The 71,743-nt window shown below is 45.1% G+C and overlaps 3 protein-coding genes, 1 non-coding gene and 1 pseudogene across 4 annotated transcripts; 2 read left to right on the top strand and 3 right to left on the bottom strand.

Moving 5' to 3' along the window:
• Positions 1-17,680: 17,680 nt before the first annotated feature.
• LOC125545269 (probable methyltransferase PMT11) lies at positions 17,681-23,316 on the top strand. The gene is made up of 9 exons (XM_048709160.1): positions 17,681-18,562; positions 18,889-19,038; positions 19,321-19,591; positions 19,711-19,821; positions 20,597-20,756; positions 21,234-21,491; positions 21,839-21,961; positions 22,367-22,444; positions 22,821-23,316. The coding sequence occupies exons 1-9, from the start codon at positions 17,810-17,812 to the stop codon at positions 23,023-23,025; spliced, it is 2,109 nt and encodes a 702-aa protein (XP_048565117.1). The 5' UTR covers positions 17,681-17,809; the 3' UTR covers positions 23,026-23,316.
• Positions 23,317-26,886: 3,570 nt separating this feature from the next.
• Positions 26,887-27,047, top strand: LOC125549696. Its single transcript, XR_007301437.1, has one exon. It is a non-coding gene; the product is annotated as a U1 spliceosomal RNA (small nuclear RNA).
• A 90-nt stretch (positions 27,048-27,137) lies between these two features.
• LOC125545268 (ABC transporter C family member 3-like) lies at positions 27,138-33,284 on the bottom strand. The gene is made up of 10 exons (XM_048709158.1): positions 30,795-33,284; positions 30,643-30,729; positions 29,896-30,537; positions 29,647-29,811; positions 28,765-29,059; positions 28,359-28,573; positions 27,932-28,237; positions 27,771-27,834; positions 27,446-27,685; positions 27,138-27,327 (listed from the first exon to the last, which is right to left on the bottom strand). Exons 1-10 carry the CDS (start codon positions 33,084-33,086, stop codon positions 27,224-27,226), a joined length of 4,410 nt encoding a protein of 1,469 aa, XP_048565115.1. The 5' UTR covers positions 33,087-33,284; the 3' UTR covers positions 27,138-27,223.
• A 16,647-nt stretch (positions 33,285-49,931) lies between these two features.
• On the bottom strand, positions 49,932-52,140 carry LOC125547012 (annotated as a pseudogene).
• A 745-nt stretch (positions 52,141-52,885) lies between these two features.
• Positions 52,886-57,712, bottom strand: LOC125545267 (protein HESO1-like). Its single transcript, XM_048709157.1, has 9 exons — positions 57,526-57,712; positions 56,000-56,159; positions 55,263-55,424; positions 54,815-54,993; positions 54,632-54,727; positions 54,472-54,532; positions 54,250-54,380; positions 53,606-53,725; positions 52,886-53,509 (listed from the first exon to the last, which is right to left on the bottom strand). Exons 2-9 carry the CDS (start codon positions 56,148-56,150, stop codon positions 53,156-53,158), a joined length of 1,254 nt encoding a protein of 417 aa, XP_048565114.1. The 5' UTR covers positions 56,151-56,159; positions 57,526-57,712; the 3' UTR covers positions 52,886-53,155.
• Between the last annotated feature and the right edge of the window lie 14,031 nt (positions 57,713-71,743).

Here is a 71,743-nt window from a genome sequence, read left to right as displayed (position 1 = left end):
AACCGTCTCGCATCAAACAAGATCCATATATAATGTTCATGCTTAATGCTGGCACCAAATAACAATTATTTAGGTCTAATACTAATCCCGAAGGTAGATGTAGAGGTAGTGTGCCGACTGCGATCACATCGACTTTGTAACCATTTCCCACGTGCATCGTCACCTCGTCCTTTGCCAATCTTCGCTTAATCCATAGTCCCTGTTTCGAGTTGCAAATATTAGCAAAAAAAACCAGTATCAAATACCCAGGCACTACTGCGAGAATTAGTAAGGTACACATAAATAACATGTATATCACATATACCTTTGTTCACCTTGCCATCCTTCTTATCCGCCAAATACTTGGGGCGGTTCCGCTTCCAGTGACCAGTCTGTTTGCAGTAGAAGCACTCAGTCTCAGGCTTAGGTCCAGACTTGGGTTTCTTCTCTTGAGCAGCAACTTGTTTGCCATTCTTATTGAAGTTCCCTTTCTTCTTCCCTTTACCCTTTTTCTTGAAACTGGTGGTCTTGTTAACCATCAACACTTGATGCTTCCTTCTTGATTTCTACCTCCGCAGTCTTTAGCATTGCGAAGAGCTCGGGAATTGTTTTATTCATCCCTTGCATGTTATAGTTCATCATGAAGCTCTTATAGCTTGGTGGCGGTGATTGAAGAACTCTATCAATGACACTATCAACAGGAAGATTAACTCCCAGTTGAGTCAAGTGGTTATGGTACCCAGACATTCTGAGTATATGTTCACTGACAGAACTATTATCCTCCATCTTGCAGCTGTAGAACTTATTGGAGACTTCATATCTCTCAATCCAGGCATTTGCTTGAAATATTAACTTCAACTCCTGGAACATCTCATATGCTCCATGACGTTCAAAACATCGTTGAAGTCCCGGTTCTAAGCCGTAAAGCATGGCACACTGAACTATCGAGTAGTCATCAGCTTTGCTCTGTCAGACGTTCATAACATCTGGTGTTGCTCCTGCAGCAGGTTTGGCACCTAGCGGTGCTTCCAGGACGTAATTCTTCTGTGCAGCAATGAGGATAATCCTCAAGTTACTGACCCAGTCCGTGTAATTTCTACCATCATCTTTCAACTTTGCTTTCTCAAGGAACGCATTAAAATTCAACGGAACAACAACACGGGCCATCTATCTACAACAACATAGACATGCAAAATACTATCAGGTACTAAGTTCATGATAAATTAAGGTTCAGTTAATCAAATTATTAAAGAACTCCCACTTAGATAGACATCCCTCTAATCATCTAAGTGATCACGTGATCCATATCAACTAAACCATGTCCGATCATCACGTGAGATGGAGTAGTTTTCAATGGTGAACATCAATATGTTGATCATATCTTCTATATGATTCACGCTCGACCTTTCGGTCTCCAGTGTTCCGAGGCCATATCTGCATATGCTAGGCTCGTCAAGTTTAACCCGAGTATTCTGCATGTGCAAAACTGGCTTGCACCTGTTGTATGTGAACGTAGAGCTTATCACACCCGATCATCACGTGGTGTCTCGGCACGGTGAACTTTCGCAACGGTGCATACTCAGGGAGAACACTTGTACCTTGAAATTTAGTGAGAGATCATCTTATAATGCTACCGTCGATCTAAGCAAAATAAGATGCATAAAAGATAAACATCACATGCAATCAATATAAGTGATATGGTATGGCCATCATCATCTTGTGCTTGTGATCTCCATCTCCGAAGCACCGTCATGATCACCATCGTAACCGGCGCGACACCTTGATCTCCATCATAGCATCGTTGTCGTCTCACCAACTATTGCTTCTACGACTATCGCTACCGCTTAGTGATAAAGTAAAGCAATTACAGGGTGATTGGATTGCATACAATAAAGCGACAACCATATGGCTCCTGCCAGTTGCCGATAACTCGGTTACAAAACATGATCATCTCATACAACAAAATATAGCATCATGTCTTGACCATATCACATCACAACATGCCCTGCAAAAACAAGTTAGACGTCCTCTACTTTGTTGTTGCAAGTTTTACGTGGCTGCTATGGGCTGAGCAATAACCATTCTTACCTACGCATCAAAACCACAACGATAGTTTGTCAAGTTAGTGTTGTTTTAACCTTCTCAAGGACCGGGCGTAGCCACACTCGGTTCAACTAAAGTTGGAGAAACTGACACCCGCCAGCCACCTGTGTGCAAAGCACGTCAGTAGAACCAGTCTCACGTAAGCGTACGCGTAATGCCGGTCTGGGCCGCTGTAGTGACCAGACCTCAAACGGTCTGATCTCTATGCTCCGGTGTCATCCCTGGATCAGTAATGCTGACACCACACAGTACTCAGAGGATTTATAACAAAGTAGCAATCACACACTTATTACATCGAGTGTCTCAATAGAGAACTTATTACAATAAATATCGCTTAAGGCCATCTAATAACGATAACAGCGGAAGGCTTGGAAGATAAGTGAGTCCATCAACTCCAATGGCATCACTGAGTATAGAACCACGACCTAAAAACTCCTTAATCGTTGTCTGAAAAGTTTGCAACATTAACGTTGCAGCCCGAAACGGGTCAGCACATGGAATATGCTGGCAAGGTAACACATAGAGAGTAATGGAATGAAACAACTATACTATATGCATATTTGGCTGGTGGAAAGCTCTATGGTTACAGTTTTGCGTAAAGCCAATTTTTCCCTACTACAAAGGAATAAAATTAATTTAACTATCATGGTAGTTGTTAAACATTGAGAATGGTTGACAGCATCCTCAATCCCAATTAAACATCATCATTATCAAAACCCAACAAAATTAATTTAAAGTAGCATGTAGAGATCCACATGATAATCCAGGTACTAGATACTCAAGATGTCCATAACCGGGGACACGGCTAATCATGATTAGTTTAATACACTCTGCAGAGGTTTGCGCACTTTTTCCCACAAGACTCGATCGCCTCCGTTTTGGTTTCTCGCACTACACGATGTTTGAGAAACGGATGACCGAGACATAGTCTTTCAGAAGCGCTAGCACCTTACGATCAAGTAGACCGTACCACCTACATCCCCTACATCTGCTAGTCTACCACTGTAAGAGTTCGCACGACTTAGTCAACTATGCTAGAGCCCATAATAGCTTGTGGCTGCACACGGAAGTTTCTAGCATGAATAATCTCATGATCCCTTTGAGCCTGGGTGGCGGTCCAAAAGAAAACAGGCAAATCCTGGATTACCCAGGTGCCTCAATCCACCCAGATGTGTGTTTAAGTTGCCACCTTAGATAAACCATTAATTAACAAACTCACATCTGTCATGGATATCACTCACCCAATCCACGTCTACTAGCATAGCATGGCATAGTAAGCAAACGTAGAAGTAACTCCCAAAGGTTTGAAAATAAACAGGTAATAGGTACTACCTCAACTACTTCCCATCCCACAATTTAATTAGATCCTATCATCAATGTTTGAGGATTGAACTAATGCAATAAAACTGGGTAGTAGAAAAGGTATGATTAAAGTGTTACTTGCCTTGCTGATGATCCACGAAACCTAGCGATTCGAAGTAACAACCGGCGCACTCCGGGTACTCTATCGCAAACAAACAAGCACACAATAAATACTCATCTAATGCACAGGTAAAACTCGAATAAGAGATCTAACAAGAAGGTTCAACTTAAGAACTCCGGTTTGCAAAAAGAATCAAATCGAACGAAGCAACGAAAGTCAAACGGCGAAAGAAAACAACTTCGTTCTACTAATCTGGATCTAAGTCAAATTTTACAGTAGCAAAAACTTGTTTAAGTTGGTTAAACGGATAGAGGGTTTCGAGACGAAACTCCAGGCGCTTGAATCACCTGATTTCGATAAACGAGCAAAAAGTTATACTAAAACGAAAATCGGATCAGGAATCGCGATTAGAAAAATCACGGATTTAATCCAAGAAAAAGAAAAACGACAAACGGATTAACGAACGAACGTTCGTTAACCGGATCTAAACGACGAATACGTTCGTTAAAACGAACGAACGAGCGAACGCTCGCTAATTAGACTAAACCGAAAATAAAACCGATCTAATAAAAATAAGGAAATTAAAAAAACCGACGGAAAACCGAACGGTTTTAAGAAAAACCGGCGGCACGGGTATCGAGGCGAGGCGAACCTCGGGCGGCGGTCGGCGTCCGGCGAGGCGGCGGCGGCGGGCGGCGGGGCGGCGCGGGCGGCGAGGCACGGCGGCGGCGGCGGCGGCTGGGCCTCGGGCTGGCTCCCCCCCGGCTTATAAAGCCTTGGCGGGCCGGAGTCCCGGTCGGACACGGCCCATAGGTCGGTGCGTGTTTTTTTATATATTAACGCGCAGAAAAAAAATAAAAAGAAATACTAAACGGACTCCAAAAATCCCGAAATAAACTTTCCCGGGCTTCTAAAATCAAGCCGCACAAGGTGAACATTTATTTGGGGCCTAAATGCAATTTTTAAAAACGCACATTTTTCCTAAATTCAAATAAAATAACGAAAAACTCCGAAATAAAATCTTGTTTGATTTTATTATTAAATCCTCAATATTTCTTTATTTTGGGAAAGTCATTTTATTCCCTCTCTCATATTTTTTAATAGAAATAATTCATGATAAAATAATAAAAGTCAAATGATCCTATTCTCAAAATTTGAGAAAACTCAAATATGAAAATAACGAAATCCCCAACTCTCTCTGTGGGTCCTTGAGTTGCGTAGAATTTCTAGGATCAAAATCCAAAAGCAATAAAATATGATATGCATTGATGATCTAATGTATAACATTCCAAATTGAAAATTTGGGATGTTACAGCCGCTTCATCCAACAATACCGCCGAACCAAAGTATGACATGCTGGTAAGCAGTATGACTTGTATCGCCCACAACTCACTTGTGTTCTACTCGTGCATATAACATCTACACATAAACCTGGCTCGGATGCCACTGTTGGGGAACGTAGTAATTTCAAAATTTTCCTACGCACACGCAAGATCATGGTGATGCATAGCAACGAGAGGGAAGAGTATCGTCCATGTACCCTCCTAGACAGTAAGCGGAAGCGTTATGAGAACGCGGTTGATGTAGTCGAACGTCTTCATGATCCGACCGATCCAAGTACCGAACGCACGGCACCTCCGAGTTCAGCACACGTTCAGCTCGATGACGTCCCATGAACTTTGATCCAGCAGAGCTTCACAGGAGAGTTCTGTCAGCACGACGGCGTGTTGACGGTGATGATGTTGCTACCGATGCAGGGCTTCGCCTAAGCACCGCTACGATATGATCGAGGTGGATTATGGTGGAGGGGGGCACCGAACATGGCTAAGGGATCAATGATCAACTTGTGTGTCTAGAGGTGCCCCCCTGCCCCCGTATATAAAGGAGCAAGGGGGAGGCCGACCGGCCCTCTATGGCGCGCTAGGAGGAGGAGTCCTCCTCCTAGTAGGAGTAGGACTCCCCTCTTTCCTACTCCTACTAGGAGGGGGAAAGGAAGGGGGAGAGGGAGAGGGAGAAGGAAAGGGGGGGCGCCCCCCCTAGGCCAGCCCTCTCTCTCTCCACTAAGGCCCATAAGGCCCATTATTTCTCCCGGGGGGTTCCGGTAACCGTCCGGCACTCCAGTTTTCTCCAAAATCACCAGGAACACTTCAGGTGTCCGAAGAAAGCAATAGTAGTAAACTAAAATGATCAAGTGCTAAGCTGACAAAATGGGTCAAGTCAATCACATCATTCTCCTAATGATGTGATCCCGTTTATCAAATGACAACTCATATCTATGGTTAGGAAACATAACCATCTTTGATCAACGAGCTAGTAGAGGCATACTAGTGACGCTCTGTTTATCTATGTATTCACACATGTATCATGTTTCCGGTTAATACAATTCTAGCATGAATAATAAACATTTATCATGATATAAGGAAATAAATAATAACTTTATTATTGCCTCTAGGGCATATTTCCTTCAGTAGGCATCACTGGAACTGATTTCTGTGATGAACCACTTACCAATTCGAGAGAAGGTACAACTACCTCATCAAGTTCTACTTTCCTCCCACTCACTTCTTTTGAGAGAAACTCCTTCTCTAGAAAGGATCCATTCTCAGCAACAAATATCTTGCCTTCGGATCAGTGATAGAAGGTGTACCCAATAGTTTCTTTTTGGGTATCCTATGAAGACGCACTTCTCCGATTTGGGTTCGAGCTTATCAAGTTGAAGCTTGTTCAAATAAGCATTGCAGCCCCAAACTTTAAGAAACGACAGATTAGGTTTCTTGCTAAACCACAGTTCATATGGTGTCATCTCAACGGATTTAGATGGTGCCCTATTTAACATGAATGCAGCCGTCTCTAAAGCATAACCCCAAAATGATAGTGGTAAATCGGTAAGAGACATCATAGACCGCACCATATCTTTAAAGTATAGTTACGACGTTCGGACACACCATTATGCTGTGGTGTTCCAGGTGGCGTGAGTTGCGAAACTATTCCACATTGTTTCAAATGGAGACCAAACTCGTAACTCAAATATTTGCCTCCACAAGCAGATCGTAGAAACTTTATTTTCTTGTTACGATGATTTTCCACTTCATTCTGAAATTCTTTGAACTTTTCAAATGTTTCGGACTTATGTTTCATTAAGTAGATATACCCATATTTTCTCAAATCATCTGTGAAGGTCGGAAAATAACGATACCCGCCGCAAGCCTCGACACTCATCGGACCACATACATCAGTATGTATTATTTCCAATAAGGCAGTGGCTCGCTCCATTGTTCCGAAGAACGGAGTCTTAGTCATCTTGCCCATGAGGCATGGTTCACAAGCATCAAGTGATTCATAATCAAGTGATTCCAAAAGCCCATGAGCATGGAGTTTCTTCATGCGCTTTACACCAATATGGCCTAAACGGCAGTGCCACAAATAAGTTGCACTATCATTATTAACTTTGCATCTTTTGGCTTCAATGTGTATCACTACGATCGAGATTCAACAAAAATAGACCACTCATCAAGGGTGCATGACCATAAAAGATATTACTCATATAAATAGAACAACCATTATTCTCTGATTTAAATGAATAACCGTCTCGTATCAAACAAGATCCAGATATAATGTACATGCTCAACGCTGGCACCAAATAATAATTATTCAGGTCTAAAACTAATCCTGAAGGTAGATGTAGAGGTAGCATGCCGACGGCGATCACATCGACCTTGGAACCATTTCCGACGCACATTGTCACCTCGTCCTTAGACAATCTTCGTTTAATCCGTAGCCCCTGTTTCAAGTTGCAAATATGAGCAACAGAACCAGTATCAAATACCCAGGCACTAATACGAGCATTAGTAAGGTACACATCAATAACATGTATATCAAATATACCTTTCACTTTGCCATCCTTCTTATTCGCCAAATACTTGGGGCAGTTCTGCTTCCAGTGACCGGTCCCTTTGCAGTAGAAGCACTCTGTTTCAGGCTTAGGTCTAGACTTGGGCTTCTTCCCAAGAGCAGCAACTTGCTTGCTATTCTTCTTGAAGTTCGCCTTCTTACCTTTGCCCTTTCTTGAAACTAGTGGTCTTGTTAACCATCAACACTTGATGCTCCTTCTTAATTTCTACCTCCGCAACCTTAAGCATCGCGAAGAGCTCGGGAATTGTCTTTTCCATCCCTTGCATATTATAGTTCATCATGAAGCCTTTATAGCTTGGTGGCAGTGATTGAAAAAGTATGTCAATGACACTATCATCCAGGAGATTAACTCCCAACTAAGTCAAGTGGTTATGGTACCCAGACATTCTGAGTATGTGTTCACTGACAGGACTGTTCTCCTCCATTTTACAGCTATAGAACTTGTTGGAGACTTCATATCTCTCAACTCGGGCATTTGCTTGAAATATTAACTTCAACTCTTGGAACATCTCATATGCTCCATGACGTTCAAAACATCTTTGAAGTCTCGATTCTAAGCCGTAAAGCATGGCACACTGAACTATCGAGTAGTCATCAGATTTAGCTTGCCGGACATTCATAACGTCCGGAGTTTCTCCTGCAGCAGGCCTTACACCTAGCGGTGCTTCCAGGACGTAATTCTTCTGTGTAGCAATGAGGATAATCCTCAAGTTATGGACCCAGTCCATGTAGTTGCTACCATCATCTATCAACTTAGCTTTCTCTAGGAACACATTAAAATTCAAGGGAACAGTAGCATGGGCCATTGATCTACAACAACATAGATATGCAAAAACTATCAGGACTAAGTTCAATTAATCATATTATTTAAGAACTCCCACTTAGATAGACATCCCTCTAGTCATCTAAATGATCACGTGATCCATATCAACTAAACCATGTCCAATCATCATGTGAGATAGAGTAGTTTTCAATGGTGAACATCTCTATGTTGAACATATCCACTATATGATTCATGTTCGAACTTTCGGTCTCAGTGTTTCGAGGCCATATCTGTATATCTTAGGCTCGTCAAGTTTAACCTGATGAGTATTCTGCACGTGGAAAACTGTCTTACACCCATTATATGTAAACGTAGAGCTTATCACACCCGATCATCACGTGGTGTCTCAACATGACGAACTGTAGCAATGGTGCATACTCAAGGAGAACACTTATACCTTGAAATTTAGTGAGGGGTCATCTTATAATGCTACCACCGTACTAAGCAAAATAAGATGCATAAAAGTTAAACATCACATGCAATCAAAATATGTGACATGATATGGCCATCATCATCTTGTGCCTTTGATCTCCATCTCCAAAGCACCGTCATGATCTCCATCGTCACCGGCTTGATACCTTGATCTCCATCGTAGCGTCGTTGTCGTCTCGCCAACTATTGCTTCTACAACTATCGCTACCGCATAGTGATAAAGTAAAGCAATTACATGGCGATTGCATTTCATACAATAAAGCGACAACCATAAGGCTCCTGCTAGTTGCCGATAACTTTTACAAAACATGATCATCTCATGCAATAACTTATATCACATCATGTCTTGACCATATAACATCACAACATGCCCTACAAAAACAAGTTAGACGTCCTCTACTTTGTTGTTGCAAGTTTTACGTGGCTTCTACGTGCTTCTAGCAAGAACCGTTCTTACATACGCATCAAAACCACAATGATTTTTCGTCAAGTGTGCTGTTTTAACCTTCAACAAGGACCGGCCGTCGTCAAATTTGATTCAACTAAAGTTGGAGAAACAGACACCCGCCAGCCAACTTTATGCAAAACAAGTTGCATGTCTGTCGGTGGAACCAGTCTCATGAACGTGGTCATGTAAGGTTGGTCCGGGCCGCTTCATCCAACAATACCGTCGAATCAATAAGACGTTGGTGGTAAGCAGTATGAATATTATCGCCCACAAATATTTGTGTTCTACTCGTGCATATCATCTACGCATAGACCTAGCTCTGATACCACTATTGGGGAACATAGCATGCAATTTCAAAGAAATTCCTACAATCACGCAAGATCTATCTAGGAGATGCATAGCAACGAGAGGGGAGAGTGTGTCTGCGTACCCTCGTAGACCGAAAGCGGAAGCGTTAGGTTAACGCGGTAGATGTAGTCGAACGTCTTCGCGAACCAACCGATCAAGTACCGAACATACGGCACCTCCGAGTTCAACACACGTTCAGCTCGATGACGTTCCTCGAACTCTTGATCCAGCAGAGGGTCGAGGGAGAGTTTCGTCAGCACAATGGCGTGGTGACGGTGATGGTGATGTGATCCGCGCAGGGCTTTGCCGAAGCACTACGACGCTATGACCAGAGGAGTAAATTGTGGAGGGGGCACCGCACACGGCTAAGAGAATAACTGATGTATCTCCAAGGGGTGCCCTACCCACGTATATAAAGGAGGGAGAGGAGGAGACCGGCCACCAGGGGGCACACCAAGAGGGGGAGTCCTACTAGGACTCCAGTCCTAGTAGGATTCACCCCCCCTTTTTCCTTCTCATGGAGGGGGAAAGAGGGAAGGGAGAGGGAAGAGGCGAAGGAAAGGGGGCGCCCCCCTCCCCTAGTCCAATTCGGACTCCCTATGGGAGGGGGTGTGGCCGCCCCTTGTGGGATGCCTCCCCTCTCCCCTATGGCCCATGTAGGCCCAATATTTCACCCGGGGGGGGGTCCGGTAACCTCTCGGTACTCCGAAAAATACCCGAACCATTCCGAAACCATTCCGGTGTCCGAATACTATCGTCCAATATATCCATCTTTACCTCTCGACCATTTCGAGACTCCTCTTCATGTAAGTGATCTCATCCGGGACTCCGAACAAACTTCGGTCACCAAAACACATAACTCATAATACAAATCGTCATCGAACGTTAAGCGTGCGGACCCTACGGGTTCGAGAACTATGTAGACATGACCGAGACACATCTCAGGTCAATAACCAACAGTGTAACTTGGATGCTCATATTGGTTCCTACATATTCTACGAAGATCCCTATCGGTCAAACCGCAATAACAACATACGTTATTCCCTTTGTCATCGGTATGTTACTTGCCCGAGATTCGATTGTCGGTATCATCATACCTAGTTCAATCTTGTTACCGGCAAGTCTCTTTACTCGTTCCGTAATGCATCATCCTGTAACTAACTCATTAGTCACATTGCTTGCAAGGCTTATAGTGATGTGCATTACCGAGAGGGCCCAGAGATACCTCTCCGATACACTGAGTGACAAATCCTCATCTTGATCTATGCCAACCCAACAAAAACCTTCGGAGACACATGTAGAGCATCTTTATAATCACCCAGTTATGTTGTGATGTTTTATAGCACACAAGGTGTTCCTCCGGTATTCGGGAGTTGCATAATCTCATAGTCAAAGGAATGTGTATATGTCATGAGGAAAGCAATATCAATAAAACTTAACGATCATTATGCTAAGCTAACGGATGGGTCTTGTCCATCACATTATTCTCCTAATGATGTGATCTCGTTCATCAAATGACAACACATGTCTATGGTCAGGAAACTTAACCATCTTTGATTAACGAGCTAATCAAGTAGAGGCATACTAGGGACACTTTGTTTCGTCTATGTATTCACACATGTACCAAGTTTTCGGTTTATACAATTCTAGCATGAATAATAAACATTTATCATGATATAAGGAAATATAAATAACAACTTTATTATTGCCTCTAGGGCATATTTCCTTCAGTTGGTTCAATTTGTGTTCGCTACTTTGATAATTTGATATGTGGGTGGACCGGTGCTTAGGTGTTGTTCTTACTTGAACAAACCTCCTACTTATGATTAACCCTCCCGCAAGCATCCGCAACTACAAGAAAAGTATTGAGAATAAATTCTAACCATAGCATTAAACTTTTGGATCCAATCTGTCCATTACGGAATAGCGCATAAACTGGGGTTTAAGGTTTTGTCACTCTCGCAACCCATCATCTAATTGCTACTCCACAATGCATTCCCTTAGTCCCAAATATGGTGAAGTGTCATGTAGTCGATGTTCACATGACACCACTAAGGGAATCACAACATACATACTATCAAAATATCGAACGCATATCAAGTTCACATGATTACTTGCAACATGATTTCTCCCGTGACCTCAAGAACAAAAGTAAATACTTACACATGATAATCATGCTCAAGATCAGAGGGGTATTAAATAGCATATTGGATCTGAACATATATTATTCCACCAAATAAACCATATAGTAATCAACTACAAGATGTAATCAACACTACTAGTCACCCACAAGCACCAATCTATAGATCTGGTAACAAGATTGAACACAAGAGATGAACTAGGGTTTGAGATGAGATGGTGTTGTTGAAGATGTTGATGGACATTTCCCTCCCCAAGATGGAAGAGTTGTTCGTGATGATGATGACGATGATTTCCCCCTCCGGGAGGGAAGTTCCCTCGGCGGAATCGCTCCACCGGAGGGCAAATGTGCTCCCGCCCAAGTTCCGCCTCGAGACGGCGGCGCTCCGTCCCGAAATTCCTCTCCTCATTTTTTCTAGGTCAAAATGACTTATATACCAGATGATGGGCACCGGAGGTGGGCCTGGGTGAGCACAACCCACCAGGGCATGCCTGGGCTCCCTGGCGCGTCCAAGTAGGTTGTACCCACCTGGTGGGCCCCCTCTGGTAGTTATTTGCTCCAATATTCCTCATATAGTTGATAAAAAATCTTCGTCAAGTTTCAGCTTGTTTGGAGTTCTGCAGAATAGGTGGCCTAACGTAGCTTTTCCAGGTCCAGATTTCCAGCTGCCGGAATTCTCCCTCTTTGTGTATACCTTGCATATTTTGAGAGAAAAGGCATTAGAATTACTCTAAAAAGGATTATTATGGATAAAAATATCATAAATAACAGTAAGAAACATGATGCAAAATGGACGTATCATAACACACTGGTAGTATCCACTTCATTTGCAAATAGCAGCAATAAAATTTAGCACGAAAGAGCATAATTTATATATGACAATTGTATCGGTTGTACAATCTTTTATTTTGAGGCAAACATTATACATTTTGTACTCTGTACTATTTGCCAATTCACAAGATATACAATGCAGTAGCAGCAATCGATCATCATTCTCTGTTCATCCTCTTTCTCGGGACCAGAGCAAGCATACCGCGAGTCAATCAACCTTACATAAGGCCCTAATGAAAAGTGAAAACTGGGAAGAAAGAGCATCACCTACAATAGTTAGTATTCTGATCATCTGATCAGACTTGGGTACTAACCGTGGCAGTAGAATTTTCAATGTCAATGTCGACAACAGCCCAACTGAAGCAGCATGACTAATCAATATATTTATTAGGTTTCATACAACTTAGAATAATTTTAAAGTACTTTTCATGTTTTCGTAACAACCCAATTGAAGCAGCATGAGTAATCAATAGATTTATTGGAGCTAGCAAAGCAGTGCATATATATATCTTACACCTGCTATTTTTCACAGTTGATGATCGTGTCTTGTTACTATTAATTAAATAATGTCCTCTCCTTAATTATCATGGAGAATACGTACGTCGGTGCAATCTCAAGGAATCCGAGGATCATGCAGAAATTCTCATCCACTTCTAGCTTGCGTGCCTGATGTAAAATATAGCGCAAGGTCTACAGGTAAGCGATTATAGGAATCCAACAGATATAAACCATCGTCGTCCACAAACCTGATGTACATCACTACTCCATGATATGTCCATTGGACAATCTAATAAGCCAATCTAATTGAGAAAAGTTTATTAGAATTTAGAAAGCCTGACCTCGGCAGAGCTGATATTCGTTGTCGATCCAGGAGAAGCATGCCAACACAGCGGAAGCGGCATCCATGTCGGTTCATGACGAATGGCGGTGACGTCGCCCACCTCCTTACAAGATGAGGCAGCTCTCACCTCGTGGCAGCGGCCGTCCGTCCTCAACAATGAGTCGACCCCTGTGTCCTTGCCAGAGGAGGTCCTCAGATGCGGCGGATACATGGGGAATCAGTGCGCCATAGTGATAGAGAGGCCACCATCGACGACGGTCTACATGATCTGCGCGGCCATGGCCACAGAGATGCTCGATGTGAGAGAGGCAAAGGCGACCATGACTCTTAACCGAACAACACCGGATCAGACCGAGCTCTTGGAACCCTCGATACCTAGCGAAGGTGCTGACGACACGATGCCAAGGAGGATGGTGGCAGCCTGCGGGGAGCGACCGAGCGACCCATCCCCTGTGTGCTGCGTGAGCATGCACGAGAGACAGAGAGGAAGGGAGAGGGAGGAATCCGGGATGGGGTGGGGCACGAGGCTACGTGGTGGCGGCGGTGCTCGGACTCTTCGAGCGGTAGGGCAGGACGACGGAAGTGAGATGAGGCGTCCGCATTTTTTTGTTGCTGCCATTGGATAATATTCAATTACAAATTAAATAGGTACATAAATACTTTAATAACGAGATAATATTTCATTACAAATTAAGTAGGTATATAAATGCTTTAATAATGAGATTTCTTAAAATTGGTTATTTGTTTCCTAATTAATGTGATTGAGTGATTTAAGGTAATTAATTTAGATTTGATCTTTAGAGATTGATCGTGATTGATTCTTTCACATAAAAATATTACTAAATAACTTGTGTCAGTATGGAAAGCTCTGATCCGTTCAGATTTTTTTCGTTGTATGAGAGGGTGATGCAAAACTAAACCGATGGGGTGGGGGAGGAGATGAAAAAAAATCAACAAAATAAAACAGCTGAAAGTGGTGGGACAAAAATAAACCATGAATACTATTCAACCAACCCAGACATTAGAGCAACTCTAGCAGACCCCGAAAAACGCCCCAGCCCGCAAAATAACCGCCAAATTGCGGGTCGGGGCCAGAAAATCTGCACAAGCAGACCTCGCATCCCGCCCCGGCCCGCAAATTTTTTTGCGGGGCGCGGCAAATCTTCTCCCCCAACCTCTATCTTTACGGGCTGGGAGGCCGACCCGAGCTCAACCCCTATCCCGCGCGAGATTTGGCGGGAGGGACATTTTCGCGCGACCCTTCCCGCTCCCCGCACCCTCCGCCACCATTGCCCTCACTCTGCAAAATCTTCTCCCTCAACCTCTATCTTCACGGGCTGGGAGGCCGACCCGAGCTCAACCCCTATCCCGCGCGAGATTTAGCGAGAGGGACATTTCCACGCGGCCCTTCCCGCTCCCCGCACCCTCCGCCACCATTGTCCCCACTATGCAAGCTCCGGCTGCTCTTCCCCGGCCGTCCGTCGCTGCCATGGACGACCCCCTGCTGTCCCCCGTCACCGTCGAGGTCGAGCACGCCCCTTCCGCTCGGGCGGATATCGTCGCTGGCCAAGTTGGCCCTGCCGCCGTCGCCCAAGCCCAAGCCGCGCCTGCCCGCAAGCGGCAGGGCAACGTGGTCGTGCAGGGCGGGAATCCGGTCGCCCCCGCCGCGATGGCCAGCGCTTCAGGCGGCAGCGCGGTCCCGGCCGGCGGTGGAGAAGGTTGGCAAGGTCGCGGGCGTAAAGCGGAGGAAGGTTCCGGCTTCAAAGAAGCCACCTTCTTCAACCTCTCACTACATCCCGCCGCAAGGAGGTGCTCCGGCGATGCCGTTCAACGGTGCCGCTCCCCCGCGAGCGAGGTGTTCGACGAAATGGCCGGAAGGTATGCGCCTTCGGTCTTGGCGATTCCTTAGTTGCTCAAGGAAGAGCGGCTGCGCAAAGCTGCCATCGAGGAGAGAAGAGCACGAGCCGCCGAAAACAAATCTATGTCCATGTTGCTCGCCGAAGAGAACAAGATCATGTCAATGAACCGCAATGACATGGACGACCTCACCAAAACATGGCATGATATGGCAAGGAGGGAAATCTTGAAGAGAAGAATGGTGGCGTCGGCCGGTTCGTGCTACAGTTCCGGTGATGTTTTCTCCGTTCCATATGGTGGCAATGTGGATGATTTCGGTGCGGGAGTTGGAACAAGCGCCGGAGGTGGATTCGGTGGCGCCGATGAACTCCAAGGTGGACTCGATGGCGCGGAGTGAAGATCGATCAAGATGATGCCGGACATGGGCGCAAACCTGTTGCAGGGCCCTCTTTTGCGTTAGCCGTAATGAACTTGGCTTCTATTTACGCGTAAAACTGGTTGTGTCGTTTGAATTTGAACTTGTTTGTGAAATCCTATGTCAAATGCAAGATTTGCAGTTTATCTGTTTGCGGGTCGTCACGGTGATGTCCGAGCAGAACCCCCATAGCCGACCCGTAAAAAAACATATTCCACGAATATTTTTTTTTACGGATCCGTTTGCGGGGTCTGCATTGTGCCAGCTCGCGCCGGCCCGCAAAAGTTGTTCTATGTGAACTGCAAACGCGTTTTGCGGGCCGGCGTTTTGCCGGGTCTGCTAGAGTTGTTCTTAGGAGTAGAGATTGCCTCGTTGCAAATGTGCATTCAGCTATTTGCAGGACTAATTACCCTAACAGAGCCCAACCGGATATACGAGACCCTAAATGTGGCCCATCCGTATAACCGGAAAAGCTATGTATAGCTCATATTGAGCGGTACTAGCATTTCATCTACGTCAAATAAGGGGCACGGCTTTGTGCCGCCTACTGCGGCGCCTAGGCACGGCTCGCCTGCAGCGAGCCTGAACTGGGCTGGCCCAGTAACCACAAGCCACGTCACACTGGCGTCATGCGTGATTTTTTTCGTCTTTCCTTCCCATTTTTATTTTCAATTTTATTATTTTGGTTTATATTTTGAAATATTTGAAATATATATGCATGTATATTTATTATAAAAAACACTTTACAATTTTTTTGGGAAATGTTAATATTATATTTGAAAAATGTTAAACATGTATAGAAAAATAATTCTGGTGTATATGAAAAAAATGTATAACGTGAATGAAAAAAATATAAATGTTAATCATGTGTATGAAATTTTTTGTGATAATTAGAAAGTACAATTTTTTAAAAATGTACATGACATTTTAGAATGTTCATACAATATAAAAAATAGTCACAAGTTTCATAAATGTATTTGTGAAATTTTCAAAAAAATATTTATTCAATTTACAAAAATGTTTGCATACTTCAAAATAAATATTTTAATCATTCAAAAAATGTTTCAACATGTATTGAGAAAATGTTTTAACATGTATTTGAAATATATATTCAAAACATGTTTTGATAAAAATGCTAAACATGTATTTTAAGAATGTTAAACGGGGATAAAAATGTTTTACATGTATACGAAAGATGTACAACTTATGACAAAGTAGACATGTGTTGGAAAAACAAAAAGAAAAACTGACAATGAAACAAAAAAGAAAAACATAGAAAGAAACTAAGAAAAACAAAGGACCATGTTAGCTGGCGAACGTTCGCCAGTGAGGGTGGCATATGCGAACGATTTTGTGGCGGTTTTAGTTGTGAGGAAGTGGTGTTAGGTGGCATTTTTTTCGGGCGACATGGCACATTGTCTCTTCGAGAAGGCAATTTTCGGAGCTCACAACTAAAACTACCATCAAATGATGTTGGATTGCCACCTCTCCTAGCTGACGTTCGTTGGATAACATTATTGAAAACAAAGTATATAAACAAGGAAAAAGAAAAACCAGATCAAACAGTTTGAAAAAGCTGACGGGGGAGGGGGGGGGGAGGTGAAGGAAAAAAACATAGACACTCCTAAAACAATAACACTTTTTGTAAAGGGGGAGACAATTATGTTGTACCTACAAAGAATTACAAATGTTTTACTTAACTTTTCCAACTACAACTCTCTTCCCCTGAATTCAACTTGTCCTTCATTGCGCTATTACCGATCATAATCCCCACATTAGCTTGCTTGTAAAAAAACAAGTAACCTTGTATATGTAGTATTAGGGCATGCATAATAATACTGTCTTAGGTGTGTCACATAGGATAAATGTTGAGATGGAGATTAGCGAATTCATAAAAAAAGACTTGTCTTCTCTTGTCTTCTATCATTTAAGAGATAATCTTTTAGCATAATATGTCTCGTCATGTTTTTAAGAAATAGCTAATTATTTTAATAAGTAATAACCCATAACCCATTATAGACATATTTTTATTGTAATTTACTGAGTATAGATTACATGCAAGGTTTAAAATAAGACTATTTTATCAGCTGACCTTTGCTCATCCGAGAAACAATAACAACGGAAGTGGGATTTTCCCTCTGAAGCAACACGCCGGAGTCCAGTTCACTCCGCTGTACGATCCCATCCCCCGCATCGGGCAAGGCATCGCGCCGACGCCGACGCCGATCGCTCCCCACCCAAGGGCAGCCGGGCGAGCATGAAGGCCCTCGGCGCGCATGCCTCCGACCTGCTCCGCGGCCCGCACCTCGTCCGCGCCGCCGTGCTCTTCCTCGCCTGCGCCGCCTCCTTCCTCGTCGGCTACCGCTGGTCCGACGCCTCCGCGAGCCCCCTCTTCTTCTCGTCCGTCTTCTCCCCGGCGTCCCCCTCCTCCCGCATCTCCTCTCGCTCCCCTTCCGTCGCCATCTCGCCCAACTCCAACATCTCCTTCGACCCATCCCTAATCCCCGCCCCCGCAGCTGCTCCGCCCGCTTCGTCCACTCCCAATGCCTCCCCGCCCCCTCCAGCGCCAACTCCGTCGCCCCCGCCACCGCCTCCAGTGCCGACTCCGTCGCCCCCGCCCCCGCCTCCCCTCCAGCCCTCGCCCCCTCCCCCGCCCGCCCGCCTCGGCATCGTCGGCGAGGACGGCGCTATGCGGGACGACTTTGACATCGGCGCCGTCGTCAACGAAACCGATCTGGCCACGGACGAGGCCGCGACGCAGGAGCCTGGCAACGCGGGCACCGGCGGCGGCAACAGGGCTCGGATTGGGAAGTTCCCTGCCTGCCCCGCGAGCATGAGGGAGTACATTCCCTGCCTCGACAACGACGAGGAGATCAGGCGGCTGCCCTCCACGGAGCGTGGGGAGCGGTTCGAGCGGCACTGCCCGGCCAAGGACAAGGCCTTGAGCTGCCTCGTGCCGGCCCCCAAGGGCTATAAGGCGCCCATTCCCTGGCCTCGGAGCAGAGACGAGGTGAGCATTTGTGTTGATTCTTGCCGGTTCAACTGGTAAAGAACCTCTCGGTTTTACTGCTATGGAATAGTATGTCTTTGTACTGTAGTAATCTTCTTCTTGGGTTTCTGCTAGCACCTCTCTGCACACAGGGTTTATTGTTTCACTAATCACATCACTCAAAAGTTTTAGCTTGAATGAACTAGACATGATTTAAGCAACATTTGATGTATGCCATTATTGCTACAGAATCGAATTGAACCAACTGACAACTTAGTTGGCTTTTTCCCCAGAAACTGCAGCATCCATGTAATGGAATTTCTGTAATGTCATTCTGTGAATTGCAGGTGTGGTTTAGCAATGTACCTCATACACGCTTGGTTGATGACAAAGGAGGGCAGAATTGGATTACCAAGGCTAAAGATAAATTTACATTTCCTGGGGGAGGAACCCAGTTCATACATGGAGCAAATCAATACCTGGATCAGATATCTCAGGTTTGCCTTGATTATTATATTATAAATTACTCAAATCTTTTTGGAAACAGGAAAGGTAACTTCAAATTGCTTAAAACATGAAAGCAAATGAGTAGTTTCTAGAGAGTGTATAAGTAAAAGAAGAACTTAACACATATGGGTTCTAGATGCATTAGTGCTTAACAGGAACATGCAAAAGACAAATAACGGCTAAATTTTCATGGACTGCATCAGCTTCCACTGCTAAAAAACCTCTACCATTACTGAATCTCATTCAAAGCACATGTTTCTCTGTTTGCCCAGATGGTACCAGATATTGCATTTGGCTCTCGCACTAGAGTTGTTCTGGATGTTGGCTGTGGAGTCGCAAGTTTTGGCGCATACTTACTTTCACGTGACGTGTTGACATTGTCCATTGCTCCCAAAGATGTTCATGAGAATCAGATACAGTTTGCTCTTGAGCGTGGTGTTCCTGCAATGGTGGCAGCATTTGCAACACACAGACTATTATATCCCAGTCAAGCATTTGAGATTATCCACTGTTCCCGCTGCAGAATAAATTGGACACGTGACGGTGAGCACTCATTTTGATGTGTAGTTTTACTTCTTTTCTTTTCTTCATAATGCACCTACTTTATTCCTTCGATTGACAATCCACTTAATTCCTGTTGTCATAATTTACCTATTTCTAAGATGGAATCCTGCTCCTGGAGGTTAATAGAATGCTAAGAGCTGGCGGGTATTTTGCTTGGGCAGCACAGCCTGTTTATAAGCATGAAGAGGCCCAGCAAGAGGCGTGGAAAGGTATTGCTGCTTACTACTATGTGATAATTTTGTTTCTTTAGGGCTATATATACTATGTGTCAGTTTACACTGTTGTTATTTTTCCACGAGATGCATCCATAGTTGTCCATTTGTTGATTTTAGGATTTAGTCAGAGGAGTAAAGTATTCTTCTGTTTTCAAACCGGATTCCCGTTGACTGGTAATGGAAACAAGAAGTTCATTAGGACTAGAGGGAAACGAGTCTGATGCACTGCCAGAAAAACTCGATCTTGAGCTACAGGCATTACCTATTGGGTCTGTTTGTGATTCGTGCTATCCTATTGCAAAATACAAACTGATCTCAGCCAGAACAACTTAACACAGTCTTGACAGGAAAAATGTTATCATATTGTGTATGCCTGTATCTTTGGCATACACAAATGCTTTGACCTAAATTCCTGTGCTCTACTACCTATTCGGCCGTTCCCGGCTTCCAGCATAAGTTAAATTGCACAACTAGAAAGAGGATGCATTCCTATGGTTACACATGAACAATATTTTTCTAGTAACAACTATCTGCGCCAAACTGCTAATATGCACAGATGGCCTAATTAAATCTACAGTATGCCAGAGACATTCTTTCATGTAAAGGATGAGGAAAAGTGGGAGTGCATAGTTAAACTGCAAATCCTTGGGATGTTGTAATAATAGTTTTTGATAACATTACTTATATCAGGTCAAGAAGCCTCTGATAATGAAATGCTGCATTGTTTTTTGTTTCCAAAATGATTGCTCACAGATAAATTTATTTGTAGAGATGGAGGACCTCACAACCCGACTTTGTTGGGAGCTTGTGAAGAAAGAGGGATATGTTGCTATGTGGAGGAAGCCTGTAAATAACTCATGCTATATGAGCCGTGATCCAGGGGTCAAACCTCCACTTTGTGATACTGATGATAATCCAGATAATGTCTGGTATGTTTCGACCTCACTTGACCTGGTTTTATTATTGAAGCCTCAGTTTAACACTTTAGTCACTTCTTGGATAAGTCTTGGCAGTGGAAATAACTTAACAACTCTCATTACTGGCCACATTGTTTTCTCTCCCATTAAGATCTTTAATTCTTGTTGGGCCTTAAAATAACACTTTAGATGAGAACGAGCTTTCATTTCCATCATCATTAGCAAGATCTGTCAAGCATTTTGCCATCAGTATGACAATACCTGATAAACACAAAGCATGTTGATAGCAAAATCTGCAAGAATCTGGCGTATAATTAATGTTGGGGCAACAATGTGCTTTAACCTGTTCGTTTTGTTGTCTGCACTGCGATCATTTAACAGATGCTGAAATTCATATAGACTGCTTCTCCTTTCTTGGACTATATTATACTGGCACTGAGCTTATTTGACAAAAACTTTTTTTGTGCTACACGTTCTCTTTGGTTTCAGGTATGTTGGTCTGAAAGCATGTATCAGTCGACTACCTGTAAATAGTGACGGATCAACTCCCTTTCCATGGCCTGCACGCTTAATGGAGCCTCCAAGGAGACTTCAAGGTGTTGAAATGGACGCCTACTCATCAAAGAATGAGCTTTTCAAAGCAGAAACGAAATTTTGGGATGATATACTCGAAGGTTATATTCGTGTTTTCAAGTGGAAAAAGTTCAAACTCCGGAATGTAATGGACATGAGGGCTGGATTTGGAGGGTAATTTATTTGCTCAAAGCCCTTTCTTTCCTGGTCCCTCCATTCTCTTTCTCTTGTTGTTTCAAAGTTCAAACATAGAAATAGCCTCCAGTACACACCTCTGACCATTAGAAGGTTGTTAAGAATAGACTTGGAGGTACTTACGATAGCAAAGCTACTAGATGGAGCACTCACATTTGTTTGGATGAATATAGCCCGAAAATACATGGAAATACTGCTGGAACCGATGACCTCGGCTGTCACAACCTTTTGCTCGAATACTAGGCTATGAGTTGTCCTGAATACAAAATAATTAGCAGATCAGACTTTTGTGCTTGATGTGGAATATTGTTTTGTTTTGCATGTAGGTTTGCAGCTGCATTAATCGGTCGCAAGCTTGATTGCTGGGTGATGAATGTTGTTCCTGTTACTGAGCCAAACACACTGCCTGTAATTTATGACCGGGGACTTCTTGGAGTGGCCCATGACTGGTAAGTTTTCGGTATATTCGTTGTCTGGCATAATATTAAGTTGGAATTGCTCTTCCTATAAGAATATTGCACTTCAACATGGAGTTCTAAGCATAGCATATCAGCCACCTATATTTTTTCCTCATTGCATCTTGTCTTCCTGAAGTGTTTGAATGAGTTCCTCAGAACGTGTTGCCATGCATTGAATTAGCCAACATTTTTTATTATAATATTATCAATGCTTTGCTTCCTATATTTTCCGGACATCAAATTTCTTTCTAAGCAGCTGGTAGATGCTTGACGTGAATAAGCTCATGGCGTAGTTTCCACCTTTTTCTTGAAGAAGAAGAAAAGGCACCCAAAGGGCATCATGTAGTTTCCACCTTGATATTGCCCATTCTGCAATTTATATGTTTATATGGACAGGTGTGAACCATTTGACACATATCCAAGGACTTATGATCTACTGCATGCATTCGGGCTATTCTCAAAGGAGCAGAAAAGGTAACCAGCTCTTTTGAACATAAATTCATGTTAGTTCTTTGTTCAGATTTCTCGACAAAAGATATGTAGAAATCTCCATGGTTGTATAACCCAGGAAACCCAAGAATACAATTGAGAACAAACTGCTGCTTTAGGCCTTCTAGCCTTTAGCAAAACATGTAAACAATTGATGTGCTTACATTAGAGGAGATGGTTTATTACATGGATGCCCGGCTATGTAGCTACGTTTGCACTCTTTAAGCACCTGGTTGACAACACCTTGCTTGGATTATTGTGTGATCTATTACTCTGTGGTAGTTGTAATGCAGAAGCACCGACCTTACATCATCCATCGGATATACCTTATTTGCATCTCAACATATTCTCTCATTACCAGGTGTAACGCCTCAGTTATCTTGCTTGAGATGGATCGCATACTCAGACCTGGTGGTAGGGCGTATATCTGTGATAAGAAGGAAACGATAGAGGAGATCAAGGAAATAACAGACGCGATGGGATGGAGATCCACCATACGTGACACTGCTGAAGGCGCGTATGCTAGCAGGAAGGTTTTGATGTGTGACAAGCCGATGGTGCGCTAACCGATCAAGCAGACCATTCCCCGGCAAGCAATGCTGCGGCGGGCGCCTGCGGTTTTAGTTCTCCGGCACCGCTGGAACTGACTACAAGAACTGCAGTGGACTGGAGATTGACATTGTGCTCCGTAGATAGGTTAGGTGGCGGTGAAAGCTGTAACTTAATTCGATTCATCATTTGTTTGTACGAGTCCGATCTAGCTCGGCGTGTTTTTGTTGTAACATATATATACGATGATCGAAAGAAGACTTGGCAAAGGTTTTGGTGAATAGAGAATGGATGAGATTTTTGTTGTACTGGGCTGTGATGAAAAGAGTGTTTGCTCCTTTGCGTGCATGGTGTCTCTATTCTGCTGACCGAGGTTTACAAATGTTCTATTACTGTTACGTTGGTCCATTGGATCTCATGTAGAATTGGAGTTGTCTCGACAGCTTTTGCATGTCACCTTTTATGTAGTTTTGATATGTTCTTCCATGCTGTATGTGGTACAGTTACATACTTGCATGCTATATGTGGGGGTGAAAAATGACAAGCCGGAAAATCAAACAAAAAATTCCGTATACAACTATAAGGATTTTTTTTTTGAGGGTCACAACTATAAGGAAATGAGCAATAGGATTGGAACACTTCCTTTTCGAGAAACGTAACAAATTTTTAGAGCAGTAGGACTTTTGTTAAAGCTTTATTAGAGCAAGTAGGGCTGGAACATTGTATTCTGATTTTTAGTTTAGAGTCCGATCGGCATCACTGACCATGGGCTCTCACAAAAGCCCAACAGGCCGATCTATAAGAGCGGAGCCCTAAACCGTACCATTATGTGAAAATCTATTTTTTCCCTCACAAAGAAAAATGAAAATCTAAATAACTATGAGATCTGTCTCACCTAATGCCAAACAAATTGACTCGGCATGCGGGCAAAGCTCAATTATCTACTGATTGTGGACAGTACTATCTCCACATACACAACTGTAATCACCGGCCCGAGTACAGTTCATGAGCTCCTGCACATGTGAGTACAGTCCATGAGGGGAGTATATCATGTGATACCATGACTCAAGTGCTCCCATGCTCTAAGTTTAAAAAAGGTCAAATTTGGATGTGTTAATTTTTTGGTGTTTTTTATGAATCTTCACAAGACATGTCTATAAATTCAGATGTGAATAGTGTTGTTTTGGACACTATTCATATTGTATTTATTGTTGACACTATTCATGTTGGATTTGTCTTTTTTGTTCTTAATGTGTAATTCGAATTTCGAATTTAGATTTGAAATTTTTAGGGGGTGTAAACATATGTGTTACAACAAATTCAGAATTTTTTCCCCCGCAAAAAAGTCAGATTTTTTTGACACTTCTAATGCATTTGCGCGGCACATTAATTGGTTGGAGGGCCGGGAGAGATTCTCTAGCTAGCGCTAGGGTGGATTTCATCCGGAATACACACATGTAGTGCAGTATACAGTGCTAGCTGTACCCCGTATACACGCTAGTTGGGAATAACACGAAGGGAGGATGGGATGGTCAGGATAGCAACCACCATTAGCATATTTTCCGCTTAATATACCATCTATTTGTAATTAAATTATATAGATAGTGAATGTAACATGCATATACTCAATCATAAACAACCATTGAACAAATATATTGTGTGTGTGGTGGTGGTGGGGGGTTGCAAGCAAATGAGTGTGTGTCATCTTGGCACTGGGCCACCTCGTATATGGCCTCACCAAAATCAAATCTAACCAAGTCCATAGCAAAAGTGCGGCCAAAGTGGACATCTTCTGGTGCAGCCCAAAGAATGACGACTTTAAATCTGCTTTGTAGTGGTTACTAGTAGGGCAATAGGAATATCATAGCCCCGTGGTCAATCCTGTTGCAACTGTGGCGGACAGAAACGACCGCGGTGACAATACCTGCCATTATCTTCATGTCTGCCACAACAACTGGAAATATGAATGAAGTAAATGATAGTTCTATATATACACATGGGAGTTAAAAAAACAGAAGAAAGCATACGAAGAAGAGAAAATAAAGACATGTAAACATGTAAATAAGCATGTCCAATCCATAGTTTTCCAAAATGTATAAACCAAGCTTTAGAATCATTGGTTTCCCCCTCTGTTTTTTTCTGCACTATTGTACAATTTTGAAGCAATGATAAATAATTCAAATATGGAGCTGCACGTGGCCAATCAGAAGAGGGGTTTCCTTCTGTAATATGTCTCCTAGGAGTTAAGCAATCTAAGTATCTAACTTTGAGATGATGTGTAGCCATGAGATAGGCCAATAATACTTAACTTGCTTTGGTGCACCCGTTTAGAAGGTTAGTGTCACGTAAGCATGTTGGCCACGTGTATATCTAGAGGTTTGGACCATCGGTTTTGAAAGAGTCGCAAGAGTTTAGGTTTCATACGATTCAATGTTTCTCAGAAAAATTAATATGTTTAAACATTTGGAGTGGCTTATTTGCTGCGAGCAAAAGACTATAGCACCGAGAAAATAGAACTTTTGTCACAACTGTAGCAATTTGTGGCTTCTAAGATGGCAATTTTAATTTTAATAACCGGTAATAAGCTGCGGGCAAAAGATAGGGAAAAGAGAACTTTTGTCACAACTGTAACAATTTGTGGCTTCTAAATTCTGTTTGATGGCTATTTTAATTTTATTAATCGGCAATAAGCCGCGGGCAAAAGATAGGATCTTAGTATTTCAAGTAAGAGTTTGTAGGGTAGCTCTTTACCTGGCACGTTGCTTGATGGACACGAAAAGTGATGTGAATGTTGTGTCAAGAAAAGCTTGGTTTAAAAAAAAAAGAGATCCATAGGCACTAGCATTTAGGACATATTTTTATAGAAGAAGCCCACTGGGTGAGATCGCGAAAATTCGCTTCCGACACGAGTCGAACCCCAGTCTGCAAGGAAACACCACTGTGTCCTTGCCTAGCCCAGTTCTCGAAGAAAAACTTGGTTTCATTTAGGTCATAATAGACTTACTAGAGTGTGATACATCCTTTTCTTGGATCATGTATAGCTCCTACTGTGATGTGAGTGGCTACACATTGTGGTTATTTTCCTCGAATTAGAAATGCAGATGTTAACCATGGGCTTGGCGTGCAGGACCTTTTTGCTATGGGACGCCAACTTTTCAGCAAGGCCCATGGTTCGGAGTCATATTTTTGAGTCCACGTAGTATAACAAAGATACCGTGACAAAAAAAAATACCACTTTTATAACATTTTTTTGACCACAACAAAATAAAAATTTGATCGGCATGCAAGTTTTGTTTTGCTGTTCGAGTCATTTTTTGTCCCCAAACAAAAAGAATAGTGTCATTTTGTCACAGCTGCATTTTTTTGCGTGTGTTGGGTATATCAATTCTAGTGTTTCACTGTTAGTTGGTCCGCTGAATCTCATGTAGAGTTGGAGTTGTCTCTGCACATTTTTCATGTCAACTTTTATGCAGGAAATCAAAATAAAAAACGGGGAACTGGAAAATAAATAGAAAAGCTGAAGGAAGAGAAAATCAGTACCTGATGATAGCTCGATATGTTGTTCAATTTTTTTGAACAATATTTTTCTTCGAGGGTTTTTTGAACAATATTTTTCGAGGACCTTTTGAACAATATTTGAGCATTTATCAAGTGTACCCGCCGTGGTCTGTACCATGGGCTCTCACAAAAGCCCACCAGGCCGAATGATAAGTACGGAGCCCTAAACCAAGTTCTCGTCTCAGATCCCCTGCCGTGTGGTAGACACAGCGCCAGCCGCCAGGTTGGTTAGGGCAAATCTTGTTTAGTCCCACATCGCTCGTCCGCAGCAGCAGGCACGACGAAGAGGCTATAAAAGGGACCAGCTGCCACCTTAATCCTCACTTACCTGGACGGGGTCAATGAGCGATCAAGAAGGCTCATGGCCTAGGTTAGCAGCCTCCATTGCACTTGGGAGGAGTGCTGGCTTACCATCTCCCCAAGCGGGAGAATGGACGTCATAATTTGTGGTAGAGGGGGTACGCGTTCGCGCGGCCCCTGCCAATTTGAAGTTAAATTTTCCAGTTATCTTGCTTCCTTTTTGGTAGTTTGAAATTTGAAATGAAAGTTTGCAGCCTTTGTCAAGCATCAGTGAAAAGAAGGCTCATGTTTTCCTTTTGGCATTTACACATTGCAATTCAGTTTAGGTATTTTGTTTGATCACACTAGTAATGCGACTCAAGTGCGCGTCGACCTCATCGTGTATTCTGCTACAAGCTTTGAGAACAGAGAGGATTTGTCCTCCAGCAACCTGGCCGGCGTTTGGTGCTCCACGGCCACGCCTGTAAAATTTTGCCAGTGTGTTCGTCAGTCCAGTACATAAGTGTCACACCCAGATTGGGCAGATTAACAAGACGTTGCTTAAAGTTCATTTGAAGGGGTGATGATATGATGGCTGACCGTTGTCAAGAAGCAAGACTATATCGCTGTGAAGGACCGAGGTGATTCGATGCGCGATAGTGATGACGGTCGCCCCTGAGAAATGCTGCTGCAGTGTCTTCTGGATCAGGTTATCTGTTGCGGTGTCCACCGAAGCGGTGGCTTCGTCCAGGACCAGTATCTTGGTCCGTCTCAGGATCACCCTGCCGAGACAGACGAGCTGACGCTGGCCCACGCTCCAGTTCTCTCCGTTCTCCACCACTGCGAGCGGAGTTTTGAATTTCAGAAATTTCAGAAGAAGCCAGTCTACCGGAATGTAAACTGTATGGTTGAATATAGATCAGACCTGGTGAGTCAAGTTTGAGCTCCTTTCTTCGAACTTCATCTCCTAGCTGACAGTGATCCAAGGCCTGAAATGTTTATTTTTCAGTTTTTAAATAAGTGGTTTTAGAGCTTGTAATAATTCGAGAAATGAAAAGAAATGAAGCATGTGAACATCGAGACTACCTCCCAGATTTGATTGTCAGTGTACTCTCCTAGAGGGTCAAGGTTGTGTCTCACGGTTCCGTCGAACATCGTTGGGTCTTGCGGAATAATGCTCAACCTAGATCTCAGATCATGCAACCCGATGGTGCAAATGTCGACGCCGTCTACTGTTATCTGGCCGACAGTGGGATCCATGATACGGAAAAGGGCCTGTATGAGAGTTGATTTACCACTGCCTGTTCTACCAACAATACCCGTCTTCATGCCTCCAGGAAAAGTGACTGTAAGGCCCTTCAGAACAAACGGTAGTTGTGGAGCATATTTCACCTGCATCATTCATAAAATGTTAAGGACCTGTGATGGCAAAGCACCGAATCTAACAATTACTTTGGCCATGAGTCTAGATTTCTGACAGTTTACTGACAAGGGCAAAAAATGTATTACTTACATGGAGGTTATGGAGCTGAATTTCTCCCTCTGATGGCCAGTTATGAGCCAACCCATCTTCAGATATTGAAAGAGGGGCCTCTTCAGGAAGGCTTAGGTATTGCAAAATTCTCTCTACTGAGATGATCTTGTTCTCCAAATTGCACATGCTTGTTACAAGCGTTACTTGCATTATGTTCAGATTAAGCCCATATGTTACTACAAGGCCAGCAATTCCTGGACGTGGGATGGAATTTCAGTTGCAAACTCAGATCGTTTCTCCCACCATTTTGTTCCAGTATAAAATGTGTTTGAAACCTTTTCCTGTTTTTTTTTGGTTACTACCTAAATTCCCCCCTATGTTCAAATGAAATATAGCTTCCAGGCTGTTATTTCAAAACAAAAAATGCCGGGAACTAGCATCATACCTGGATCAATGATACCGATCGGCAGATTGATTAAAAATATCAAAGAGATGGCAAATGTAAGGGATGATAGCATATCCATACGGAAGCAAAGCCACTCCATTGCTCCAGCATTGTAGAATTTTGGTCGTGAGTAGGCATCCATTAGCTGGTTATTAGTTGATAAAAACTGATTTTCCTTGCCAAAACTTCTAATGATTGTTGATCCAGTTATTGATTCTACAAAATGTTGTATGATAGGAGCTTTGCAAATCCCGACCATCCTTTGCAACTCTCTGGCTGTATCAATGTAGTAGCGCTGCAAAAGGATAAATATAAGCAAAAATTCCATTTGTACCACCGAATAAGACCATAATTCTCTCTATACCGCTGAACACGTACCACTAGTTTTGTTTTTTGATTTCATCTATTTTTGTACAGAATTTTGATCAATTTTCTCCTGAAGAGCTGTGCCATAATTTGCTAAGAAAATTGTACATACATAAAGTTATAAATTTCCGGATAATGGGTCTAAGTTTCTGTACAAAGGCGTTTAAAGTCTTCAAATTTCTGTATAAATTTTTGTCCCCCCCAAAATTATACACAGAAGTTTGTGCAAAGAATATTTACAAATTTCTTCAAAGTTTGTACAAAAGTTCTGCTGAGACTAAACGTCAACTTTTGGCACCAAGGAGATAGTGTACATAGGCCAACTAATGTCTATTTAGCATGCATAGAAAGAATCACGTTACAAGTGAATGACAGTCTTTACACAGAGGATGAGGATACATCGAATCGAAACGAACTAGTGATATTCAGTGGTACCGAGGAATGTTTCTTTCTATATATAATCATATGTTGATCTTGCGGCTAAAACAGCGAAGGATAACGAGTAGGATAAAGTACCTGATACCAGAGGCAGATAGCAATTACAGGAATGAAAACAACAAAGACCTGCCATGCAACCTGAGACATCACAACAATAGTTCCACCAAGTTGTATGAAGGCAAACGCAATAGAGCCCATCCTGTTAGCAATGCTGGTGTCCACCAGGCTTTGATCAGTCGAAGCCTAAAAAAACAAGTTATTGTATCAACATGCTCCAAGCAAATAATAAACTGAACTTCCTAGGATTTGTTTTTGAGAATGACTTACCCTATTCAAGATGCGCCCACTTGGAGTGGAATCGAAGAAAGACATCGGAGCTCTGAATATGGATACATGCATCTTGTTAAACAGCAGCGTTGCTGTCTTGTATGCGGCTGGTACAAGAAACAGGGCTCTCACGAAGGTGCACACCGAGCTTCCTAGGGCCAATGCTACATAGACGTATATCAATGTGTACATGCTGACCGGAGGCTCGACGTCCTTCGACGCAGGAGCAGCCCAGGCCATCCAGTAATTGCTAGCAATGTGAAGCACTTCGAAAAGCATCTGCGCCAGCAGCACGAATGGCACGAGAGCTCCCCCATAAGCTAAGGTGAGGTACTTCCAGTAGACCCAAAACCCCACCCTGCCCCTCTCCCTTTCTTCCTCCTGCACCAGCTGCCCACCCTGACCATGGCCATCATCTTGCTTGACATTTTGCTTATCCTTTTTCTCAGTTGATGGCAGTGGCCCGGACAGGCTTGCTGCGCCGCTAGACGAGAAAGCCTCACTGGCTCCATTTGGAACTTCGATTGCGTCGATTGCTGCAAGAGCATCCTTGTGAGCACCAACCAGTTCCATAAACTCTTCCCCTGAGCCAAGTATTTCGTTGTATCTGCCAGATTGTGCTATCACCCCATCTTTAATTACCTACAATACAGTTACTTTATAATAGAAATACTTTATGGTAATAAATATACATGAAGATTTTTCAGAAAGAAATATGCACGAATTATTTGCTCATGAAAATCTCACCAGAATAAGATCCGCTGCAGGTAAAAATTCAAGCTGATGAGTGACGTACACCACTGTTTTTTGAGCCAATGCCCCAAGCAAGCATTCCTACAGAAGACAGAAGAGACATAAGAAATGTGTTTGTCAAATAAAAGGTAGTACCATTATACTACCTTGAATATGTGGGATCCTGTATGAGCATCGACAGCACTGAAGGGATCGTCGAACAAATAAATGTCGGCGTCCTGATACAGAGCCCGTGCTATCTGAACTCTCTGCTTCTGCCCACCGCTGAGGTTGATGCCTCGCTCTCCAATGACCGTCTGGTCGCCCGACGGGAAGCTCTCCAGGTCTTTCTTCAGCGAACACAGCTCTAGCACTCTGTCATACTTCTCACTGTCCATCTCCTTGCCGAACAGTATGTTCTCCTGAACCTTGCCGCTCTGTATCCACGCTGACTGGCTCACATACGCTATTGTCCCGCAGGTCCTGACCACTCCTGATAGCTTCGGAACCTCGCCAAGAATGCAAGAGAGCAGGCTCGATTTTCCGGAGCCGACCGTGCCGCAGACCGCCACACGCGTGCCCTGCCGAGCTTGAAAGTTGAGGTCCTTGAGCGTTGGCATTTCAGGCGAGGCGTCCCAGGAGAAGCACCCATTGCTGACCTCGATTGCAACATCTGAGCTGCCGATTGGCAGCCTCTGCACAGCGTCCGTCGGGAACTCCTCGAGGCATAGGAAGGATGCTATCCTGTCAAGAGACACCTTGGTCTGGATGATCGCCGAGATCCTGTCCGGAAGGTTGTATATCGATTCCTGCAGCACCCGGAGCGTGGCCAGTGCAGACAGCACCTTGCCCGACTCCAATGGTATCCCCATCAGGACGCATGCTCCGAAGGTGACCACGGCGATGAATGTTGGGGCGCTCCAGAAGATGAAGGTGATCATGGTCGAGGTGTAAAGGTACTTCTTGAGCCAGTTCGTCTCCGTCTTCCTGAGGGCGATGATCTTGGACAAGAACTTCATCTCCCACCCCTGCAGCTTGAGGATCCTCATGTTGCGCAGGATCTCTGACGTCGCCTTCATCCGAACGTCCTTGCTCCTCATCAGATTCTGCTGGAGCTTCTCCTGGACTTTCACCGAAGGGACGTTGACGAGCATGACGGCCGCGGTGGCGCCGAGCGCGGCGAGCGAGGCAAGCCCGAGAGTGGAGTAGAGGACGAACATCGCCATGCCTACTTGGAGCGGCACCAGCCACAGGTCGTGGATGTACCAGGAGGAGTTCCCGACACGGTCGGCGTCGACGCCGACGATGTTGACCATCTCGCCGCTCGAGTGGGCCTGCCTGGAACGGCCGGAGAGGGCCAGCCCCTTCTCGTACACGACGGCGACCAGCGCGGACCGCGCGCGTATCCCGACCTGCTGCAGCCGGAAGCACGAGTGCTGCTGCGACAAACACTCGAACACCTTGGCTGCGATGAAGGCGAGGACGAGGAGCTGCCCCTTGCTCGGGCGCCTCCCGTCGCCGCCGTTGAGGTACTGCACGAGGGAGTCGATGAGGTACGGGCCGACGTAGGTGGCCACGTTGTAGACGAGAGCGTAGAGCGCGGTCACCGCGACGTGCCAGCGGAAGGTGCGCACCAGGACCTTGGCGAGCTTGAATGCCGTCACCCTTTGGCTCGTGGTGCCGTCGCCAGCGACCGTCGCGAGGTTGGCCTTGAACGAGGGGAGCAGGCCGGCCACGCTGTCGCCGGGGTCGAGGCCCGGGACGTCGTCGAGGCCGAGGGCCTTCTTGTGGCCCACGGCGAGCAGCGGCCCCATCCAGGAGAAGGTGAGGACGCCGAGGAGGCCGGCGCCGGCGTACGCAGAGGCACAGGCGCTGCTGCTCTCGCTCGCGCCATCTAGCAGGGGCTCCTCTGAAGCAGAACCGCCCGCTAGTTCGCTCTTGCCGAACAGCCCGGCGACGAGCAGCACCACGGCAGCGAGGACCGAGACGGCGTCGAGCGCCCAGGAACGCGCGGGCACGGGGAGCCCATCGAGGCTCGTCGCGGCGTGGACGGCGACTGCGAGGACCGACAGCAGCAGGAAGAGCGCCCACCAGAGCCTGAGCGGCGCGGGGAACCGCTCGTCGCGGCGGAACTCGAACTGCAGGTACGCCGCGAGCAGCAGCCACGCCACCCCGCGCGCGGCGGCATCCACCTGCTCCACCGCCGCGTGGAGCGTCCACCCGGCGCCGGCGCCAAGGTAGCAGGAGTACGCGGCGAGGAGGAGCTGGAACGCCGCCAGAGCCCACATGGTGCAGGCCGCCACCACGTAGCACCGGACCCCGCCCACGGCGCTCACGGTGTCCTTCCCGCGGCGGGGGAAGAGCCGGCTCCCAGCAACGGCGAGCGCGAGGATGAGGTGGACCCCGGCGCTCACGCCGTGGAGGAGGAAGCAGGGCAGTGATCGCTCGCTCGCCGCCATCTCTGCCGCTCGGTCAGGGCGAGGGCTTACACAGGGTCAGTCACTCGCATCGCCTCTGGTCGTGACGGCGCGGCACCTTGCGGTGCAAGGCGACGCCGTCCTCTCCACGTTTGCTCTGATCGCCGGTAGTGTGTTGGCGGCCAAGTCCTTGGTCAATTCTTGACTTGGGTTGAAGTTGAATGTTCTCTCGTCGGTTGCTCTGATTGATTTTGTTTCTCTACTGCCTTGTTGGAAATGGCGTCACACCACACCGATGGAATGTGCGTGCACACGTCTCGTCTTTAGCTTTCGATACCGACTGCCGGCTCTCTGATTTCCACCGAAAAAAGGGACGGGGTGAATGCGTGCGTGCATGGTGCCATTGGTGCGGTATATTACAAAGAGTTGAGTTGGTTTGGTGCGCCAGGATTCGAGTATAGGGGGGAGGGGAGGCGAGTACATATATTGATCTAATCTCGTTGTTAATTAGTCATCGCTGTTACTAAAATTGTCGATCGTTGGGGGGGGGGGGGGGGGGGGGGGCAGGTCCCTGCCCGTCCCCCTGACTCCGCCCCTGGTTAGGTGGACAGTGGTATCCTCAACCCACCAGGGTTTAAATCCTGGTGCTCGCATTATTCCTGAATTTATTTCAGTATTTCCGGCGATGCGCTTTCAGTGAGAGGAGACGTTCCCGTCGACGACGAGGCGCCTACGGTGACTTCGTAAATCTCAAGATGATATGCCGGCTCAGTCTCTCGGAGATGCTCATAGGGGTAGGGCGCTCCACCTCAGCGCATATCGCGAACTCGAGGTCCTTGGCTCTGCCGCACTTCACAACGTCCCCGACCACGCGAGCGATAGTGGATATGCAGGACTTCGTCGGGTAGAAGCTGAGCTGGAGGCGGGGTCTCGATGGCACGACGGCATCTGCACGTCGGAGGAGAGATCAGTCTCAGCATCGTGTCGGTGTAGACGGCCATTGCCTGACCCATCGTGGCTGGCCCTTCGCAACAGGTGTTGGACATCTAACGGACTAGCCAGGAGAGGGCTACCACACCAGGACTCATGCCCATTCTGCAACCAGGAGGAAGAAACTATCAATCATCTATTACTAACTTGCGTGTTCTCGAGAGAGGTTTGGGCGCACATCTGCCATGCACTAGAGGTGCCGGCATGGGCGCCTAGTGGGACTGAGGTGCTTTTCGCATGGTGCCAAGGTAGAGAGAAACAGGGCCTAAGCATCAAGACTACTAGGGCAATAATTTTGCTTGGTCTTTGGGAGCTGTGGAAGCACTGAAATGCAGTGGTCTTTAATTTGATGGTGTTGCTCCGGATATTGCCAAGGTCATGCGACATGTGGAGCAAGAAGGAAGAGCATGGTGGAATGCAGGCTCATGAAGGGCAGCGTAGAGAGTTTATTCGGCAGGTTAAGTAGGTGGAGTATGAGTGACTAGTCGACCATAAGTATGGTGTGGACTGTGGGGTGGATTAAATGGCGCGGTGTAACATGTAAAATGTAACCGCACCCGTGGAGGGCTCTGTCTGCCCTTTCCTTTTTTTTTACTAGTAAGCTTGCACGTGCAACGCATGTCTGGACTGAAAGCATGTTATACAATGAAACATATTTTTTTTTATCATAATTTCATTTCAAAAATATATATTTCTAATTCCCAAGTCATAAAGATAGGATCTATTTTATTGACAGGATTTATCATTACTTTAGCTACTTTAGCAGCTTGGCCAATTACACGGAATTCATGATTATTCTATTTCCTGATGCTCGCTATGTATAGTGATCAAACAGGATTATTTTCTTTGCGAGACCTTTTACTATTTTTTATCATGTGGGAGTTAGAATTAATTCTTGTTTACTTACTTTTATCCGAGTGAAGCGGCCCCAGGTGTAAGAATGCCCAGATATCATGTGGGAATTGACAGGATTTATAGCTTCACTTGCAGCAAACCATCAGGGTGCATCGATATCATATCTTTATCACCAAAATAAAACATGAATCATGCTACTCATTACCTACAAGTCCTGACCAATGTAGTTCAATGGCCAGCCCTTCCCACTGCGGTTGTACCAAGCGACGACCCATACATACCCGTCGACAGAGCCGCTTCGCCCAACTCACAACAGCTGTCGTCGGCTCGCTCGTCTCCCTCACAGAACGGCATCGCTTCGCTCGCAGCAAACCATTAGGCTGCATCGATATCATATCTTTATCACCAAAATAAGACATGAATCATGCTACTCATTACCTACAGGTCCTGACCAATGTAGTTCAATGGCCATCCCTTCCCCCTGCGACTGTACCAAGTGACGGCCCATACATACCCGTCGACGGAGCCGCTTCGCCTGACTCACAACAGTTGTCGTCGGCCCGCTCGCCTCCCTCATAGAACGGCATCGCTTTGCTCGCAGCAAACCATCAGGCTGCATCGATATCATATCTTTATCACCAAAATAAGACATGAATCATGCTACTCATTACCTACAGGTCTGACCAATGTAGTTCAATGGCCAGCCATTCCCCCTGCGGCTGTACCAAGCGACGACCCATACATACCTGTCGACGGACAATGCGGATGCCCGAGCCAGTGCAGCAAGAATAACACTTATTACATGGAGATCTGGACCAATGTAGTTCATTTGACAACATTTAGTGTTCATTCTTCCATGGTCAGGTCCTGACCAATGGAGGTACAATTTTTTTTGCAATCTATCCATTTTAAATAGCATGCCTCTCCTGCAACTTTCAGAAAACGTACTGGCATGTCCTATGCCCAAATAATGGCCATTCCAGGTCCACAGACAAATTAAAAAATACAGGTAGCCGTTCGAGATTGTAAGTCTAATGGTAGCTCTTAGATGACAAATAACAAAATCTAATAGTGACCAGGATGGGCATCCCATCGTGTCTCTAATTTGGGGTTGTACTTGGCCCCTTTTTTGTATGAATTTAATCGGTTCATTCAAATTTTCATCTAAGCTCAATAAAACTGAGCCATGCATAGCTAGTCTTTCCACGGCCAATAGCAGCTTTACACAAAAATAGCTCATCATGAACCGGCAAAAGCATCAGCTACGCGATGCATGTGAAATCGCATCCCAAGTCCTAAAGGTATATGGCTATTGAATATCAAGAAACAAGCTAGAAAGCAGCAAGGCAATGAAAATGGATGGATTCCATGGCAGCATGATCTCTGTGCCCTCCTATCATTGTGAATCTTGATTAGGGCAGGGAGAAACTGCCGAGTTGCCTTCTTTGGTTCCCGTGTATAGACACCTGCAGCACACAACTTTTTGTAGCAAAATGTAAAATATTAACACTGTTCCAAATGGATTTGCATAGGCCCTACGGAAAAAAGTATAGTCGTGAACCATGGTGCATATATATAACAATGTCTGAATTAAGATGATGAGCATTACAACAGGGGGAGGTAATTGACCTTAAATCACTTACATATGAATATGTATACTCTAAATGTAGGCCTTGGCTGAGAAGCAAGACAGATCTGGACATTCAGTAAGTAAAGCCACAAACTTATCCACCTCTTCATCCCTGAACAACATATTTCTATAAGATAGTATATCTGTATATGCACTGAACAAAGCCCGTATGTTGGAATAGAATAATACTCATGAATGTAATCAAATGAATTAAGAATTTGCTAATATGTCTAGCAGGACACATCTCTCATCCTCGTTCCTCCTTGGCACAATTGCATTCCATAGTATGGTTATACATATCCTCAAACATGTAGGAACTAATATTTGTCTTTCTCACGTGCATGAAGAAATAGTTACATTTACGTGCTAGAAAACTAATTGGATAAGAAGTACATATGTCGCTCATTGTTGTTCTTGTATAAAAACAGTACGAAAGTGGGATCATAAACTCACCAATCCTTGTTGTCTCTCTTTATTTACAGAGCATTTAACCTCTGCCTCACACAACGTGTATATGTCTCAGCATTCGGCATGTACCTTTTGTCAATGTCAACATACTCAAATACGACATCTTCACCAAGTTCCAATGTAACAGGCTGTCAAGAAAAAAGATGCAATACCAAAGGTGAGAATGGCAGTCTATTGGCCAATATATTCTACTGTAATAATTAGTCTAAAGGAGAAAAGATGCATGATATGTGATAAATTAGTACAAATATAAATAAAATTATAGAAATGTGGAACAAACCTTGACCCTAGGAGTTGCAGCAACTATAATCCTTTTACCAGTTTTGTAAGGGCATATTTATCCGTACGGTGTTTTGGTGATTGATGACAATGCATTTGCAGACTAATCGGGTGCTTTGAGTTCTTTCAGATATTCATCTTTCGGCACGAAACGATTATTTCCCTTCGGCGCTCTACTCAAGACGGTGCAGCTTCTTTCGTGACTTTGTTGGTGGACTAAGTTTCGTAGTAGTCACCGTACTATCAAGAGGGGATCTGCTTCGGTATGGGTTGGGTGGAATCAACACGTACACGTTCTTCTCACACCCACCGTTTCTTTCCGTCTCTCTGGAGCTTCTCTTTTCTTCCCTTTTGTGTCTTTTCCTGGACCCAGCGGTAGTACCGCGGGCCACAGCGGTAGTACCGCTGAGGCTCACTAAGCGGCAGTACCGCTCCTCGGAGCGGTAGTACCGCTTTATGGCCTCAGCTGTAGTACCGCTGCGGCTCCGTGCTCCTACCGCCTCGACTCGAGTGCGCATTTTTCTCGTGTCGGGTTTTACGGCACTAGCTGCAGTATAGCGGTAGTACGGCTGAAGCTCAGTAAGCGGTAGTACCGCTCCTCGGAGCGGTAGTACCGCTGGTTGGCCTCAGCCGCAGTACCGTTGTGGCTCCATGCTCCTACCGCCTCGACTCGAGTGCGCATTCTCTCGTGTCGGGTTTTATGGTACTAGCTGCGGTAGTAGTGGCGGTAGTGCTGCTTGTGAGCGGTAGTACCGCCCTGCCTCCGCGGTAGTACCGCTCTGGGTCCCAGCCCCAGCCTCTTCTCTTCCAGCGCGGCAGTACTGCTGAGGGGGAACGGTAGTACCGCTTATGAGCGGTAGTACCGTCCTGCCCCCGCGGTAGTACCGCTCTCTGCTGGGCTGAATAGGGGGTAACGGTTGGATTGTTTCCCCCACTATAAAAGGGTGTCTTCTTCCCCCCTTTGACCTATCTCTTCCACCATTAAAACTCCATTATTGCTCCAAGCTCCATTTTCGCCCGATCTCACTCCCTAGCCAACCAAACTTGTTGATTTGCTCAGGAGTGGTTGAGAAGGCCCCGATCTACACTTCCACCGAGAGATTTTTGATTCCCCCACTCATCCTTAGTGGATCTTGTTACTCTTGGGTGTTTGAGCACCCTAGACGGTTGAGGTCACCTCGGAGCCATATTCCATTGTGGTGAAGCTTCGTGGTCTTGTTGGGAGCCTCCGATTAAGTTGTGGAGTTTGCCCCAACCTTGTTTGTAAAGGTTCGGTCGCCGCCTTCAAGGGCACCAATAGTGGAATCACGGCATCTCGCATTGTGTGAGGGCGTGAGGAGAATACGGTGGCCCTAGTGGCTTCTTGGGGAGCATTGTGCCTCCACACCGCTCCAACGGAGACGTACTTCCCTTCAAAAGGAAGGAACTTCGGTAACACATCCTCGTCTTCACCGGATCCACTCTTGGTTATCTCTTACCTTCACTTGTGCAAGCTCTTTAGTGTTTGTTCCCTTGCTTGCTTGTGTGCTTGTTGTTGTTGCATCATATAGGTTGTTCACCTAGCTGCACATCTAGACAACCTACTTTGATGCAAAGGTTAATTTGGTAAAGAAAAGCTAAAAAATTGGTAGTTGCCTATTCACCCCCCCCTCTAGTCAACCATATCGATCCTTTCAATTGGTATCAGAGCCTCGTCTCTTTATTAAGGACTTTACCGTCCAAAGAGTATGGTTGATACCGTAGACGGAGCGGAGGAACACTCCGGTGTGAATTCTATCTCGTCTACGGGCGATGGGGGAACTTTGGTCTCTCGTGAGGAGTTCAATGTAGCCTTGGAGACATTGAAAACCTCCATGACGACCGAACTTGAAAACATGTTTACTAAATTTCTTGAGGGGCTTAAACTATCCACCGCACCGCTGAAAGTGGGGGATCCCACCAACAAGGTGTCGGATGCTATCCCCGACAAGGGGGAAGCTAGTAGTGAAAAGGCTCCTTCTTCTAGTGGCAAGAATGGCACCGGCATCTTTGCCCATGTGGAACCACCACTTGTGTATGGTGGACCGGTTCCTTCTACTCATTTGAATCATGCCGGTCCTCCTCCTAAGATTGTGAAAAATGAGGATTTTGATTCTTGGGTTTACCGCTTTAAACGTCATTTAAATCATGTGAACACTAACCTTTGGAGAATCATTGAAGAAGGTTTCTACCCACATGATCCAAGCAACTTCACTCCTCGAGAAGCCGCGGACAATCAATTCAATGAGAATGCTCTCTTCATCATTCAAGATGCAATTCCACTCGAAGACCTACCTCATCTTCGTCCCTTCGCCTTGGCCAAAGATGCATGGCATTGTGTCGTGTCTCTCTACCGGGGAAGCGCAAGCATTCAACGCTCCAACTATGAAGTGGTACAAGATGAGGCCGATGAGTTTGCAATGAAGGAAGATGAAGAACCTCGTGAGCTTTATCGGAGAGTCACCAAACTCGCGGTCTCACTACGAGATCACGGGAGCAAGGACACGGATGACAATTGGATCAAGCGCAAATTCCTCAAGGCAATGATGCCCTACCACAAGGCCATGTCCTCCGTCATCCGCCAAAGACCGGACTTCCACACTTTGACCTCAAGCGAGGTGTTGGATGAGTTTGTGGCCATGAACATTTTGGACAAGACCGCCGACAATGCGGTGCTCCGTTCTCAACGGGGAAAGAAGCCTAACCTTGCTTTGAAGGCCAAGCTCACCGTGAAAGAAGAAGAAGAGGAAGAGGAGGAGAGCAACCCCGAAGATACAAAGTATGCATATCATGAACACATGGCACTTGCTTCAAGGCAATTTTGGAGCAAGAAAAACTCGAGGAACAACTTTAGCAAAAACACCTCGAGTGGCACGAGGGGCAAGCAACGTGTAAGGACTTGCTACAATTGCGGCAACGTGAGTCATTTCGTTGCGGAATGCCCGTATGAGAAGAGGGAAGACAATGGTGGCAAACTCATTCGAAAGGACAAGGCCAAGTCGTTCCCCAACAAGAACAACTTCACCAAGAAGACTCCTCCCAAGGCCTTGGTTGTGCAAGAAGAGTACAATGAGGATGATGACGATGATGAAGATGATGAGTCGGTTGCCATGGCCTCCGTCGCCATTGCCACAACGTCACGAGTGTCCCTCTTCGACTCACCCAACGAGAGCATCAACGCCAAGTGCCTCATGGCGAAAGCCACCAACAAGGTAACCTCCAACATTAAAACTACCATCATTAATCATCCTTCCCCATCGAAGAACATTAATGAAGTTGAGGGAGTTAATGTGGAGGCTAACGAGTTTGAGGCCTTTATGGGCAAACTCAAGGGAAAATCCAAGAAGCACTTTGTTGCTCTCCTGGAACAACTTGGCGAGGCCAATGACATGATCGAGGCTCATGAAGACACCATCTCAAAGATGGAAGGGCATAGTCGTGACTATGCCGATGAGATTTCGGACCTTTCCAATGCTCTTGAGGAAGAGCGTGGTCTTCGTTTGGCTCTTGAGGAGTCATACAACGTTGATCATGCTAAGTTAGAGAAAGATTATGATCATGCCCTCGTTGTTTCTCGTGTGCTAAATTCCGAGAAGGCCAAACTCGGAGTTGATCTTGCTAGACTCAAAGAGGAGTTTGATATACTTGACAAGGCCTTGAAGGGTATTCACGCTAGTCTCAAGGAGTCTCATGATCAACTCCAAGTGAAGCTAACTAAGGAGAAAGCAACTTTTCCTCATATGGTTTTAATTGATAATGCAAATGCTACTAACCCGTGTTGTGAGCATATACATCTTGTTGAGGAAAATGCTAAGTTGAAGGAGCAACTTGAGAGAGGCCTTGTGACTTGCATACAAGGCAAGAAGAACCTCAATGATCTCTTGATCAACCAAAAGGGAGGTGTGGCGAAGGAAGGGGTTGGGTACGTCTCCGACTCCAAAAACAAGAAGAAGAATGACAAGACCAAACGACCTCCTCCCCTCATGCAAACCTTTGTGAGGGCGGGATAAAGTGTCCCCGAGGAGAAGAAGAAGAACAAAGTCAAGAAGGGCAATGTCACCTCACCCAACAAAGCCGGCGATTTTAATCCTTCTTATGTGTTGTGCCGTGCTAGTGATGGGCATGTTTATGCCAAATTTGTTGGTTCTCTTCATGAGCATGTTGAATGGTCTATTTGGGTTCCTAAGACCCTTGTTACTAACATCAAAGGACCCATTACAAAATGGGTACCTAAAACCAAGCATTGATCTCTTGCAGGTGTTTGCTTCCGGTGGTGGATCATGGTTGCTCGATAGCGGAGTTACAAATCATATGACCGGAAGCAAGGACTTGGTGGTGGACGTGCACAAGGTTCCATCTATGCCCACCAATGTCGAGTGGGGTGACGCCTCATCTTCTAAGGTATTGGGACTTGGCAAGGTGGTCATCTCTCATGATCTCACGATCGAGAAGGTCATGCTTGTTGAGTCCCTTGCATACAATTTACTGTCCGTTCGTCAGCTTGCAATCATGGGCTTTGCCACTTTCTTTGATATCGATACCGTGGCCCTCTTGTGGAGCAAGACTCTTAAAGTAGCCTTTGTTGGGCATGTCGAGAACGGTCTATATGTGATCAACTTTTCGGAGCGACCCACTAAGACCGCGACATGCCTAATGGCCAAAGTTGATGTGGGATGGCTTTGGCATCGCCGGTTAGCCCATGTCAATATGAGATCTTTGCAAAGTCTCCTAAAGGGGGACCATGTCCGTGGACTAACGAATGTTAGTTTTGCTAAAGATCGTGCTTGCAGTGCCTGTATCGAAGGAAAGCTACATGAGAAGGCTCACCCTCCCACGACTATCATTTATTCAAAGAGGCCTTTGGAGCTCCTTCACATGGATCTCTTTGGGCCTCCATCCTTCGATAGTCTTGGAGGTAGAAAGTATTGCTTGGTGATTGTGGATGACTACTCAAGGTACACGTGGGTGTATTTCTTCAAGAGGAAGAGCGAGACCCAACAAACCGTCATTGACTTTGCCAATGAAGCACAACGTCAACACAATGCAAAGATCTTGACAATAAGAAGTGACAACGGCACCGAGTTCAAGAACTACACCTTGGATGAGTTTCTTAGTGATGAGGGAATCAAGCATCAATATTCCGCACCATACACCCCTCAACAAAACGGTGTTGCGGAGAGGAAGAACCGGACGTTGATGGATGCGGCAAGGACCATGATGGTGGAGTTCAAGTCTCCGTACAACTTTTGGGCCGAAGCCATCAACACCGCGTGTCATGCATCAAATCGGCTCTACCTCCGCAAGGGTTTGAACAAGACTCCTTATGAGATACTCACCGGTAACAAGCCCAACCTCAAGTACTTCCGGGTATTCGGGTGTAAGTGTCTCATTCTCAAGAAAGGTGTTCGGTTGTCTAAATTTGAGACTAGAGCTTATGAGGGCATATTTGTTGGTTATGCTACAAACTCTCATGCTTACCGTGTCCTCAATAAATCCACGGGACTTATTGAGGAGACGTGTAACGTGGAGTTTGATGAGAATAACGGCTCCCAAGTGGAGCAAAGTGGCACTTGTGATGTAGGTGATGAAATTCCTCCTCAAGCCATAAGAAGAATGGGTGTTGGTTTCATCCTACCCATTGAGGAACCCCTTGTGGCCGAAGGAGAAGGACAATGCTCCACTCAAGTGGAGCCATCACCAACCCAAGGCCCACACACTTCTGAAGAACAAAGTGAAGGCCCTCAACCTCATGAATAAGACCTAGGGCAAGATCATACTCAAGACGGTGTTGACACACCAAGTGATGCCCAAGGTCAAGTTCTCTCCCTCGAGCAAGTTCAAGACCAAGAACAAGTTCATGACGACGCTCAAGATGATCAAGTAACCGCTCCTCAACTCACCAACGAGGAGGAATTAGAGCGTCGTGCCGCCAAAGTTGCTTCCAAGCTCTCCACCAAGGATCATCTCATGACGAACGTGCTTGGAAGCTTAAGAAAGGGGGTAAGCACTCGTAGACAATTAGCAAATTATTGTGAGCATCACGCGTTTGTCTCTTGTGTGGAACCTCACAAGGTCTATGAGGCGCTCGAAGATCCGGATTGGCTCAATGCCATGCATGAAGAACTCAACAACTTCGAGCGCAACAAAGTGTGGAGATTGGTGCCAAGGCCAACGGGGAACCACAATGTCATTGGAACCAAGTGGGATATTCAAGAACAAGCAAGATGCCCATGGGATTATCATTCGCAACAAGGCTCGTTTGGTAGCACAAGGCTACTCCCAAGTCGAGGGTATCGACTACGGTGAAACCTTTGCTCCCGTTGCTCGTCTTGAATCCATTCGCATGTTGATTGCATATGCTTCTCATCATAACTTTAAGTTACAACAAATGGATGTGAAGAGTGCTTTTCTTAATGGTCCCATTAATGAATTGGTGTACGTCAAGCAACCCCCCGGGTTCGAGGATCCCTACTTTGCTGATCATGTGTATCAACTCGATAAGGCACTCTATGGACTTAAACAAGCCCCACGTGCATGGTATGACCACCTTACCGAGTTGTTACAAGACCGTGGGTTTGAAGTTGGGATAATCGACCCCACTCTTTTTACTAAGAAGGTCAAAGGGGAGTTGTTTGTGTGCCAATTATATGTTGATGATATTATCTTTGGTTCTCCTAACAAAGCTTTCAATGAGGAATTTGCCGCTCTCATGACCTCAAAGTTCGAGATGTCCTCCATGGGGGAGTTGAAGTTCTTTCTAGGGTTTGAAGTGAAGCAAAGAAGAGAAGGAACCTTCATCAATCAATCCAAATACACTCAAGACATGCTCAAGAGATTCAAGCTAAGTGACGTCAAGCCGGCTCCCACCCCAATGCCCACCAAGTGCCAACTTGATCTAGATCCCAATGGTAAAGTGGTGGATCAAAAGGTATACCGCTCCATGATTGGATCCTTGCTTTACCTTTGTGCATCTAGACCGGACATCATGTTGAGTGTGGGAATTTGTGCACGGTTTCAAGCCGCACCTAAGGGAAGTCACTATGTGGCCGTCAAACGAATCTTTCGATATTTGGCTCATACCCCAAACTTTGGCTTATGGTACCCAAGAGGATCAAACTTCAAGCTTGTAGGGTACTCGGATTCCGATTGGGCGGGAGACAAAGTGGATAGGAAGTCCACTTCCGGAGGATGTCAATTCCTTGGTTGCTCGTTGGTAAGTTGGTCTTCCAAAAAGCAAAGTTATGTGTCTCTCTCGTCCACCGAAGCGGAGTATGTTGCGGCCGGTAGTTGTTGTGCACAACTCTTATGGATGAGGCAAACTTTAAAGGATTACGGTGTCACTTGTGACAAAGTGCCTCTTTGGTGTGACAATGAAAGTGCCATCAAGATTTCTCTCAACCCGGTGCAACACTTCAAGACGAAGCATATTGAGATTCGGTATCACTTCATCCGGGATCACATTAGGCGAGGAGAGATCGAGCTCAACTATGTCAACACTCATGACAACCTTGTAGATATTTTCACAAAGCCCTTGGATGAAGCAAGATTTCGCGAGTTAAGGCTTGAGCTAAATATCATTGATTCGAGCAATGTTGCTTGAACCCGTGCACACCCTACCACGCTCAATTTGTTGTCTAGTTTAGGTGTAGGCATGGACATAGGGGGAGTGTTGTTCTCTCGATGAACTCTCCTTCCCCCATTATGCATAAATTGATCAAGTCTTTCACTTTAGCCATTGCTGATGGCACGTGTGCTCAAAAGACGAGTTTTGGTCATGGGCCCAAGGTTAAAATCTTCGCGGCGCCATACCTCTTGACTCAAACATAGGTGGCTTCGGCCACCGCCCTCTCTTGAATAGAGGTTTCTTGGCCTCTTGCTGATGTGTTCTTTTGCTTTTTGTTGCGGGTTTTCTGTTTTTTAGAGCTAAGCCATGTAGTCTAGTTGCCGCGGTGTGCTGGGTGGTACTGCCGCTGCTGGCGAGCGGTACTACCGCTGATAAGCGGTACTACTGCTGGTGATGGACGGTACTACCATGTAAGCGGTACTACCGCCACACAAGTGCGGAACTACCGCCTATGAGCGGTACTACCGCTCCCCAGCACGGTACTACCGCTGCGGGGCGGGGCCAAGGTTTTTTTTTATCGGGGCAGGGGGAGGTTTCTTCTCCCCCATACCCATTCGCTCGCCCCCTCGTGCCTCTCTCTCTCTCCAGCACCGTTCCGCCGCGGAAGGGCTCCGGTGGATCTCCTCCTCCGGGGCGTTCCTCGCCATTTCCTTCGGTGGAGTCAATCCCCACCTCGTCTTCTTGCCATGGATGCCGGTATTGCCCACGTTCCTTCTTTCTTTTGGTCTTGCTTTTAGATCTTGTGCTTAGGGGCAATGGTGGTTGCATCTCTAGATTTTTGGCTAAATCTAGGCTTGAGTTGGTTGGAGAAGGCAACTAGATCATCTAGATTGATGTTTGGTAGGAATTTTTTTTTGAATTTGGTAGGCCGGTAGTGCCGGATCTGTCCACGGTAGTAGGAAACCACTGTTTCACCGCCTCGCGCTTTGAAACTGCCGTGTATCCGCCTCAAGCCGTACTACCGCTCCCTTTGGAGCGGTTACTACCGCTTGGCCTAGGGCGGTTTTGGGAGCGGTACTACCGTTTAGGGCGGTACTATCGCGGGCTGATCACGGTACTACCGCTGCATGCCAATTTCCATCATTTTCCTACCTTCGCTTGATCTTTTTGTTGTGTTTGTTGGCTTATGCTCGTTTCTTCTGGTTGTTTTGCCTCCTTTTGTGTTTGGCTCCAGGTGATGACATTTCCGAGCAACAAGGTCGCCGCATCAACCCCGGGCGTGCCACCTCCAAGCGCTACCGGACCTCAGAGCCTACCGGTGGTTCCTCGAGCACCCAACCGCCTCCAGCAAGTGCTTCTGCAACTGTTCCTCCACCTCCTCAGCAATCGAAGCGAGCCGCCAACAAGCCAAAAGGGAAGGCTGTGACTGAGATGACCAGCAAGGAGTTTTGGGAGAAGCGTCGCCGCAACCCCTATACGGTGGACCAAGAACCCACTTTGGTCAACCGTCCGTTCTGGAACCGTTTTCAGTTTGCCATCTACTTTGATGTGATCAAGGCCAAGAAGAATCTCTATGTTGATGTTCGCTCCATTGACACCGATGCTATGCAGAAGGATCCAGAGTACTTTGGAGAAGCCTTTCAGATGTGCACTCAGCTGAACATTCTCAGGATCATGCAGTTCAACAAGGATTTCGATGCGGATTTGTTGGCTCAATTCTTTGCCACCGTCCATCTTGGAACAAATAGCGACAGGACTCTGACTTGGATGACCAATGGCAAGCGGCTTTCTGTCAAGTGGGGGGCGTTCATGGAGTTACTTGATGTGGTGGATAACGGGCTTGAGACTCCTGTCTGTTTCCGTCCTCACCGCCATGTTACTTCCACCCACAAGCAAGCTCTTTGGCCCTACTGCACTGTGAAGGTTCACCCTGTCACTGAGAAGAAGACCTACGAGCTGTGTCCGTATCTGGACATTCTTCATTGCATATTCCGTGAGACTCTCTTCCCTCGCATTGGGAATCTGGATCAGGTTCACTCCTACCTCGTGGACATGCTCCTTTTCTGTCAGCATGAGAAGGAAGCAAACACTGGAGAAAGCCTGGATATCTCTCATGTCATGTGGTCTGAACTTGTATCTGCCGTGTCTGAGCGCAAGTGTCCTATCTATGGTCCCTTCATCATGAGGCTCATTGAGAAGGCCTGGGCACAGACTTATCCCAGAGTGCTGCTAGAAACTGGAGAGTTGGTGTCACATGAGATCAAGCGCCTGAGGAAGAAGGACAACTGGTCAGCGCCTCACACAGGGGGTCCTTCTGCTACTGCTGCCACGGGGGGCCCGTCTGCTGCCGCTGCTGCCATGGGAACTGAGGGTGAGGCTGCTCCTGATACCCACGATGAGGACGTTAGCCACTCCAATGCAGAACCATCTTGGGCCCAGAAGCTCAAGCGCAAGATGAAGAAGCTCTTCTGCATGGAGTCCCATGGTCAGTACATGACTCATGTGGCGGAGAAGAATGCCAGGACGCGCCACAAGGAGATCATGCGTCAGTTGGGAGCCACAGTTGTCAGTGGGTCTGAGGGATAGATCACTGAAGAGGAGGACTGGATTCATCAGAACTGTCACTGGACCGACTCCGATGCCGAGCACTTTTCAACCCACGATGAAGATGCAGAGATGTGATGTTCAGGACCTTCCTCGCCCATCACCTGGAGTCGTAGTGTCCCTCTCTGCCCTTTTTGGTGTCTCGATGCCAAAGGGGGAGAGAGTTTAGGGATTTGTGTTTGCGAGTGTGTCTTTGTGTCGTTCGTTTGCTTTCTCGTTGTTGGTTTTGTTTGGTTTTGTGTGTGTGAGACCTAAGTCCCAGACATATGGTGTAAGACATATGCTACCTTTGTTATCTTATCTATGTGTTATGCACCTCGGTATCTTATAGCTTGCATGCTTATCCTATCATATATGTTGTTTTCATATATCTTGCTTAGGTTGTTGGTCTCTAAAATATAGGGGGAGCCGTGATCCTAGTATGTGTGCCGTGCAGTCCAAAGCACTTATCGAGTGTGCACAACATCTAGGGGGAGCCTGTCTATTTTTTAGAGGCATAGGTTCTCTTGCATTCTATGTCATTACTCTTTTCTATGCAAATCCCGTATTGTCATCAATCCATCAAAAAGGGGGAGATTGTAAGGGCATATTTATCCCTACGGTGTTTTGGTGATTGATGACAATGCATTTGCGGACTAATCGGGTGCTTTGAGTTCTTTTAGATATTCATCTTTCGGCACGAAACGATTATTTCCCTTCGGCGCTCTACTCAAGACGGTGCAGCTTCTTTCGTGACTTTGTTGGTGGACTAAGTTTCGTAGTAGTCACCGTACTATCAAGAGGGGATCTACTTCAGTATGGGTTGGGTGGAATCAACACGTACACGTTCTTATCACACCCACCGTTTCTTTTCGTCTCTCTGGAGCTTCTCTTTTCTTCCCTTTTGTGTCTTTTCCTGGACCCAGCGGTAGTACCGCGGGCCACAGCGGTAGTACCGCTGAGGCTCACTAAGCGGCAGTACCGCTCCTCGGAGCGGTAGTACCGCTTTATGGCCTCAGCTGTAGTACCGCTGCGGCTCCGTGCTCCTACCGCCTCGACTCGAGTGCGCATTTTTCTCGTGTCGGGTTTTACGGCACTAGCTGCAGTATAGCGGTAGTACGGCTGAAGCTCAGTAAGCGGTAGTACCGCTCCTCGGAGCGGTAGTACCGCTGGTTGGCCTCAGCCGCAGTACCGTTGTGGCTCCATGCTCCTACCGCCTCGACTCGAGTGCGCATTCTCTCGTGTCGGGTTTTACGGTACTAGCTGCGGTAGTAGTGGCGGTAGTGCTGCTTGTGAGCGATAGTACCGCCCTGCCTCCGCGGTAGTACCGCTCTGGGTCCCAGCCCCAGCCTCTTCTCTTCCAGCGCGGCAGTACCGCTGAGGGGGAACAGTAGTACCGCTTATGAGCGGTAGTACCGTCCTGCCCCCGCGGTAGTACCGCTCTCTGCTGGGCTGAATAGGGGGTAACGGTTGGATTGTTTCCCCCACTATAAAAGGGTGTCTTCTTCCCCCCTTTGACCTATCTCTTCCACCATTAAAACTCCATTATTGCTCCAAGCTCCATTTTCGCCCGATCTCACTCCCTAGCCAACCAAACTTGTTGATTTGCTCAGGAGTGGTTGAGAAGGCCCCGATCTACACTTCCACCGAGAGATTTTTGATTCCCCCACTCATCCTTAGTGGATCTTGTTACTCTTGGGTGTTTGAGCACCCTAGACGGTTGAGGTCACCTCGGAGCCATATTCCATTGTGGTGAAGCTTCGTGGTCTTGTTGGGAGCCTCCGATTAAGTTGTGGAGTTTGCCCCAACCTTGTTTGTAAAGGTTCGGTCGCCGCCTTCAAGGGCACCAATAGTGGAATCACGGCATCTCGCATTGTGTGAGGGCGTGAGGAGAATACGGTGGCCCTAGTGGCTTCTTGGGGAGCATTGTGCCTCCACACCGCTCCAACGGAGACGTACTTCCCTTCAAAAGGAAGGAACTTCGGTAACACATCCTCGTCTTCACCGGATCCACTCTTGGTTATCTCTTACCTTCACTTGTGCAAGCTCTTTAGTGTTTGTTCCCTTGCTTGCTTGTGTGCTTGTTGTTGTTGCATCATATAGGTTGTTCACCTAGCTGCACATCTAGACAACCTACTTTGATGCAAAGGTTAATTTGGTAAAGAAAAGCTAAAAAATTGGTAGTTGCCTATTCACCACCCCCTCTAGTCAACCATATCGATCCTTTCAAGTTTCATAGCTCCAAATTAATGCAACCTAATAGTTTATCCATCCCTTCACCTGGTGACCTCTTGGACTTAAGTAGAGATGATTTCTGAAACAAAATGTGAGATGTTTAATCTGGGCCTCACCCAAACACACTTATGTACTTTGTTTTGGAAAATATGTATTCAAATAGCTTGCATAGAAAATGGTGTCAAGAAAGAGCCAACTTAATCAAATGGCCTTGCTACATATAATCGATAACCTTCAAGCTATTTCGAAGTAAATATTTCTTTTATCAAAAACCATAATAAAGTTCTTGTGTCATAACAAATAACCTGTTGGGCAGGATGCAGAACCTGAATGCTTTTTCCATCTGCATAACACACTGCAGTTTATGAGAAACCGCAAAAAAATCATATCACCCAAGAGAGGCAACCTACAAACACACATCAATTGCATTGTCCGAAATAAATATTTCTAGCATCAATTGAAACCATGTTTGAACTATAAATGAGTAATGTATGTAGTTAGTGACATACAGCGATCCAGCCACTGAAGTTTGTGCTCTTGAGCACCTGCACAGGCACGAAATAAGTAATCATAGGAGAGGGAAATCACTAATGAACATTGCAAGTTTGCAACTAATTTGTAGAGTGTGGTTAATCACAGTCGACCGGGCAGAGAAGAAAGCACTCATGATCCTACGTACTGCTGAACACCCTCCCGATTATGCACTCCAATGGACTATTGTTCGCGTCATCAATCTGCACAAATTTGCAAGATGAACTTGGATAATGCATTTCAAGTATGAACTGCTAGCTAGGAGAAAACTGAATGTGGAGCACCTGACGAGGGTGACGATGCGCTTGGAGGCGGGAGCGATGCACTGGCCATGGTCATCAAGGACGAAGCCAGCGGGTGGCTTGGGCATGGCGTCGCCCGACCATGTCCCCCCCCCCCAGTGAACCTCCCCCTCCCCCTCGGCCTCCTCGTTGTCATAGTCCCTATACCCTGCCTCATCGTCGAAATTCTCATCCAGCCGCAGAGCGTCGGGCGAGCGGGCCATGCCTGCCGGCGGCGCGCGTCTGGATTGCTCCCTGGACGGCGGCCGCTCGGCTAAGCCTCTCGGCGGCCCGCGGCCCTGGTGGTGGCGACTGGGTGCGCCAGCAGGGCCTCGCCTCCCTGGCGTACCTTGTTCTTCGCCGTCGTCGTCGTGGAGCCTGGGCGGCAGCCCATGCTGGCGGGTCTGCGGAGGAGGGCCGTGGTTCCTGGGTGGCGGCCCGGACGACCACTACTGCCTCGGCGGTGCAGTCACTCGGACGGAGACACACCTCCCGCAACCCACTCTTAAGCAGATTAAGCCTCGGCCCAGCGGAGAATCGGCTGGCGGCGATACGGCGACCCACGCTTAAGCAGATGCGAGCGCTCATAGGGGTGTGGCGACGGCATGGGGCGGTGGCGGGGCGGCAGAGTGGAGGAGCGGTGATCGGTGACCCTCCAAGCGGTTGGCGGCAGCAATAGGGGGGGATGGCATGTGGATCGTGGCATCGTGCTCATGTATTCTAGGACGACAAAGGGGTACGGATGGATTAGCGTGGGATCGGCGGGTTAGTGGAAACGTGGAGTGGCATTGGTGGGTAATTAAAGTGTAAAACACGTTTGATAGATTGGAGCCATTTGGACCATCAGATTGCAAGTTTCAACGGATAGGATGATTTGGTTCTCCGCCCTCTCGTGCTTTTATAGGGGTAGTACATAAAATGATACGCATGCTATGCTATGCGTATTCGAGAAAAAAAAAGTCGGCCACGTTCATGAGCAGACAAGACAGCTGATGAGGGTTGAGGGAGGTGCCTCCACCGTCTAGAGAGCACGCTGGCCTGAATCTCCGTGCGCAGATCAAGGTGGTCGAGGATCTGGAGAAGAATGTCGTCGGGGAGAGCGTTGATTCTGTCTTCGTCTTCGTTCGCGCTAGCTCGGCCTTCGATCGTCTTGGCACGCACTAATTCTTCCTTCACCCCGGCTCTGCATAGTTGACACTGGACAAAAGAAGGTTTTTCTATGTTGGCGTTCGTTAGGGGGAGGTGAGGTTTGAACGAGAAGTCCGGATGGACGTAAACTTACGACGTTGCGAGGTGACTCCATCTCCATTTCTGGCCATAAAGAATGTAATAACTACAGTTGCGAGCTGCCTGTTGAGACTTGAGACGCACCGATCGGCGCTATGCTGAAATCTAACGAAGCGGCAGCCGGGCTTCTCGTTGTTAGCTAGGACGCGATCATAGGCTCGGACGCCTCCACGGATTTTGAGTATGCCCTGCGTGCATGACTCAGGTGGTCGCTCGCCTTCACAAAGTCCATATTGAAACCCTGGAATCACTAAGATCCACCCATCGTGGCAGAAACTGCTCCACCTGCCATTGTCTATGGCTTTCTGGGACTATACTTCTTGCCACCGCGACGATTGCCAATTGAGTCATCCCAGTGGGATCCTCCAGGGGCATGTCCAGTATAGGTTCAACTGTATCAGCCGTAACTTCTCAAAAAGAAAAGAAAAAAGTATCAGCTATAATTGTACTGTCAGGCAGGTTATATTTCTGACAATCGTTTGCAACCAGTTCAGAAAGATGCCTATATTCAGGACTAGGTAAATACCGAAGGCCAACTAACTAGAAGAAGCCTCATTGGCTGTGGTGGTCTCGTCAGTCTGGAAGCCTCATGTCTTTCCGTTATTCCATACCTTGGTGACAATCTGTACGTAAGCTTAGTATACAAGGTGCTACTCCCTTCGTTCCGAAATATAAGTCTTTTGATTCCACTACAAACTAAATACGGATGTATATAGACATACTTTAGAGTGTAGATTCACCCATTTTGCTCCGTATGTACTTCCTCCGGTTCTTTTTATTCTGGATATTGAATTCTCTGAAGTCAAACTTCACAAAATTTGACTGTATTTATATGAAAAAATATCAACATCTATCATGCTAAAGTTATATAATATGAAACTTTAAGTCATGACACATCTAGTGGTATTGATTTTAAATTGTGAATGTTGACATTTTTTTCTACGAAGCTGGTCAAACTTTATGAGGCTTGACTTCAGTCAAATCTTATATGCGAACTAAAAAGGACCGGAGGGAGTAGTCCATAGTGGAATCTCTAAAAAGACTTATATTTAGGAACGGAGGGAGAAAAAGCAAAAGCATGACTGCATGACTCCATACATCATACATGGTCCGCCTCATCTTTGAATTTCATAGCACTTGCATGCATAGCGACGAAAATTTCCAAGAAGGTTCAGTCAACCGATACTACAAGTTTTGGATCCTACAATCCACATGACCACGGGCTCAAGCACATGAGGCCGGCTGCGAACTAGGTCAAGTAACATAAGGATGCAGATCGTCGGGCAAAAGCTAACTAATTAAACATACTTGGTACACACTGCTGGTAGAAAAGCTGAAAGAACATCTGCTGCTACCCTGGGACTACCTGTCGGTGGATATCGTTGGCTTGCTACCGATATTGCCCTGCTGTCCTGCTGGATGATGCTTGGGATCGCGAGCTGGATGCGGAACCATTGTGGAGACGTCCACGCCAAAGCCCATCAAACATTGCAGTCACATCATGCACATTAGCTTGACGATCTGAAGTCATCGCAGGATTTGCGTAACGGTTTGCCGTGCCTCTCGCACCTAGTTTTGAACCAACTTCAGGTGTGCACAGCAGCGAAAGCAATTCATTCCGGCCCGCCGGCCTACTGGAGGAGATTGTACTTTTAGCATGTTCGAAGGCTCTAACAATATGCTGAAGCTCTGGCACATCAACTGTTCTAGCTGCATTATCAGGTCTCTGAAATGGATCTTCAACCTAGGCAAAAAAGGTTTGGTCAACTTGAGGCCAAAACTTTTAACGCTTTGAATATAGCCACTAAATGTACTAACGATTAACGAAGGAAATACTTACAAACAAGCAGTAAGATTTGGTCATCCAGTATAGGCCGCCTTGTTTTCGCAGGAGCCGACCCGTGTAAGTGGATACAACCTCACTAGAATGGACAACAATACGCCCAAACTGCAAACAGTACTGCATATACAGTTGAATGGGCATCAATACATTTGTTTATCTCAGAGGTTATGATAATGCTACAGTAGTAGTACAATGCATTTTGGCATAGTCCATGTTATGTCTTTTCCGAATGAAAATTATACATACTACTCCCTCTGTTCACTTTTATAAGACCTTGAAGACATTTCCGACAATGTGCAAAACAACCTATTTTGAGTTGTCTGAAACGACTTACAAAAATGAACGGAGGGATTACCAAATTTCATTACAGTACTGCATATACATACAGCAAATAGTGCACTTCACCTGAAACTCAAATGTGCTTTCAAGTGAAAATATCTTGAGCTAACAAAAGGAAACTAATTTTGATTAGGTGAGTGATTAACTGATTTGCCCACAAAATTGTACGTAGTTGCCAAAAAGGTTAACTATATAGGCTGGCCTAATCAGACTTATAAGTTATAACCCAGTAAGGATCCTGCATTTGAACAAACTTAACTACACCACATAAGAACAATGTACTGGACAATATGTTCAATTACCTTCTCAAAAAAAGTTGCAAGGAGATGAGACAGAGAGCTCTGATTTCTTTGCCCTATGTTCCGGCGTCGAAATTTTGCTATATTTGTGGCACAGATCTCATCAACAATTTTTTCATTATAAGGCCCAATTTCTGCATGTGAACATAAGGGGTAAATTACCAGCACTAATACGCAGTACACCAGACAATCATTAGTCTCACAAACAAGCCAATTTCGCCTCACCTCCTAGAATGTTAAAATCAAAAAACTCTTTCATAGGTGGTAAAATTGCAGGCTTGCATGTCTGCAAAATGCAAGGTAAAGAGCGCGAGAGATAAGCTGCTGAGTTTGATAAAACTATAAATAAGAAATAGGTGGCTTCCAAAGTAAAAAAAAAAAGTACCTGAAAATGAAAAAGGACAAGTAAGCAAAGCAAATAGGAGTTCAGGGTTCCATTTTTTGGATCATTAATGTTTTGAGCTTTTGCCCATTCCTTGACCTGCAAGAGAAATATGGTGTTAAACTCAGGCTTATAACTAAGAAATTGTAGAAACAGAAAACTATCTCTTGGATACAAAGAGCTTACCAATAAAACCGTATCACCAAAGCGGCTGTCTAAGGTATTGATCCAGTACAACACTTTGGATTTAATTCGACCAGGGTAGTTATTGATGGATATATCACAGGAAATGCCAAAGTGGTTGCTCACATATTGAAGGACTGGAACTCTTGCAGTAGGAATGAAGTTCACATCTCTAGCAACACCTAAATAAAGTATGGAAATATAATTAAATATAAGATTGTTCTTTCAAAATTGATCACAAAATTTAAATAAGTACATCCGTAAAGACATCAAAAGGTATTGCATTCAATCAAACAACCCCGGAACATGATTGTATCAGAAAAATGATCCGGACATCTGAAGCAACCAAAAATCAAGAGGGTGGTCTTGAATAGATTGATCAAACGTATACATCACTAGGGTACAAGATCTTTCATTATGATCACAGGTGCATGGATCTAAAAGAAGTTACCACTAATTTGTAAAGCTTTCATTAGTTTTCTCAAGAGATTTTGCTTCTTTTCCTTGCTTGTAGAGAAGCCTGAGACATTTGGCAGCTCAACTGATACATCCAAATCGCCTGATTTTGCGTAGAGTTCTGATAGAAAGGATCCAAAAGGTTTGACAGCGGCATCTGCCAAGGGAAATCAGAACAATATATAAGAAAACCATACTAGTGCTAATAAGTTCTCAACACCTCCTAAAATTTTAAATAACATATGCGCTGACTCACTAGGCATAGTATAAGAAAAGAATAACAATAGTAAAAGTGTATGCTGTTTTGAGCAATTTCCGTAATGACAGTCATTGAATAGCCAATGCCTTCCGCTTACAGCACTCACATTTGGCACAAACCAGACTTATACGCTTTTAGGATTATGGATTTAGAAGCATGTCACTTATGAGTGTTCTCATAGAATGCAGCTGTTACGCAGAGTCCATAACCTATATAGTCCCTTTAAGGTGGAAAGCCTTCCTTCAGGTCCTTGAGTAATACAAGTAATGGAAGGTACAATAAAATGTTCAGATGGGGGTCTACGTTAAAGTAGTCTACCAGAAAGGAAAACATTTTCCTTCTATAGTTTAATTTATTTAAGTACTACCCAAGCTTTGTGTCAAACAATTCTATCATTGCACACTTAATAGATATCAGGACTGTGTCCAAGTGATGTAAAAGAGCTGTGTGGTAACCAGATACTGAGAAGTTACCGCCTAAGCCACCAACTAAATAGATGGAATTCACAATCTCCTGAATTGCATGCAGTCGTTTGTTCCGATCGTCCTCTGTTGGCTTGATTATGGAGAGAATATCTTTTGTACACTTCTCCAGCACATCATAGTTTTGGACGTGCTCAACCATTCTGAAACCCTGCAGAACAAAGTTACATATATAATCAGTAAGTTAAAAGAGTACAAAATAGCATTGCCTAAGCTTTATAAATCTTATATGACAAAATATAAATTAAGAACATCCTTTTCTCAACTAAGCGGAAAAGCCTCGTGTCTTGATGTGTTGATAGAACGAAAAGGTTTATGTAAAAAATTAAGGATAGGCAACACCCACTGACAATCGGACACTGCATTTCTGTGGCGGAGCCAGCCGGACTTTGAGCCTGGGCAAGCCTGACTGTGGCTAGGTGAGTAAACTTCTGCGAAAAAACACCATCTTCAACCTCTTGGATCATACCACTTCTCAGCGGATGATCTCCAGTCATGCCTGGGAAGCTGCCTAGGTTTTCCTGGAGGTGGCCCTGCCACTGATTGCAGTTGCCCCTTAGGGAAGTACGGCTAGAAGTCCCGCCAAGCAGACAGTAGCACATACGTGCTTCAGTTTCGATGTGAGGCGTCAAGCGTTGGACATTCGGCTGCTCGCCATCAAAGGTGTAAGCCTTCTGCTGCTTCCAATACACCACTTAGGACTATTCAAACATCAGCAAAGCTTATCAGTTATATGAAGGAGGATGTTTGCCCTGGTTTTCATTTGCACATATTTGCTCTCAACAGAATGTAAATGAAAGCATGAAGCTATTTTCTCCATGAAGTATTCTCATGTTTACTAGAGGTTTCTTGGTCAGGATAATTGCTCTGAGGGGTTGAGGAAGCCAAACATATTTTGTCTCTTCCTAAAAATAGAACATGTTGAGACTTGAGGCAAGGCAGACCTGAAACCGAGAACTTGCACATAAGAAAATTGCAGCTATAACTAATCTTGTCGACACCTTCCGTCAACATTTATTCGTGCAATGCAACAAGACGATGCGACTATGAATGTTAGCAGATCAAATCCAAACCAAACGTACTGAATAGCACATTTCCCCGGTGCCACGAGTAATTTGGTTGGTAAGGACGTATTTCCCCCCTGTTCAGAGATTATAATTTGTTAATAAAAGATCCCATCATATATCACACAACCGCCTCCACAGTACGCACCACACGTAGTACCACGGCCGGGTCAAAGTTGTAAGCAAGCGCCGGAAATGGCGCGGTGGCCGGCAAGCAACCAGAGCCGCCCCCAAAATCTCACAAAACCCTCGAACTCGAATTAAGATGCATCGCCTCGTCAGAGGCCAGAAGAGCGGGGCGCCGTATTTCGGCCGTCAAACAACGCACGGCCCCACGGTGTGCGCTTTGTCGGCGGCCGGTAAACCCTAACTCGGCGATCAAGGGAACCCGCCGACGGATTAAGCAGCGATAAACCCGGTGTACGGACTAAACCGGAGAGGCCAGGGGTTTACCTAGATAAGGTTGCGTATGGACGGGAGTCCTGTGAGGCGACGGGCCGGCGGCGGCGTCGGCGGCTACGAGGAGGCGGCAGATGAATGCGACTGCGGCGGAGCTAGGTTCGCGGAGGTGGAGTGGGAATGGGAGGAAGGAGGGGCGAGATCATCGCGTCGCTTGTTTGGCAGAGCCGCGTCAGAGTAGTTTCTTTATTGTGGAGAAGCCGGACTGCGAAGCGACCACAGTCCACTTCTTCAATGAGCCACACGGAGGAGACCTGATTTTGCGTGCTGGGTACCGGGCTTTTGGGACCCATTTTGAAATAAAGGATTTTCATATGCTTTTCATTGTCTTTTTTTTTTAACACTGACACACCTACACAACGTGCGCACACACCCCATGAGCATCTCAAAGAGACTGAGCCGACACATCATATTGAGATTGACAAAATCGTCTCCGTAAAAAAATTGACAAAATCATCACATGTGCCTTCATAGTCGATGGAAACATTTCCTCCCACAGAATGCATATCGTCGAATGGCTTGAAATTAATTCAAAACAATATGACCAACAATATCAAATTTAGGACTTGGTTTCACACGAGGATCCTAGATACGCTCAGTTCACATTTTTCATTGTCATTGTCATTATTCTGAAAATCCGACTCAAAATCGATACACTCTGAATACCTGACCGTATATATCTCCATCTTGCATAGATACTTCATACATAATGATTCATGTTGGCCCATTCTACCACACAATTTACCTCACTTCTTTACGTTCTTCGTTCATGTTCCTCTTCTTCCTTCGGTTAACTCTTGCTCCTTATGTTCATGCATCCTCATAGGTCTCTTCTACCAATCTTTTTGTAGGCTTGTCATTGCCACAAATTGTGTTCTTCGCTTGTTGATCTATTCTGTCTTTTATGTGCTCTTGCCATATGGGATCATTCCGAGCAGAGCTTGTTGGTTTAAAGTTATAGTTCCAAAAGTATCTGTTGCTTTCTGTCTTTTTGTGATGGTATTTCTTCACCACCCGCTCAAAAATCTTTGTACCTATCATTCTTTTCTTGTAGAATAGTGGAATTCATACCATCTAATGGAAAACACAGATTTACCATTTGTTCCACCTAATGATATGCGCCGCTCATCCTAGATGGACTGAGCGAGGGCGAACAACATGTCCGGCTCGAGCTGAAGGGCACCTTCACTGTCGTCATCGTCCGAGGTGGCGACTGCCGCGACGGCCCCTGTGCTGACAATGGCGTCTACCGCCTTGGCCCTACCGGTTGCGTTATGTGCGATGTGGGTGATGTAGTGTTGGGGAACGTTGCAGAAAACAAAAAATTTCCTACGGTTTTACCAAGATCCATCTATGAGTTCATCTAGCAACGAGTGATCAGATTGCATCTACATACCTTTGTAGATCACGCGCGGAAGCGTTCAAAGAACGGGGATGAGGAAGGCGTACTCGACGTGATCCAAATCACCGGAGATCCTAGCGCCGAACGGACGGCACCTCCGTGTTCAACACACGTACGGTCAGCGTAACGTCTCCTTCTTCTTGATCCAGCAAGAGGGAAGGAGAGGTTGAGGAAGATGGCTCCAGCAGCAGCACGACGGCGTGGTGGTGATGGAGCTGCAGTACTCCGTCAGGGCTTCGCCAAGCGCTATGGAGGAGGAGGGGTGTTGGAGAGGGAGAAGGAGGCAACCAAAGGCGTGGGAGAAAAGCCCTCCTTCCCTCACTATATATAGGAGGGCCAAGGGGGGGCTCCGGCCCTAGGAGATCCAATCTCCTAGGGTGGGGCGGCAGCCAAGGGGGGTTTCCCTCCCCCCCAAGGCACCTAGGAGGTGCCTTCCCCTCCTAGGACTCTTTCCCCTTGTAACCCTAGGCGCATGGGCCTCTTGGGGCTGGTGCCCTTGGCCCATGTAGGCCAAGGCGCACCCCCTACAGCCCATGTGCCCCCCCGGGACAGGTGGCCCCACCCGGTGGACCCCCGGGACCCTTCCGGTGGTCCCGGTACAATACCGATTACCCCGAAACTTGTCCCGATGGCCGAAACAGGACTTCCCATATATAAATCTTTACCTCCGGACCATTCCGGAACTCCTCGTGACGTCCGGGATCTCATCCGGGACTCCGAACAACATTCGGGTTACTGCATATACATATCCCTACAACCCTAGCATCACCGAACCTTAAAGTGTGTAGACCCTACGGGTTCGGGAGACATGTAGACATGACCGAGACGACTCTCCGGTCAATAACCAACAGCGGGATCTGGATACCCATGTTGGCTCCCACATGCTCCACGATGATCTCATCGGATGAACCACGATGTCGAGGATCAAGCAACCCCGTATGCAATTCCCTTTGTCAATCGGTATGTTACTTGCCCGAGATTCGATCGTCGGTATCCCAATACCTCGTTCAATCTCGTTACCGCAAGTCACTTTACTCGTACCGTAATGCATGATCCCGTGACCAGACACTTGGTCACTTTGAGCTCATTATGATGATGCATTACCGAGTGGGCCCAGTGATACCTCTCCGTCATTAACGGAGTGACAAATCCCAGTCTCGATCCTGTGTCAACCCAACAGACACTTTCGGAGATACCTGTAGTGCACCTTTATAGTCACCCAGTTACGTTGTGACGTTTGGTACACCCAAAGCACTCCTACGGTATCCGGGAGTTACACGATCTCATGGTCAAAGGAAAAGATACTTGACATTGGAAAAGCTCTAGCAAACGAACTACACGATTTTGCACTATGCTTAGGATTGGGTCTTATCCATCACATCATTCTCCTAATGATGTGATCCCGTTATCAATGACATCCAATGTCCATAGCCAGGAAACCATGACTATCTGTTGATCAACGAGCTAGTCAACTAGAGGCTTACTAGGGACATGTTGGTGTCTGTTATTCACACATGTATTACGATTTCCGGATAATACAATTATAGCATGAATAAAGACAATTATCATGAACAAAGAAATATAATAATAATGCTTTTATTATTGCCTCTAGGGCATATTTCCAACATGTAGGTGCATCGGCGCGCGAACACTTGCCAATCATGATCGATGCACGAGCAACGTGGCAGCAACACCAAGCATCTGCAACAACCCCTCGCGCAAGTCGATGAGTTGTGGTGTGGCGGAACCATTGGTTTTGTTGCGGCGCCGACGATCTCGACGAAAGAGAACACAGAGCAAGGGAGTTTTATAGCATGGCGAAATTATATTATTTTTTTGACCAACCGCTTGACGTGCTTGGTCGGCAAACCTCGGCGATGCGTGTGAAAGTAGGCATTGGTGCGCGCATTGTGCCATTGTGGCACAGACACATGGTGATCGGCAAAAATTGGGCGGCACAGAAGCAGGGCCGAAGAGAACCGGCGGGAATCAGACTAGTATAGTCCATGCCTAGTCCTTCCTGCACAGTAAAAAGAAGGCGTGTGGACCGACGGTTGTTCTTATCCATTTTGCAATAGCATACACAAACATTTTGTTATTAGCGTGAAAACTGTATCATACACGATTTTTCATAATAGAATCACGCAAACATTATCACACACAGTTTATGTAACAAAACACCGTGTGTACTTTTTTTTGCGGGATAAATTTCCAATCTATTCATCATCTTTCAAAGCAGTACAAAGAACACTAGAAGTAAAAATTACATCCAGATCCATAAACCACCTAGCGACGACTACAAGTACTGAAGCGGGCCGAAGGCGCGCCGCCATCATCGCCCCTCCCTCACTGAAATCGGGCAAATCTTATTGTAGTAGACAGTCGGGAAGTCGTCGTGCTAAGGCCCAAAATGACGAACGCACCAGAACGGCAATCGCCGCCGATGAAGAGAAGCGTAGAACAGAAGGATCCAATTTGCAAACACATGAACACAAACTAACGAAGGCCAGATCCGTGTGGATCCACGGAAGACAAATGCCGACCGAATCCCGCAAGATTCGTCGGAGACACATCTCCACACGCCATCCGATAATGCTAGACGCACCATCAAAACGAGGACTAGACGGGAAGAACCTTATTCCAACTTCAAAAAGTCGCCGTGTCTCGTCTTCCTAAATAGAACACAAACCCTAAACACACACAGATAAACCTTAAAAAACAAAACAAGAGCCCTTCCACCGGCAAGAGCCGAGATCCATCACGCCTCCATGGCTTAAGACCACATAAGATGAAGCAGATCTGCGGCAGCGCCGACGGGAGGCATCAAATCCCGATCGGCCTCGCGCGAGACGCACGAGCCGAGACGTACGTAAGATTGAAGTTGCACTGTGTGTACTTCATCTCACACATTTTCCAAACAAGCTGTGCGACAGGTGAACTCACTACACACAATTTCGTTTGTCAAATAGTGTGCAATACATGGCACACATCATGACAAATGCTTAAGCATTTTCTAAGAAACAAAAAAAGGGAAAGCATGTAAATTATAATTAAAAAAATACAAAGTTGGAAGAAATAGCTAGCACGTTGGGAAAATAAATGAACACGAACCAAATAGTGGTTGGATGGTTGGAAGGACAGTAATATCCCAGCTCATCAGGGTTAAAGTCCTAAACTTGACATTGGTGCTCGCATTTTGCTAAACTTATTTTAAACCTTTGACGATGGCTGTTTAGTAGGGATAGACGTTCTTATCGACTACCTAAAACGAGCCATGGAGCAAAGGTCACTCCCCACACCTTCTCAACCTGGGTGTTTTTTCTAATTTGTTTATTCAAAATGTTTTATCTTTTGAACTGTTTTCACTGTTGGATTTCTTGTGTCGAGATATTTTAAACTAGATCCCATGTTAACAGATTTCGCTAGAATTTATTTATGAAAAGCCCAAAAAAGGAAAACAAATACCAAAAAACTAGTAAAAAGAACGAAAATCGAAAAAAATGAATAACAAAAAAAGGAAGAAAAAAACGAAGCACACTTGCATTTTCGCTTTATATTTCTTTTTCGAAAAGCACAGTTGTACTTCTCGTGAAAGCACTTTTTTTTTCTGAGAAGCATAGCTCATGGAAGAAAATATGTGCTTCTAATGGAAGCATGTTTTTTTTTCCTTTTTAAGGTTGTGCTTCTCGCGGAAGTAAATCTACGCTTTCACTATAAATATGTTCTTCTCGACGAAGCACATTTTTCCTTTTCGATGTGCTTCTAATGGAAGCATAATTTTTATTTCCAATTTTTTTCTTCAAAACCTAGGGATAACCACGCAAAAATTGAGAAGCCATAAAAAAACACATCTAAAACCCGAAGACGTGTACAGAACAATAAAAAAAGTTAAATTTCAGAGGGAGCGCCAACACGCCACGTGGCGGCTGGTGGATACTTCACTTGACGCGCTCTCATACCACAAAAGTTACCCTTACGGGCCCCGCAAGGGGTAACCGTTCATTAGTTGGTCTCAATTATGTCTCGCTTGACGTGAGACTGAATGGAGCTCATGAATGGGCCGGTCCAATTAGCACGCGCAACCAGGCGCCTGCCTAACTTGGCCGGCCCAGCGCGTGGGAGACCAATGCCTCATTTTTCCTGTTTTTTCATATTTTTTACTTCCAATTATTCTAAATATATACATTACAAAAAATACTTTGCATTTTTTTAAAAAAATTAATCATTCATTTGATTTTTTAAATGTGTATAGTAAAAACGATTTTGATGTATATGAAAAATGTACAATATGTATGAAAACAAGTAGACATAAAAAATGTAAGTTTCCAAAAATGTTAATCATGTATGTGGAAAATTATAAACATGCATATTAAAAATGTACAATGTATACAGAAGAAGTAGATATCCAACAATATATGTTTCAAAATGTTAATCATGTATTTGGAAAATATTAAACATGCATATATAAAATTTAAAACATGTATGAAAATGTATAAGATGTATAAAAAAAGTATGATGTGTACAAAAAAAATAGACATCAAAACATATATTTTAAGAATATTAATCCTATATATGATAAATGTTAAACTTGTATTTAAAAGTTTTTAGATATAAATAAAAAATGTACAATGTGTATGAAAACATTGGACATTGAAACATTATTTTTGAAAAATGAGGAATATGCGCCGGCCCGGTAGTTACTCGGGAAGGCAAATTGTTCCTGCGAGACGGTGCACTCGCTATATTTGAAGGAGCTCCCAAAAGGAGATTTAGGTTTTATGTTAGAAAGAGAGAGACAAAGACAAAACAGAAGGGGCAACCCAAAACTGGATGGGCGGAATAAATTGGGCTGGGCTACAGGCCGATTATGTCAGCCCACTAAAACTTGGTTGAGTCAGTCGATTGAGTCTTAGCCACACCCTAAAACATATCCCACAACGCACCATAAAAAATAAAAAAGAAAAACAAATCCCGCGGCGCGCGCATGCCAATTGTCACGCTGAAGTTTTCAACTGCCGCGCGCCTCCTCCACCCTCCTCATCACCCGCTCCCTCGTCGCCGGAAAGGGGAAGGGCGCCCTGCCCCAGTTGGCCAGTTCTTCTTCGGAGGCAAGATGCTCGTGCTCCAGCCACCACACCTTGTGCCCCACACCGCCGACCCCTCGTTGTCTCTCTTCAAAGTTCTCGAGCCCGGCTACGCTGCCTTCTTGCTCGCCCTCTTCCATCTCCTCCAGGGCCGCCTCCTCCGCTTTCGCGCCCGCCTCCCCTTTGCCAGGAGGGGCGACGTCCTCACCTCCGACTAGGGCACCGACAAGATCCTCATCACCGCCTTCCAAGCCCCCGCCTACGTACAACCGCGTCATCCTCATCGGCGGCTATGTCTTTGCCCTAGGAGTTAATTGCATGAAATACCACATCTGGGGCATTACATGCAGATTGGTAGCAACTTTCGTGATTTTTACATGTCAGTACCAACTCTCGGCCGCGCGGCTGCAGAATGGTCTAAACTCCGTATAAGCATGTATTGACGCTGAAAGTGACCGATGGGACCCTCTTGTCAGATGCACACATGGCATATTTTTTTATGTAATCATGCAAAAAAAGGCCAAAACAAAATTTTCCACGCTAAAACAGCGCCAGGATGATTCGAACCTCCAAACACAGCGCCAGGATGATTCGAACCTCCAATGCCCAGGTTATTCGCACGAGCCCACACAACCACGCCAGTCATCAGTATGAGAGATGCTACACGCTCATATTCTTTCGTAAAATATAGAAAGCAGACACGTCCGAGCCATTTTTGATTGTTTCATTTTTTTTGTTTGGCTTTTTCGGATTTCTTTTATCTTTTATCGTGTGACATTTTTTCCAGATCATTGTATGTTCAAAAATTGCTCAATATATATAACAAAAATGTTAATTTTCGAAAGTGGCGCTTTGGCACACGGGAGCGCGCACTCCTGGTTTTAAAATGTGTTTTAAACGTATATTGAAATGTCAAAAAATCACAAAAATTTGGCGCGTACATCTCGATATTATCTATGCTCACAAAGTGTTACGCGAAAAACCGACAAGTTATGTGTCGCGTGTGAAAAAGACAAATTCGGTGTTAAAAAGTGCTTTTCGCAAGACATCTTTTTGTCTTTTTATAGAAGTCACAAAAAATATCGGTTTTCTCTGAAACTTGACGTGCACATATATAATGTCGAGATGTATGCGCCAATTTTTTGTTTGGAATTTTTCCACACTTTCAAATATTTTGTCCGGTGGCAGGAGCGCGCGCTCCCATGTGCCAAAGGGAATTTCTAGTTCATCTTATATTATACAGTAAGTGTATTCATACAATAATATTCAGTGTGTATTTTCAAATAATATCACTTTTTTTAAAAAATCAATATATATTTAAAACATCATTGTATATTTAAAAAAATCATCATTTAATTAAAAAATATCATTGTATATTAAAAAATGTTCAATAAATATAAAAAATATTCTTCATAAATTATACAGTAAATTTCAGTGTGTATTTATACAATAATATACAGTGTGCATTTTCGAAAAATATCACAATAATATAAAAAATCAATATATATTAAAACTTCATCGTATATTTTTAGAAAATTCATTATATAACTAAAAAAGATCATTGTATATTAAAAAAATTCAATGTATATAACAAAAATGTTCTTCGTAAATTATACAGTAATGCTCAGTGTGTATTTATACAATAATATTCAATGTGTATTTTCAGAAAATATCACCTAACATAAAAAATCCAATATATATTTAAAAACTTCAGCATATATTTAAAACTATTCATCATATAATTTTAAAAAATGTTCAATGTATATAACAAAATTGTTGATCGTATATTATACAATAATGTTCAGTGTGTTTCCCAAAATAATATTCAGTGTGTATTTTCAAAAATGTCACACAATATAAAAAAAGTTCAATATATATTAAAAAACTTCCTTGTATATTGAAAAAGTCATCATATAATTTTAAAAGATTATTGTATACTAAAAAATTCATTGTATATTGTATGATAATGTTCAGTGTGTATTTATACAATAATGTTCACCGTGTATTTAAAAAAAACCAAACTAATCAACAAAGGCCGGATATGTGTATAGTTTATAGAGTGTAAAAGATGGAAGCCTGGTCTATAACTCAAGCCAACTTGTGGCGTATTGGTCTGCGAGCGCTAGCCCAATTGGCGCGACGCATGTTTGAATCTGCTGGGGCGCCGGTTTGGTTTTGCCGGAAAAATGTCTACAGTTTAAATTATAAAAAAAGAAGTAAGCTTGATGCTTAGAGCAAAGCAACGAGTGGGGTGTTGGGCAGGCCGCAGGCCGTTAATTTATGCGACCTTTTTTTAGAGGAAAAAAAGGTCACCTTTTTTTTTGCAAACAAGGGCATTTGTGTGATTACATATAAAGCAATGTTTTTTTTTGGTGAAAGAACATGCCATGTGGACACCTGCCAGGAGGGCCCAACCAGTCAGTTTCCGTGTTAATACGTGCTTATACGGAGTTTAGACCGTAGAGTTGGTACTGACATGTAAAAATTACGAAAATTGGTATCAATCTGCATGTAGCATGCAATTAACTCTCGCTTCAATGACGGATTACACGGTTTGACAGTTACGGATATCCAGTATTGGCGATTTTGAGTGGGGTGTTGGGCAGGGTGCGGGCCGTTAATTTGTGCGACCCAGGTACAATTCCTAGCGTGTTGCGTGCGGCTTTTTTTAGGGGAAAAAGTGTCACCCTTTTTTGCAAACAAAGGCATTTGTGTGATTACATATAAAGCAATAGTTTTTTTTGTGAAAGAACATGCCATGTGGGCACCTGACAGGAGGACCCAACCAGTCAGTTTCAGCGTCAATACGTGCTTATACGGAGTTTAGACCGTTCTGCAGTCGCGCGTCCAAGAGTTGGTACTGACATGCAAAAATTACGAAAATTGTTATCAATCTGCATGTGGCATGCAATTAACTTTGGCCCAGTGACGGACTACACGGTTTGACGGTCAAGGATATCCAGTACTACCGATTTTGAGATTCATGATTGGTGCATCGTCTCTACGGACTTCTCCCCATCTTCTGCTGCTCGACTGCAACGAGGCCCTCACCTACTGCTCGACCGCGACGAGGTAATTGAATGTAAACCTGCTGGTCTGAAATTAGCAAAGCTTTTGTATTCCAAGAGGCATTAAATCCTCTCCTGTTTTTGTTGTACTTCGCACACTTCTGCTCGCAATCTGGGTTCTTGATTGTAACAAGCATAGGGGAAAAAATTACGGTTAATGATGCTTGAAAAGATAGATAATTTTGTGAGAGGGAGTAAAAAGCATAAAACCACCACAATCGCAGAAACCCATCACTTTTTATGACAAAAACCACTGAAAGTAAAGCTAAACTTTGACATTCTATATCTTCTCCTTGACAATGTACCGAAACGCATAATACATTGTTCTCGACTCTAGCATCGTGAATGGTGCTAACAACATTTTTAAAGCATTGGTAGCCTACTGTGCAAACAATCATTAGCTTCATGGCTATATTCAAAAAAAATCATTAGCTTCATGGCAATCGAATAAATTAGGGTGACGGAGCTACGCTGTAGCCAGGGGGCCGATGCCCCCCCACCCTTCCAACTGGTTTTGTAAGTCTTGGTTTCATGGCCCTATAATTAGCATAATTTACCAAAATTCAGAAGAAAAAAAATTTCTACATCATACAAATAATGTGCTGTAGTAAACAGTGAGAATAGCCATGGTAATTCATTGACTCTTGAATGCTTCAACCCAATAGATCATCACAATTTCTACATCATCAAACTTCATTGACATATCCAGCAATAATCTTAAATGTATCTCAACACTCAGGCTCAGACTTAATCTCATCACCACTCTCCTGTCTAGCTGCAGCCGAAGCCACCAGGCAACGCAGGAATCCCATGATCTGAATGAGAAGTAATTGTGCAACATATATAAGCATGACATGAGCATTGCAAAAAAAACATGACATGAGACTTGGTGCAGTACTACAGGCGGGTCCTTCACTGAGAAGTACGCTCCAGTAGCCCTTGGCTCCTCCGAGACCACAATCGTAATTCCATGGGTCTTCTTACGAAGCACCTGATTGTAACAAAGCACAGGGGTAAAATTATGGTTAATGATGCTTGAAAAAAATAGATAATCTTGTGAAAGGGAGTAAAAAGCATAAAACCACCACAATCACATAAACCCATCACTTTTTATGAAAAAACCACTGAAAGCAACGCTAAACTTTGACATACTATATCTTCTCCTTGATAATGTACCGAAATGCATAATACATTGTTCTCGACTCTAGCATTGCGAATGGTGCTAACAACGCTTTTAAAACATCAGTAGCCTATTTTGCAAACAATCATTAGCTTCATGGCAATCAGATAAATTAGGGTGGCGGAGCTACATTGTAGCCAGGGGGCCGATGCCCCCCACCCTCCCAACTAGTTTGTAAGTCTTGGTTTCATGGCCCTACAATTAGCATAATTTACCAAAATTCAGAAGAGAAATTTTCTACATCGTACTAATGATGTATTGTAGTAAATACTGAGAATAGCATGGTAACTCATTGACTCTTGAATGCTTCAACCCAATAGATCATCACAATTTCTAAATCATACTAATAAACACAGCATGCTCAAACTTCATAGACATATCCAACAATAATCTTGAATGTATCTCAACACTCAGGCTTAGACTTTGATCAATCTCATTAGCACACTCCTGTCTAGCTGCAGCCGAAGCCACCAGGCAACACATGAATCTCATGAACTGAATGAGAAGTAATTGTGCAACATATATAAGCAGGAGATGAGCATTGCAAAAAAAAGCATGACATGAGACTGGGTGCATTACTTCAGGCGGGTCCTGTTGGAAATATGCCCTAGAGGCAATAATAAAAGCATTATTATTATATTTCTTTGTTCATGATAATTGTCTTTATTCATGCTATAATTGTATTATCCGGAAATCGTAATACATGTGTGAATAACAGACACCATCATGTCCCTAGTAAGCCTCTAGTTGACTAGCTCGTTGATCAACAGATAGTCATGGTTTCCTGGCTATGGACATTGGATGTCATTGATAACGGGATCACATCATTAGGAGAATGATGTGATGGACAAGACCCAATCCTAAGCATAGCGCAAGATCGTGTAGTTCGTTTGCTAGAGCTTTTCCAATGTCAAGTATCTTTTCCTTTGACCATGAGATCGTGTAACTCCCGGATACCGTAGGAGTGCTTTGGGTGTACCAAACGTCACAACGTAACTGGGTGACTATAAAGGTGCACTACAGGTATCTCCGAAAGTGTCTGTTGGGTTGACACGGATCGAGACTGGGATTTGTCACTCCGTATGACGGAGAGGTATCACTGGGCCCACTCGGTAATGCATCATCATAATGAGCTCAAAGTGACCAAGTGTCTGGTCACGGGATCATGCATTACGGTACGAGTAAAGTGACTTGCCGGTAACGAGATTGAACGAGGTATTGGGATACCGACGATCGAATCTCGGGCAAGTAACATACCGATTGACAAAGGGAATTGCATACGGGGTGCTTGAATCCTCGACATCGTGGTTCATCCGATGAGATCATCGTGGAGCATGTGGGAGCCAACATGGGTATCCAGATCCCGCTGATGGTTATTGACCGGAGAGTCGTCTCGGTCATGTCTACATGTCTCCCGAACCCGTAGGGTCTACACACTTAAGGTTCGGTGACGCTAGGGTTGTAGGGATATGTATATGCAGTAACCCGAATGTTGTTCGGAGTCCCGGATGAGATCCCGGACGTCACGAGGAGTTCCGGAATGGTCCGGAGGTAAAGATTTATATATGGTATGGGAAGTCCTGTTTCGGCCATCGGGACAAGTTTCGGGGTCATCGGTATTGTACCGGGACCACCGGAAGGGTCCCGGGGGTCCACCGGGTGGGGCCACCTGTCCCGGGGGGCCACATGGGCTGTAGGGGGTGCGCCTTGGCCTACATGGGCCAAGGGCACCAGCCCCAAGAGGCCCATGCGCCTAGGGTTACAAGGGAAAGAGTCCTAGGAGGGGAAGGCACCTCCTAGGTGCCTTGGGGGGGAGGGAAACCCCCTTGGCCGCCGCCCCACCCTAGGAGATTGGATCTCCTAGGGCCGGCGCCCCCCCCTTGGCCCTCCTATATATAGTGAGGGAAGGAGGGCTTTTCTCCCACGCCTTTGGTTGCCTCCTTCTCCCTCTCCAACACCCCTCCTCCTCCATAGCGCTTGGCGAAGCCCTGACGGAGTACTGCAGCTCCATCACCACCACGCCGTCGTGCTGCTGCTGGAGCCATCTTCCTCAACCTCTCCTTCCCTCTTGCTGGATCAAGAAGAAGGAGACGTTACGCTGACCGTACGTGTGTTGAACACGGAGGTGCCGTCCGTTCGGCGCTAGGATCTCCGGTGATTTGGATCACGTCGAGTACGCCTTCCCTCATCCCCGTTCTTTGAACGCTTCCGCACGTGATCTACAAAGGTATATAGATGCAATCTGATCACTCGTTGCTAGATGAACTCATAGATGGATCTTGGTGAAACCGTAGGAAAATTTTTGTTTTCTGCAACGTTCCCCAGCAGTGGCATCATGAGCTAGGTCTATGCGTAGTTCTTCTTGCGCGAGTAGAACACAATTTGTTGTGGGCGTAGATGTTGTCAACTTTCTTGCCGCTACTAGTCTTATCTTGCTTCAACGGTATTGTGGGATGAAGCGGCCCGGACCAACCTTACACGTACGCTTACGTGAGACCGGTTCCACCGACTAACATGCACAAGTTGCATAAGGTGGCTGGCGGGTGACTGTCTCTCCTACTTTAGTTGGAGCGGATTCGATGAAAAGGGTCCTTATGAAGGGTAAATAGAAGTTGACAAATCACGTTGTGGCTTTCACGTAGGTAAGAAAACGTTCTTGCTAGAACCCTACTTCAGCCACGTAAAACATGCAACAACAATTAGAGGACGTCTAACTTGTTTTTGCAGCAAGTGCTTTGTGATATGGTATGGCCAAAGTTGTGATGAATGATGAATGATCTATATGTGATGTATGAGATGTTCATTCTATTGTAATAGAAATCACGACTTGCATGTCGATGAGTATGACAACCGGCAGGAGCCATAGGAGTTGTCTATATTTTTTGTATGACCTGCGTGTCATTGAGAAACACCATGTAAAAAATTACTTTACTTTATTGCTAAACACGTTAGCCATAGTAGTAGAAGTAATAGTTGGCGAGCAACTTCATGGAGACACGATGATGGAGATCATGGTGTCATGCCGGTGACAAGATGATCATGGAGCCCCAAGATGGAGATCAAAGGAGCTATGTGATATTGGCCATATCATGTCACTATTATTATTTGATTGCATTTGATGTTTATCATATTTTGCATCTTGTTTACTTAGAACGACGGTAGTAAATAAGATGATCCCTTACAACAATTTCAAGAAGTGTTCTCCCCTAACTGTGCACCGTTGCTAAAGTTCGTCGTTTCGAAGCACCACGTGATGATCGGGTGTTATAGATCCTTACGTTCACATACAACGGGTGTAAGACAGTTTTACACATGCAAAACACTTAGGGTTAACTTGACGAGCCTAGCATGTACAGACATGGCCTCGGAACACAGAGACCGAAAGGTCGAACACGAGTCGTATGGAAGATACGATCAACATGAAGATGTTCACCGACGATGACTAGTCCGTCTCACGTGATGATCGGACATGGCCTAG

Source organism: Triticum urartu, chromosome 3 (genome assembly GCF_003073215.2).
Source record: "Triticum urartu cultivar G1812 chromosome 3, Tu2.1, whole genome shotgun sequence".
Classification (NCBI taxonomy): Eukaryota; Viridiplantae; Streptophyta; class Magnoliopsida; order Poales; family Poaceae; genus Triticum; species Triticum urartu.
This window is presented reverse-complemented; position numbering and strand designations above follow the sequence as displayed.

What these genes read in the sequence shown, in the direction of transcription:
- LOC125545267 (XM_048709157.1), bottom strand. Translation starts at nt 56,150, where the DNA reads ATGGTTGAGCACGTCCAAAACTATGATGTGCTGGAGAAGTGTACAAAA. An exon ending in TTGCAACTTTTTTTGAGAAG is followed by an intron (nt 53,726 to 54,249) that starts GTAATTGAACAT and finishes CTGTATATGCAG; the next exon opens with TACTGTTTGCAGTTTGGGCG. An exon ending in CCAAATCTTACTGCTTGTTT is followed by an intron (nt 53,510 to 53,605) that starts GTAAGTATTTCC and finishes TTTTTTGCCTAG; the next exon opens with GTTGAAGATCCATTTCAGAG.
- LOC125545268 (XM_048709158.1), bottom strand. Translation starts at nt 33,086, where the DNA reads ATGGCGGCGAGCGAGCGATCACTGCCCTGCTTCCTCCTCCACGGCGTG. An exon ending in GTGGGCGCATCTTGAATAGG is followed by an intron (nt 29,812 to 29,895) that starts GTAAGTCATTCT and finishes TTGTTTTTTTAG; the next exon opens with GCTTCGACTGATCAAAGCCT. An exon ending in CTGACAATCAAATCTGGGAG is followed by an intron (nt 27,835 to 27,931) that starts GTAGTCTCGATG and finishes TAAACATTTCAG; the next exon opens with GCCTTGGATCACTGTCAGCT.
- LOC125545269 (XM_048709160.1), top strand. Translation starts at nt 17,810, where the DNA reads ATGAAGGCCCTCGGCGCGCATGCCTCCGACCTGCTCCGCGGCCCGCAC. An exon ending in CCAGCAAGAGGCGTGGAAAG is followed by an intron (nt 19,822 to 20,596) that starts GTATTGCTGCTT and finishes ATTTATTTGTAG; the next exon opens with AGATGGAGGACCTCACAACC. An exon ending in ATGAGGGCTGGATTTGGAGG is followed by an intron (nt 21,492 to 21,838) that starts GTAATTTATTTG and finishes TTTTGCATGTAG; the next exon opens with GTTTGCAGCTGCATTAATCG.